Below are 72089 nucleotides of genomic sequence, written 5' to 3'. Positions count from 1 at the left end.
GCATCTTAAAAGACATCTTCTACACCTACTGGTGTAATTCGAGACTTGACAGGAAATGATCTTTTCCTGGGGTATGCTTCACCGTGAAATTGAATTCCTAGAGTAGTAACATCCACCTTGCTAGTTTTCCAGCTAGATTTAGCTTATTCACCAAATACAAAAGTGCTTTTGTGGTCCGACATGGAAATCAAAGAAATTTTCCCAACAAGATGCTTGAATTTCTTCATGGAGTATATAATTCCCTGTGCTTCCTTTTTTGTTATGGAATAGTTTCTCTATGCTTTAGTCAATCTCTGCCTTGCATAGTATAGTGGCCTAAACCAACCTTCTTAGGCTTCTTGCATCAAGGAACTTGTAATGGCCACATCTAACACATTCACAAACACATGAAAAATTAAATCAAAATTAGGTTGTTGTACTATTGGTGCAAAAGCAAGAATTCTTTTTCAAGTTTTGAAATGGTTCCTAACACCCTCTAGACATATTCTACATTTTGTACTATCAAAGTGGCGTTGCTACGTCAGCCAAGAATATGAGGAATATGCTTTGTCATTTGATTTGGCCTAGTAATCTTGGAAGTTCTCCCACATTCCTTGTTGGTGCCTACAACTTTACAATCACTTCCACCTTGGCTGGGTCTACCGCCAACAATCCTTCTTCTGACACTAAGTGTCCTAACAAGGATCCACTTGTAATTGTAAATGCATATTTAGCCGGATTCTGGCTAAGCCTCACATTCTTGCATTTCTCTAGACAAATCTTTTGTCTTCCTTCTAACTATACTAAAGTCGTCAATAAACACCCTCATAAAATGTTATCAGATATTTATTAAATATTTCCTGAACCATCCTTTGGAAAGTTGCTGATGCATTCTTGAGACCAAAGCTCATCACATTTGACACAAATACTCCCCATTCCTTCATGAATGCTGATGCATTCTTGAGACCAAAGGTCATCACATTTGACATAAATACTCCACCGCCAATTCCTTCATCAATGCTGCTCTTTTCTTGGTCTTTCGGATTCATATGGGCATGATTACCCACTAAACCCATCCAAAAAAGAGTGCATCGCATGTCTTGTTATTGCATCTAGCAATGAATCTGTGAAAGGTAAGGGAAACGGGTTAGTCATAGTGGCTGTATTTAGTTTTCTATAATCTATGCAGACCCTCAATTTTTTGTTCTTCTTTGGAGCAATTATAATGTGTCATAGCCATTCTTTTTTGTCTACATGATAAATGAATTCCACTATTAGAAACTTGTCTATCTGGGCATGATTACCCACTAAACCCATCCAAAAAAGAGTGCATCGCATGTCTTGTTATTGCATCTAGCAATGAATCTGTGAAAGGTAAGGGAAACGGGTTAGTCATAGTGGCTGTATTTAGTTTTCTATAATCTATGCAGACCCTCAATTTTTTGTTCTTCTTTGGAGCAATTATAATGTGTCATAGCCATTCTTTTTTGTCTACATGATAAATGAATTCCACTATTAGAAACTTGTCTATCTCCTCCTTCATTCTGCTTTGCATAGTTAAGGGTTCATACGATACTACTTGATGGGGATGTCACATCTATTTTTAGGTTGCTTTTGTGCTGGTAGAAACTTGGGTCTATGCCTTTCATATCTATGTAGGTAGCTCCATGCAAAGATGTCCTTGTACATCATTAGCAATTGTGTCAGTTCCCTCTTTACTTCGTCATCAAGATTTGCACTTATTCTGATTACTCAAATTTATTTCAACGAGTTCATCCTCCTAAATTTTGATGCTATGATTCTTGTACTCCTCTTCCTTCTTTCTCATATCTTGTTTTGATTCTTCCTCTCCTTCTCTCACAATCATTTTCTTGTTCTCACTATCCTGCCACTACAGTGTTTCGATTGCTTTGCTATGCCTACCTAATTCAGTCTTATTACACTTTATTAGATCCTTTTGTTTTTATGGCTACACAATTTCCTAGTCGTATATCATAACATTTTTTTCCACATCCACTTCAAATAGAGAGTGCAAATCGGGATTTTGCCTTAGGATTTGTTCTTCTTCATCTTCTTCCACACCCTCCATGTAGTTTCATCCTTCAGCATGTATTCACCTACTTGCTAGACTAAGGTTTTCCTTGCTTTTATTAAAACATAGACTTTCTTCTTCCCCTTCCAGATAGTGATTTTGTCCTTTTCCCAATTATGCTTGATCTTTCCACTCCTCAACCAAGGCCTTCCCAACAACATTGGGTAAGATCATGACATCTCCTCCATTTTGAGCAAAATAAACACAACATAAAATGCATATCTTGTTATCTCTATCTCTTCTCCCCTTACTATTCCCATTGCCTATACTCTTCTTTGATCAACCATCTTAATGTGAAATGAAGCTGGTGAATTGCCGTGATGCCCATTCTCATGAATAGGATTTCTGACAGTATGTTCACTCCCAATCCTCCATCTAGCATTACATGAGGCATCACCTATCTGCTAATCTTCACTGTTACTTTTGGCATTACTGTATCATAGTCTGCCACCCTCTCAATATTGACATAGTATTAGCTATGACCTCCAGCTCTACTCTAGGCCTTTCCACCAAAACCTCCTTGGGTACTATCTTATGGAGAAATTTCAGCCTATAGTTTGGTGGAAAGGATAGGAATTGATTCAATGTCATATTGAGTTTTATTTGGCTCAAGTCTTCCTAGAGCTTGTTGCTCTACTCTCATGAGAACTTTTCTTCTGTTGTTGCTGAGGCTTGCTAGCCTTTCCTTCTTTTGCTTACTCTTTCAGGGAAGTTCTCCTTACTTCATTTTTTGGCACCCAATGTTAGTTTTCATCTAGTATGCTCTGCTAGATTACTTCCTGTCACTTATAGGTGGTTCGTGTGCTCCTACATAGCCTAAGTCACTCCTTGTGCTTCTTGTATGAGCTTGGTGACTTATTCCCAAACTCTGTGTTGTTCCACCCACTCTTCTATCTTTACCTTTTCTAGTTCTCGTTTCTCTTTTGATTGTTCTAGCACATGACCTTGCGATCTAGTCACACTACCATCACCTCTAGGGGCTTATCTTGAGATCTCCTAGTCATTTCTTCCATCCTTATCATATGCACCGATACTGACCCCCTTGTTAATCCAATTTTAGGATTAACAAGAGCTACCGCCATTATCTTACATCAAGGAGTCACGGTAGATATACCAAAGGGTCGTACATTCATGATATGAAGTAATAATGTCCAAAGCTACAACTTGGATGGGCGCCCGTAATGGTGTGACGGAGTATTTATGGCAATTCCCGCTTCAAGAGCGTGTGGTAGTAAGTTAGGATGAAGTCCTAAGTGATTTACTTCATGAATATATTATGAAAGTAGTTATTTTAATAGCATTAGGCCTCTTATGAGCCTAAAGTGCTAGGTCGGCCATAGTTTAAGTGAGTGTGAATATTTATGACCATGTATATAAGTGAATTTCTCTCATAATACAACATACTCTCCCATTATGCAATTGAGTCTTACTCTTGCTAATCTCTCTCCCTAATGCATGCTAGTGAGTGTGTGTGAGTGAAGTGAGGTGAGAGGAGGGACGAGGACCCGTAGTGTAACGCAGCGGTGTGATAATGCTCGCGGGAGACGCGGTGGAATTGCTTCTTAAGGAGTTGTAGAGCTTGGAGACCTCAAGGGTTATGAGCTCGGCCATTGGAAAGATCCTCACGACAGTTGCGGTTCACCAGGTAATCTCTTTTTGGTGAGTTTCAAGAAGGGTTAGGGTGAGCCATAACATTTTTTGGCGCCACTGTCGGGGAGCCATCCCTTGGCTTTTTCCATCGTTTTGCCTCTAATCTACGCATAACCATTGCCCATTGTCTTGATTAATTGTTTTCCATGAAAAAGATGTGGATTTGATGGTGATTTGTGTGAGATCTGGTGTAGAATAGCTCTCTTTTTTGTTTTTGAAAAGAATGCCTTTTGCTTAATTTTTAAATTAATTTATTATTTTTGTTATTGTTTCTATGGTTTTCCACGTTCTTACGGCTTGCAAATAGTTTGTACTAGGCTTAGTTTGCATCCATTGCATCAAACAATGCAAGAAAATGCATTTCTTAGGTGAATGTTAGCTCTCTTTAGTTTAAAACATAGATCTAAGATCATTAATTCTAGTTTAATTGTGTGTTTTTTGTAGAAATTTGTTGGTTTAGAGTGTTAGCATGCATTAGGAGTAGCTTAATCTCTCAAAAAAAAAATTTAAAACCATTTAAAAACCCTTGAATTTGACTCATTTCTCTTAATGGACTGGTTTTTTTCATTAAGGGTGATTAATCTTGTTCAAAGAGGCTAAAAATTTAGAAAATGTGTTAGTTGGGATTTAAACTAATCAATGAGTAGTTGAAATTAGGATTTTTGAGTGTTTTGAGAGCATCTAGATGCATCAAAACACCTAATCATATCAATTTTTTGATCAATTGGAGAAATTTGACTCTCTTTGCTTAATTTTACCTTAAAGAGGAGACTATAATTAAGAGTTTGATTAATTTCCTAATTTAGATTAATTTACACAATGGTTGATGCACAAAGATTAGTTTTTCCTTGCTTTATCCAATGGTGTGTCCAATTGTGTGAATTAATTAGGGATTAGTGGTTAATTAGAGTCCTTGATTAGTATAAAAGAGAAAAAGATTAGTGAAAGAATTAATCTTGGATTAATACTCAATTAATTTTTTTACATAACTCATTAAGGCTAATGAGCATTCAATGAGAAGATGCTCATGATTTGTCAATTTGTCCATTTTGGGGGTCATTTATGAAGGGTGTAAGGGGTGTCATTAAAAGGTTGACTTTTTTGAATCCACTTACCTTCTTTGGGAAAATGCCCATATCCCATTCATTTTAAATTCAAAAAGTATTCTCCACTAAAAAGGAAAATTCATATTTCCCACTAGACTCCAAAAAATAAAAATAAAAAAAATCCCACGTGAACGGAAATACCACGTGAACGGAAATCCCACGTGAATGGAAAAATGATGTGAACGGAAATCCGGCGTGAAACTCCAAAAAAAAAGAAATTTAATTCCCACGTGAAGTCTGGTTCACGCGAAAAATAAAATAAAATTTAATTCCCACGTGAAGTCCAGTTCACATGGGAAGGCGTGAAACAGCAGTTCATGTGAAAAAAAATGAAAATGAAATTTAATTCCCACGTGAAGTCCGATTCACGTGGGAAGGTGTGAAACAGCAGTTTACGCAAAAAAAATAATGAAATTTAATACCCACGTGAAGTCCGGTTCACGGCATGAAATAACTCACGTCGTAAAAAACCAATTCACGCGAAAAAAAATAAAAATAATCGTAATTTAATTTCCACGTGAAGTCTGGTTTCACGGCGTCGTGAAACACCAAAGTTTCACGTGGGGGGGGTCTGGAAACCATCCCTGTTTGGAGACTCGTATCTCCTAAACCGTATATCTGATGAAGACACTCTAGGACTCATCGGAAAGCTGACATCGAGCTCTTCGACTTTGGACTTGGTCGTCCAAAGTCAAAATCGATCATTTTAGCCTTCGACTAGCATCCTCAAAATTCAACCCAAAAATTGAGGCAAAAAATAGCCCAAAAACCACGCAAAATTGTTAAAAACAGCGCGAAAACGACGACGTGCCATAATCGGGTAACTTTTTGAGGGTCTAGACGATAGAATCACGAAACGAAATAAGGAAACAAAGTTGTAGTACTCCAAAAATAATACAACTCTCTCATACAAAGTTTTTCAAAATTCCTTTTGGAACACCCTCAAAAACGTGCTGCGAAACAGGGAAAAAATTCTCGAAATTTTTTTCGTCTTGAGACAGTGATGGAAAATAGGTTTTAATCTCCTCTTCCATCTGGGAAGTTCCTAGCGTACGCTTTTTTCGAAAAAATATCAAGTTCACGTCGTGCATATAGCGCCTACGCTAATTAGGACAAATGGACACCCGTTTGATCCAACGAAGAGTACGCCAAGCCTCTTAAGGCTGTAATAACGAGCTGTGGGAAAGTATAAAAAGCAATTTTTAAAAAAATTGTGATTGCTCATTAAGGAGCATTTACACTCCTACATGGCCACGATGGAGGGATTGCCAGATGTCACACAAGGATTAAACCCAATGGCTGACATCTTCGAGCCATTGAGATCTATGCCACAAATTCACCCCCCTATGCCATTGGCTATGCCTATAACAAGCGTGTCATCGAGTTTTATACCCATGACTTTGATTCCACCAGGCTTTGGTCCCTTGCCTAACATTCCCGCAAGTCTTATAAGTACCAACCCTTTCCTGGATGCCCACACCTTGGACATACTGACAAGTCTAGGATTGGGGGTGGCCCAAGGACTGAGTGAGTCTCTTTTAACAAGAGCACTCACATACGGCCTCAATGACTCATACAGAAATACAGACGTACAAATTTCTAAAATTATGAGCAAATACGACGGAACAACAAAGCCTGTTTAATTCATTCAAATGTTTGAACAAAGATGTGAAGCCTTTGGAAATCCCAACTGGCCTACTAAGGTACATGCGTTGAACTTATGCTTAGAGGGAAAAGCTAGTCGATGGTTCATTGCATTAATACCGACGATCAAGACCAACTTCAAAACTTTGAAATCAACCCTTATACATGGCTTTTCCAGACGAGGTGATCGGTGGAGTGTAGTAACAAAACTCTATTCAATTGAACATCAACCCAATGAATCTATTAGAAACTTTATCCTTCGGATTAAACTCTTGGACTCACGTTGTGAGTCATGGAAAAAATTAGACGATGTTCAATTAAGGAGATGTTTCATGATGGGCTTAAAGAATAACAGCTTACACAACTTGATCATTGTATCCAATCCGAAAACATTCGATCAACGTTGCAAAGAAGCAATACATTTAGATGACAACATGCTAGAAGATGATCATGCTACAAGGTGTTCCCCATCTAAACCAAGTGAAGCAATGGTAAAAGAAAGATCAATCTCGGAATTGACATTCCCCGAATTCTATGCAGCCTTGCTTAAAACCTTACCGCGCCCACATCTCTAAGAGAGGATGAAAACCTTCAAAACCAGACATCCTCAATGCCTATAAAAATGACGAGTAAAATGCCTTGTGTTGAATGCAATCACTACGACCATCCCAATCCTTTTTGTACATACAGGGCACCTGTTTTTTCTATACTGCACATATTCTAAAACCTTTGACCATGATACTAAAAAGTGTCCCACTTCATCCACAATGGACTCAAAACATCTCATGTACCATATAGAAACAAGCCAAAGGGTAGAAACTGCTCAGGAAGCAGTTAATCAGACACTTCAGTGTTTCTATTGTAGTGGACCTCACAAGGTGGTAGACTGCACAGTTTGGAATACTTCCATGCCCATTGTCACTAACACCTTGCGACCAATGTGTGAACAGTGTGGCATTGATCACATGTTTTAAGATTGCCCACTGCAACTTGTCTCATAAAATACAACTCTTAACATCTTAAGTATACAACTCTTAACATCTTAAGTATACAAAATGGGAAATTACCCATGGTATCCTTGAATGTGCTTACACGCTTACAAGCCAAGGCATGACAAACAGTTAAGAAGAATGCAAAAGCCACTACCACAACATGGGTAGAACATGCTTCAAAATAGAACCTGAAAGAGAACAAAACTTTCTAAGCCAAAGAAACACAAGGGACAAAAACTATCGAAACCAAGGTTGAATTAAAAGACAGGGAAAAGGAGTCTGTAAACGGACATAGACCCAAAAGGAGACATAATCCTAAAAGAGCCAGAAGCTATACATGATGCAAAAGCATCCACCTCAAAGACCACCACACACACCTCAACACCCAAATGTGCGACACAGGATATAAAAACCCAAAAGAAAATTCGATCTCGTCACATGGGTAAATATAATGAAAAACTGACAAACCAAAGAAAATCAGAGAATGAAACAAGTTCTAGTACATCACTAAGTAAGGATGAGACAAGTTCTTACTCTTTGCTCAGTGCACCACATAGACAAATCAAGAAACTAGAACCCACCCAATCACCCCAAATGGATAATAATGATCACATGACATATGTAGAACGCAAAAAACGAGCTCATGAGTGTATGCTTAGCATGGTTGAATGTCTTACAGGGTCATCGGTTGTGATTAAGCCTCATAATGCCAAACCTAAACCAGCAAAACCAAGATACAAAGCCTAGAGGAGTACCGCTTTCCCTTTCAAGAGGAAGATATACTCTCTATTATAGAAGAGTCATTTGAGATAGATTGTATGAACTATAGGCTTGAGAAAGCACGTAAGGAATTTGATAATTCCCTCACAAGATTAAAACAGTCTCAAAACCTCATTCACAGGAATGCTCTTCTCTCATGTGATAAGGCCAGAATCACATCAACACTTGCGCCTTTAATGGCTCAACCAGAGTTATACAAGGATATAACAAACTACATAAACCAGGACTGTCAGGATTCGCAAGTTTCCAAACAGCCCTCATCAAGAATTGTCAAAGGGCCAAGTGTGCCATTGTACACATTGGGGGTACTCTTGAAAAATCTGAGACCCAAACAGAGGATGAAAGTGAATGGGAATATGAAATAGATATAGGATCTGAAACTGAAACACTAACTGAAACACCCATGGTTCCTTTGGAATATTCTATCATGGTATGGTTAGATTTTCCTACAAACAATGATGTCCAGCATTGATTAGCCCTCAAGCAAGTCATAACATAATGACAATAGACACTTGGGTGTCATTGGGACAACCTAAATTCACCCCGACAAGCAATAGTCGTGCAAAAGGAACCAATGAACAAGTTGACAATACCATATTGCCAGGAAGAGGATCCAACTTTAATGGATATCTATGATGCTGAACGCAAAAGGATACAAGCCTCTTCCACAAAATCCCCTCTACACAATGACCTACCATCTATGTCAATCTACTCCTTCAGCCCCATCCTCACCTACAAAGTTTGATGCCAAAACCTCGCAATCAATAGCTATTCCTAAAGAAGTTCCTAGAGTCCCCAACCATCTATCTCTAACAGGGAACTCAAAGGAAAGACCCTGGAACCTATGCACTTTCATCGACAAACCTCAACAAAGGAGACAACCACATGCTCAAAGGCCTTATCATCGACAACCACTCCACACAAGAGACTCTAAACTCATCATTAACACTGCCAATGAGTCTCAAACCTGCAACCTCAGTGCCAACCAAAGTCAAGGAGGGCCCCAAACCTTCCACATCAACTCTAAAGAAAACTCCACCAAGACTACCACAATCACGATATCTTAATAGTCTCAAAATGTGGGTGGTGGAGAAGCAACTACTTGTAGCTCAAGGGTACTATGAAGGTGCCAATCAAATTTGGGTGCCTCGACAGTCAAAACCTCTTCTTCAATGTAGCACTCGGAAGCCAAGGACGAAGAAGAGTACTCCACAACACCGTCCACAAAAGCCTATGCGAGTTGCTCAAAAAACTCCACCAATGCAACAAGTGTGGGTACCAAAAACACTACTGCAAGCACAAGGGTACTACCAAAGAAATACCAAAGCTTGGCGCATCACAAAGTCCCCTAAGCTTGCACAAAGAAGAAAGCCTTAACACCAAGCACAACAACAAGGATACTATGATGGTAATTCCATCATATGGTTGCCAAAATCAAACAATGTGAAGAAAACCTCACCGCCGACTTCAACCCCAATAACTTTACCTATAGTTCGACAAGAATGGAGACCCAAGCAACAACAAGCAAATCCCTCAACCACTCTCGTGCATTCAACACAACACAAGAGCTTGTCTGTTTAAAAAGCAAACAATCAATAGTTTTCCCTACTGCCTCGACATCATTTCAGCAACAAATTCAAAATCAAATACGGAGACTTAAGAGCACATCAAGAAAAATATAACAATGCTCTTGTCACTCCTCCGGGAATGAGAAATAAGCGCACAAGAAGCTGTTGTTTGCAAATCATGACCTAGAAGAAAAAGAAAAGAAAAGACAAGGTCAAAATCTGCAAAATCAAGGAGTTCCATCTCATGGCTTAAGAACCTGCACTTTTCATCATGGATAAAGCCATATCACACAATAGCCACTATATATTTGTTAAGCTTATTGCTTTCTACTCTTTTGGCTAAACTAATGTAGCAGCTGCTCCATGAGTACATATCCATACTCATGCACTGGAGAACATTTGCACCAAAGCCTCACCATCGACAACTTCCAAGTACATCTCTGGATGGGGGGCCATGGTGGGCAAAAGCCTGGTCAATGGTACAACCCATCGCTTGGAATTTTTCTTCAAATTACAAACCTCTCCAAATGACGCCACAATCTTCATAACTCAATGATTTTCAACCCTAGTGAAGATATCTATATTAGCCTCACAAGTCGACGTAATTCTTTCAATCCCCACCAACAAGTGGCTACTTCAACATAGAGCAGTTCAATATGAGTCTATATGACTCCATTCTATATTAGCCTCACAAGTCGACGTAATTCTTTCAATCCTCACTAACAAGTGGCTACTTCAACACAGAGCAGTTCAATATGAGTCTATATGACTCCATTCTTGTACTTCATGTAAATCTGCTTCATAAGAGCACTTAAATATACATAAAATAAAATAAAATAAAAAGCACATGGATAGAAGAAGACAGGATTAGGTCCTACTCAACAACATTGGACAAGAATCTTGCCACACAAAGGGACATCATCGCAAGCCAATTACTTCAAATTTTAAATGTTGCTTCAATGAATCAAATGAGGAACTGAGAATCATCATCTCATTCTGATGATTAAGTCTACGTTCCTCTGGATCCTTCTCTCTCTTCTCTCCCATTATTAACATCTCTTAGTGTCCCCACTAACAAAAATCACATGTAACCTTGTCGATGATTGCCAAAAACAAAGTGAGCAAAAAAAAAAGCTCACACAAATATAAAAATGCAATCATTCGCAAAAACCCCCAACCCCGTTAGGAATTCCCAATACACCACTAACCTCTTCATTCATTAACTAGCTTTTCTTATTCCTTCCGGAGAAACAAGAACATTGAACGTCATTCAACATCAAAGTCATCGACAAAGCTTGTTCATTCTCCCCACACAAAGGTCTTCAACATGATCACGCGAGGACGTAATCGTTTCAGGAAGGGGGGAATGTTAACCCAATTCTAGGATTAACAAGAGCTACCACCATTATCTTACATCAAGGAGTCATGGTAAATATATAAAAGGGTCGTACATTCATGATATGAAGCAATAATGTCCAAAGCTACAACTTGGACGGGCACCCGTAATGGTGTGATAGAATATTTATGGCAATTCCTACTTCAAGAGCGTGTGGTAGTAAGTTAGGATGAAGTCTTAAGTGATGTACTTCATGAATATATTATGAGAGTAGTCATTGTAATAGCATTAGGCCTCTTATGAGCCTAAAGTACCCGACTGGCCACAATTTAAGTGAGTGTGAACACTTATGGCCATGTATATAAGTCATAATACAACATACTCTCCCATTGTGCAATTGAGTCTTGCTCTTGCTAATCTCTCTCCCTAATGCATGCTAGTGAGTGTGTGTGAGTGAAGTGAGGTGAGAGGAGGGACGAGGACCCATAGTGCAACGCAGCGGTGTGACAACGCTCACGGGAGACGTGGTGGAATTGCTTCTCAAGGAATTTCTTCTCAAGGAGTTGTAGAGCTTGGAGACCTCAAGGGTTACGAGCTCAGCCATTGGAAAGATCCTCCCACGACAGTTGCGGTTCACCAGGTAATCTCTTTTTGGATGTGTTTCAAGGAGGGTTAGGGTGATCCATAACACCCTTGTCTCGTAGTTTTTGTTGGTGCCTCTACCAAGCTGGGTAATTTGTCCTTTTGTGTTCGAGTGCATTGCAGTAATAGCAAGTTAGCCTTTCTCCTCTTGGTCCAAACCTTCCAACTCCTCCTTGTCCAAATTGACGAGCATTTTGTGGTGCTTTCGATACACACTTAAGCTTGCCTTTGTTGTCTTTTTGCCACCCTTGGGTTCCTATTCCAAGTGTTATAATAAGACTTGTCAGTTGAGTGATTAGTCTTGTTGTAGATGCCACAAAATTAAGTAGGGGCCACTCCTCCTTCATGTGACCCTACTTTTAACACTTCATGCACCATACATCTAGTCTCAGTGCCATTTGATGCATGCTCTTTGGAAATCTTTCCTAGGGTGGCTCTCAGTTCTTCCTGCTTCCTAATGTTCTTTATTTGGGGCTTACACCTTGCTTTGGCTTTTGAATATGAAATAGTGTCTTGGTCATCAATAGTTTCTTCCCCAAAGTTTAACTCTAAGGATGATGCTTCCTTCCCTTTTCTCTTCTCAAATTTCTTTTTCTTCTTTTTGGGTTCTTTTTTCAAGACCCTTTCTACTCTGACTGCAGTTTTTGCCACTTGCTCAAACATCATAGTGTCTAGATTAACTGCTACTACTATAGGCTCAAGGGTTGACCTTATCCCCCTCATAAACCATTGACTTAGTGTGGATGCTAGTGGTCCATTGGCTAAATCCAGCCTCCTTAGTAATGCTCTAAACTTTGCTCCATAATCTTCAATGATAGTTTCTTTTGAGTTAGCCTTTGAAGTTTACCATTACCTGTGTGGTTGTTTTATCTTTTTGGAATCTTTTCAAGAAAGCATACTTCATGTTGGGAGGTTATAAAAGGTAAGGTATGAGATCTTTTGTTTTTTGAACATATTAATAATTGAGTTGTGTAAGCTACACTCATTGACTCAAACATTGTTGCTCTTGATTTATTGTTCTCAAATCATTGCTCAAATATTAAAAGGAAAGGGCCCAATCTTGGATTTTATAAATCTTGGAGATGACATGCGTCAACCCTCCCATACTAGATATCCTCATAAATAAACTAAGAAACATTTGAAATCATAATCATGATGCACGGGTCATGGTGATCTTTTTTGTATTTGTCAAATTTATCAAACACTCTCTTTACCTAATAATTTTAATTTCTATTGATTTGTGCTAATCACACTCTTTTCTTTTTAAGTGCATGTAGATGATGATGTGGAAAGCATAATAAGAAGAGCAAAACCAAATTGGACTATCAAGGATTATTACTTTTTGCATATCATTGCTATATTGATAATGATTACAACACTTATATGGATTAAAATAAATACTTTTTTTATTTGAATACGTAAAGTTGTGCTTTATCATAGTTATTAAACTATGAAAAGAAAATTATAAATTCCCACTTCTTTCTTTACTATTAATACATTTCTATAGACACTGGGTCATGTTGACCCATTGAAGCATGTTTCCATTGAAGCATGTTTGTTGTTAGTAGTGGGCGTTGTCTTATTATGTTCTTCTTTTGCTTTAGAGTTGTATGAACAAGTAAGGGTTTTATTGATGTGTATATTATTTTTAAATCATATGTATATATATATGCTTGGAATAGTCTTTATCATCAAACACATTTGTGAATACCATTATTATGATGATAACAATTTATGCTCAATTGAATCTTCACAATAGATTTTAAGGCTGCCCAATTTATAATTGCTTAAAATAGTTTTTTTTTTCAACTTGAATAACTAAGAACAATAGTAATGTAAGCCATGAAATGATGCCCCCGGTATGTATTGAATCCTAGAGGGTAGCCATTTTAGCCTAATAGATAATAGGAGTGAGAGAGAGTGTAATTGTGTTAATGGGAAGGTGGATTATCCATTTGCTCACAAGACACACCCCTGTCGATGGCATCCTCGCAATGGAACCCAACTGTTCTACCAACTCAGCTAGGGTGAGAGAGAGAGAGTGTAATTGTAATAGCATTGAGCGTCTCAAGCATTACGAAATTTTAAAGGTTGAATCTTTAAATAAAGGTTTTACACTTTTTCATATATATATATATATATATATTTGGGAGGACCAGATCTAAAGGCGACACGTGTCCACGTCCACCTGTATCCGTGCACGGATTTTGGGAATTGAATGGATGGTGCAGCAGCGCGAGCTGTAGCGGGGTCTCTGTGTTGGTGGTGGTGGTGGCGGTGGCGGCGGTGGCGGTGGCGGTGAGCTGCTGGAGGAGGTTTGTGGAAGATGCAAGCCCACCAGATGGGCGTTTCTGCGGGGCGTCAGTGTATTCTGGTGGCCCGCTCCTACTGCCACTTCAACAAGATCACGCACCGGACCGCATTCCCTAATAGAGCTCCTATACGACTACGACATCCTCGCAGCAAATCTCTTCTGCAAGTGGCTGCAACCCTTGAGGTCAGTGCGCTTTGATTTCTGTTAAAGGGATATTACGAGTCCATCAGCGTTTTAATCATGTATTGATGGGCCGCAGCACACTGTCCTAACATGCAATGTAATCGGTAATTCTGCTATGCACTCTCACTGCACTGAAGGCTTCAACTTCCTCTGTGAATACGGGGCTACTGCTGCATACTGCTCAACATAGGCTGAGGGCTGAGAAAGGGGCTACATCCTCAGATGAGGGACAGGGGTTCCAAATCCCTTTGCCCCTTCACACCTGACTGTAGGGCGCCTGCCTGGGGATCTCAAAACGCTCTAAAACAGGCCCTCAGCCATGCCCAAATCTGCTCCTCACAAGCAGCTCTAATGCAATATGTGGATGGCGATTTTCACCCCACAGACATACCTCTATGGATCCTTGGCCTCCTGGATGATCTTCCTCCTGTGGTCTTCACCGAGGTATTCTCGCTCCTTCTCCCTTAAGATGCCACTGAGGAAAACCTTAGGTCCTCCCTACAGCATAGGCATGTGATCAGCTTTCATGGCAGCACGAGAGATATTGAGCCTTCCCCAATGGTAGTAACCTCCGTGACTCTGGATGGGTGAACAGACCCTTGGCTAGATTAAACTTGGACTCAGGGGAGTGGGACTGGAGAGACCCTTTGGCATGCTTACTATCCCTTCTTCGCCTACACTTCCACACCCAACAGGACTATTTAGCATAGGGCCTGACTGATCCCATCCTTGGAGAGTTTTGGAGCAGTTTCCACCTTTGCAAGTTTCCTTCTTCTTTTAGCTGAAAAGTTTTAGGAGTCTTCCAAAGGTGGCCTAGATGGCCACAGTGGGCAGACTCGTGAGTTGTGGGCATCGTGGAGCAGCATGGGACTCTCAGCGCCACTGCCTTTGGTATTGCCTCGCAGCACATAAGGTATGGCGGATGATCTCGTCTCCTTTTATGACCTGTAAGTACTCATTATATCTTCCAAGGAGCTGATACCTAACACTTGGGCGATAGACATAGGCCTGGCACTTCAATACAAGACATCGTGCCACTCGGCTTGGAGTTTCGACAGACCACAGTCATATATTTGGTAGACCCTTGTATAAGCTGCTGATTATCTTCGAATGGACAGACGAATGCCAATGGGCATATGAGAAACTAAAGAAGTCATTAGTGAGTGCACCCATCTTTAGATCCTCCAATTGGAATCTAATTTGCCATGAACTTCCTTGTGACCTTCACTAACTGCCAACTCAACGAGGCTGAACACAATTACACAACCACCAAGAGAGAGAGGTTAGCCATGATATATGTTGTAAAGAAGTATAGGCATCACCTCCTGGCTACCAAGTTTGTTTTCTTCATTGACCAACCTTCCACCACTTGGCGCATCACTAGATGGTTGCTTATTCTCTCGAAATTTGATTTCACTAATACCGTGCGAAAGGGATTCCTGCATGTCCATGCTGATCACCTTGACATAATTCCAATTGGAGAACTCCCTCTAGGAGTGATGCTCCATTGTCCCACATTGACCACGTACCAAAATGTGAAGACATTGCGCACTTCTTGGTGGCCAGTGGATTTCCAATTGGCTATCCCATCAAGAAGGACATAGCTAGATGCCTCATTAGGAAGGAGAATGATAGCGGGAATGTTTTATAAGAAGGGTCAAGACGGCATCATGACAAAATGTGTTCATGAATATAATTTTGTTGTCGTTCTTGAGCAAACCTAGGTCAAGGACACTTTGCCGAGGACGTGATGCTTGCAATGTTCTCTAGGCCGGACTATGGTGGCCTATCCTCTTTAGAGGTGCAGCTGAGTTTGTCAAACACTGCGATGAATGTTAAAGGTTCGCCATGGTCCAAGAGAAGGAATGTATGTCCCTAACCCCCGTAATTTCAGGACAACTATTTGAGAAATGGGGCTGGGACTCCGTGGTCCCCTTAGCCCAGCCGCTAAGGGAACTTGGTGCACTTTATAATAGTTGCCACCGATTACTTCATGAAGTGCCCTACACTCTTTGGAGGCGCAGCAGTTGAGTTTGTCAAATGCTGCGATGAATGCCTAAGGTTTGCCATGGTCCAAGAGAAGGATCGTATGCTTCTAACCCCCGTAGTTTTAGAACAACCATTTGAGAAATGGAGCTTGGACTTTGTGGGTCCCATTAGCTCAGCTGGTAAGGTAATCTTGGCGCACTTCATAATAATCGCCACTGATTACTTCATGAAGTGGGCTTAGGCCAAAGCTACACTGATTACTTCATAATAATTGCCACTGATTACTTCATGAAGTGGGCTTAGGCCAAAGCTACACAGAATGTTGATGCGATTGACGCGAGATCTACTGCCAAGTTCCGCTATGAGAATGTGAATACTCATTTTGGTTGTTAGAGCAAGTAAACAAGCAAAGATTGCAATCTGTGTATGGATTGATGGTTGAAAAACTACGGAGTAAGTAGTGGTTTGACGACCAACTTAAGGAAAAGTGCATGAAGGTAGGGGGCATGGTACTTATGTACAACGTCAAGAACACCAAACGGAAAATCAAGTACAGGCGCAAAGGTTCCTATTGAGTCACCAAAAGTGCTTCTCAAGGTGCAGGTAGATACAGACCTTGGATGGGGCTAAGATGGAAGGAATTTCAATGGTAGCAAGATGAAATGCTACTATGGATCTCTCACCCAGGACAAGCTCTATCAAACTCACAAGAAAAGAGAGGAGAAACGAGAGGTTGACAACGAAGAATGGAGGGGACAGCTCGAGGCGAATATCGACAAAAAGGACCAAAGAGACAATAGATCCCAAGTGTAGAGATCTTTATACATGTAGCCAACCTTCACAATGCGGCTAAGACAGAAACTTGCTCGCCTTGAGCTAGAGGTTGTGTCAAGCAATCCCTGAATACACATAAGTCCAAGACGAAGAGCAACAACACATCTCTTCCAAGAACATCATCCTGTGCATCTTAACTTGATCCTTTGTATCCCAATTTCGTAAACAAGGTCTGCAATCCACGATGAGAGAGAGAACAATATCCACGCACCAGGGCCTGCAATCCACTGAGAGAAAGAGAAACCGATCTCTACTCTCCACCCCTGCTTCCATCATCGGCCATGCACTCCTCTACTCGCGAAGAGAAGATGAGAGAGAAGATTGTACTCTGAATTTGGTCCACGCTGCAGAACACTGCCCGCCTGGCTGCAACTACCTGACGCCCGTTGCTGGCTGCCTGACTGGCTGCAACTGCCTGACGCCCGCCTGGCTGCCCGTTGTTGCTCGCCTCGTCGCCGAGAGTCTCCCGCGTGGCTGCCCGGTTGCTGCCCGCCTGGTCGCCGAGAGTCTCCCGCCGGGCTGTAGCCCACACGCGTAGCCCATTTGGCGCCCCTTTGCTGGCTGCAGCCCGTCTGGCTGTAGCCCATGCGCGCAGCAGCGCCCGCCTGGCTGTAGCCCATAAGCGCAGCAGCGCCTGCCTGTACCACACATACGCACAGTAGCACCCGCCTGTACCACACGTACGCGCACACCATGACTCCACACGACGACCTGCCCCAAGGTGATGCGCCTGTATATACCACGTGCCAGCGCGATCGCTCAAGGGGATACCATACGCCATGCGCCACCCTTCACCTTTATAAAGATGCGATTCGCTCTCTCCAAAAAAAACAAAAGTAGATAGCAAAAACGCATGCCTTAAATATAATATTATTATTTTTATCATCAAAGGTTTAAAAACCTTATAACCTTTAAAATCCTTTTTGTCCCCTTTCACACTTGGGCTGGCCACACATATGGGTTTCGTTTTCATATTCAAATTGATGCCTGTTCACACTGTCCATCCCGTGCCCGTGCCCACCTGCTTGTTGTCCAGAGAAAAACACAGGTTGTAACATACCCCCCTTTTGAAAAATAGCAAGCGTCCTCGATTGCACTCAATAACACATTAAGCATCCAATGAAGAAAGAGTCCCCACATGACCAAAGCAATGCCCCTCCAGTGCATCTGGGTGATGAAACAATCCTCCTGAACAATAAGGCCATATCAAAGTGACAAACAACTCTTGCTTGTTCCTTCAGAACCTGTAGCAAAAGTCTAAAACCAAGTGGAAACATGTAACCTGTGTTACCCAAAACAAAACCATGCATCATTCTACATATGACAAATATATGCATGACATATATATGCATTCGCAAACAATATGCTCCTGAAGATGCTCTACCTACTCCAATATTACAGTCTCAAGGTTGCTCACAAGCCTTACACCATAGTTACCACGGAACGTCGTTCCGCCTTCCTGGAACGTCGGAACGCTGTTCCGGGCGAAGGCACGTTCTTGGAACGTCCTGAAACGTTCCGATCTTTTTTTAAAAAAAAGAAAAAAGAAAAAAGTTTTGCTTGCAGAAATGTATGTTCATGTCTTGGGGGAGCAAATATTATGAAGCATATTTGGCTATCCGTATACAAAAAGTTACATTTTTTTGTGTCATATGCTGACATGTCATATGACTTGGCGTTCCACGACGTTCCCGATCTGCTCCCGTTCCCGTTCTCGCTCCCGTTCTAGCATCCGACATTCCCGGAACGTTCCCGTTCCGCGGCGGTAACTATGCCTTACACCCATGAATATCCCGCAGGACCCACGACTGATGGTACAACATGAGCATATGAAAGCACTCAATGCATCTAAACTATACATCCACTAAGTACTTCCCACATATGTCTCATGGCTGTCCCGTAGGAGTCACACTAAGTGATGCATCCATGAACATAATAAAGTACTTGATGTATCATACCAACATACATGCATCTCATCCTGACACATCCACAGTATTACCCATGTATTCCCAAGAGTACCAAGATCCAATGGCACCAGAATACAATAATACCTCGGAAAGTGTATAAATACATGCACAGATAGAGTTCGATCCATATATCCATGAACCAAACCAACTCTAGGACTGCTCGCAAGACTTATGCCCTTCATAGAGTCTCGAAATGTTAGCTCAGGTTGCTGCAAACTTTGAACTAAACCAAACCATGCCATTCCAAAGGAGACCAACTCCACAAATAGCATCATCTCATGTAACTAGTACACAATATCATAGAAGTCCCATACGCAGATGTACTGTCAGCCTGAGTACCTTCGGGTGAAATCTTTGGGTGAATACAAAGATTTCACCAAGGGACTCCTAGATGAAAAACTGAGCCTGTCTATAACAAGGGAGCGGAGGTGCTACCCCCCTCTTGAGCATCAGGCAATGCTCTAGACCCATGCTCTGCTGAACCTGAATGAGCCGTCGCAAGAGTTGGCTCCAACTCAAAAGCATCAAGATAAAGCTGCAATACCTTAGGTGAATCTACTAAGTCACCCTCCTCTATCCACTTCGCATCCATCGGTGAACAGTTCTTGAACTTCACAAGATAGCGACGGGAAACTTTACGTCGTACCTTTCTTTCCTTATGTGCCAGTATCTGCTCGGGAATAAGAACCTCATCAAGTTCCTCCACTTCCATCTGAGCCTCATCTGATACATCCACAGGCACCCAAAACCCGCTTGCACTCCACCCAAGTGGTAAACACAAGTCCCAAATGAAGCATAGTAGATCACCACTACTAAACATAGAAAGAAGCTGCCTTCTGAACCCTATGAAGCCTCCCTGAAGATACCACTGGTGACAAAATGTCGAAAGCCATAGCCTTTAACCCATGTTTTGCACCATAACACTTCAACTGCTTCTTGTTCCTGGCTGACTACTTCCTGTCCTTGGTGTCTTTTCTCGTGAGCCTCATCTTTAGATTTTGCTCTTCACCTCATATAGGCAAAGACACACAATCCTGCATTGTCTCTTGCACTTCCTTTTCACTGTTCCATGTTGAAGCTTTTGATGTGACAACGACGGGCTTGCCTACTTGAGAAAGTCGACGATACCCCGGCGCTGGAACCATGAAACCGGCCTTCAGAAATCCGACGGGCGGTAAAACAAACCACTCGCACACACAACACTTCATCACCCATGGGGACCTGGAAAAGGAAACAAATAGGGGGAGCTTTAGTGCTCCTGGAAATAGTACAAGGACACTGATTGGCTACAAAATGCAGTGGCGCCCCTTGCGGTATTTCTTTACTTGATCAAAATTTGAGTACAAAGTACAACTCATAGAATCCTCTACCGATAGGATTCCTCGAAGCTTTCACCCAGGACTTTCAAATAAGAACTCTCTTTATTACGGCAAAGCATTCCATAGAGAAGCCACACCTGTACAACACCTCCCTGCTTGAAAAGGTCTTCTCCATCGCTACCATGGATCCCTCAAACCCTTTCCCAAACAGTAGTAGGGCTGTACCAAACCATATGTACTTCCCTGTAGCCACAGCTTGCATGTAACCTCGAGAAAACTACAACCTGTTCACATGAATCCAGAGACATGCTTCTCACATGAAAGCGAAGACTTGTATCCGATAAACCAAAGACCTGTATCCCATAACCATAGGCTTGTTTCCTCGATACCAAAGTCCTGTTTCCTGTCGAAAAACCAATGTCTTGTTTCCATGACAGATATACCATCAAATCACGGTTGCCAAAACCCAGAGAGAGAGAGAAAGATAGAGGTTGTGTCAAGCAATCCCTGAATACACATAAGTCCAAGACGAAGAGCAACAACACATCTCTTACAAGCTGCCCACCTGGCTGCCCGTTGTTGCCCGCCTCATCGCCGAGAGTCTTCCGCGTGGCTGCCCGCCTGGTCGCCGAGAGTCTCTCGCCTGGCTGTAGCGCACATGCGTAGCCCATTTGGCACCCCTTTGCTGACTGCAGCCCGTCTGGCTGTAGCCCATGCGCGCAGCAGCGCCCGCCTGGCTGTAGCCCATATGCGTCTGGCTGTAGCCCATGCGTGCAGCAGCGCCTGCCTGGCTGTAGCCCATATGCGCTGCAGCGCCCGCCTGGATGTAGCCGATAAGCGCAGCAGCGCCTGCCTGTACCACACATACGCACAGTAGCACCCGCCTGTACCACACGTACACGCAGCAGCACCCGCTTGTACTGGCTGTAGCCCACACGCGTAGCCCATTCGGCGCCCCTTTGCTGACTGCAGCCCGCCTGGCTGTAGCCCATGCACGCAGCAGCGCCCGCCTGGCTGTAGCCCATAAGCGCAGCAGCGCCTGCCTGTACCACACATACGCACAGTAGCACCCGCCTGTACCACACGTACGCGCACACCATGACTCCACACGGCGACCTGCCCCAAGGTGATGCACCTGTATATACCACGTGCCAGCGCGATCGCTCAAGGGGATACCATACGCCATGCGCCACCCTTCACCTTTATAAAGATGCGATTCGCTCTCTCCAAAAAAAACAAAAGCAGATAGCAAAAACGCATGCCTTAAATATAATATTATTATTTTTATCATCAAAGGTTTAAAAACCTTATAACCTTTAAAATCCTTTTTGTCCCCTTTCACACTTGGGCTGGCCACACATATGGGTTTCGTTTTCATATCCAAACTGATGCCTATGCACACTGTCCATCCCGTGCCCGTGCCCGTGCCCACCTGCTTGTTGTCCAGAGAAAAACACAGGTTGTAACATACCCCCCTTTTGAAAAATAGCAAGCGTCCTCGATTGCACTCAATAACACATTAAGCATCCAATGAAGAAAGAGTCCCCACATGACCAAAGCAATGCCCCTCCGGTGCATTTGGGTGATGAAACAATCATCCTGAATAATAAGGCCATACTGTCACATCAAAGTGACAAACAACTCTTGCTTGTTCCTTCAGAACCTGCAGCAAAAGTCTAAAACCAAGTGGAAACATGTAACCTGTGTTAGCCAAAAACAAAACCATGCATCATTATATATATGACAAACATATGCATGACACATATATGCATTCGCAAACAATATGCTCCTCAAGATGCTCTACCTACTCCAATATAACAGTCTCAGGGTTGCTCGCAAGCCTTACACCCATGAATATCCTGCAGGACCCACGACTGATGGTACAACATGAGCATATGAAAGCACTCAATGCATCTAAACTATACATCCACTAAGTACTTCCCACATATGTCTCATGGCTGTCCCGCAGGAGTCACACTAAGTGATGCATCCATGAACATAATAAAGTACTTGATGTATCATACCAACATACATGCATCTCATCCTGACACATCTAAAGTATTACCCATGTATTCCCAAGAGTACCAAGATCCAATGGCACCAGAATACAATAATACCTCGGAAAGTGTATAAATACATGCACAAATAGAGTTCGATCCATATATCCATGAACCAAACCAACTCTAGGACTGCTCGCAAGACTTATGCCCTTCATAGAGTCTCGAAATGTTAGCTCAGGTTGCTGCAGACTTTGAACTAAACCAAACCATGCCATTCCAAAGGAGACCAACTCCACAAATAGCATCATCTCATGTAACTAGTACACAATATCATAGAAGTCCCATACGCAGATGTACTGTCAGCCTGAGTACCTTCGGGTGAATACAAAGATTTCACCAAGCGACTCCTAGATGAAAAACCGAGCCTGTCTATAACAAGGGAGCGGAGGTGCTACCCCCCTCTTGAGCATCAGGCAATGCTCTAGATCCATGCTCTGCTGAACCTGAATGAGCCGTCACAAGAGTCGGCTCCAACTCAAAAGCATCAAGATAAAGCTGCAATACCTTAGGTGAATCTGCTAAGTCACCCTCCTCTATCCACTTCGCATCCATCGGTGAACAGTTCTTGAACTTCACAAGATAGCGACGGGAAACTTTACGTCGTACCTTTCTTTCCTTATGTGCCAGTATCTGCTCGGGAATAAGAACCTCATCAAGTTCCTCCACTTCCATGTGAGCCTCATCTGATACAACCACAGGCACCCAAAACCCGCTTGCACTCCACCCAAGTGGTAAGCACAAGTCCCAAATGAAGCATAGTAGATCACCCCTTCTAAACATAGAAAGAAGCTGCCTTCCGAATCCCATGAAGCCTCCGTGAAGATACCACTGGTGACAAAATGTCGAAAGCCATAGCCTTTAACCCATGTTTTGCACCATAACACTTCAACTGCTTCTTGTTCCTGGCTGACTACTTCCTGTCCTTGGTGTCTTTTCTCATGAGCCTCATCTTTAGCTTTTGCTCTTCACCTCATATAGGCAAAGACACACAATCTTGCATTGTCTCTTGCACTTCCTTTTCACTGTTCCATGTTGAAGCTTTTGATGTGACAACGACGGGCTTGCCTACTTGAGAAAGTTGACGATATCCCGGTGATGGAACCATGAAACCGGCCTTTAGAAATCCGACGGGCAGTGAAACAAACACTCGCAAGTCCAAGACGAAGAGCAACAACACCTCTCTTCCAAGAACATCATCCTGTGCATCTTAACTTGATCCTCTGTATCCCAATCTCGTAAACAAGGTCTGCAATCCATGATGAGGGAGAGAACAATATCCACGCACCAGGGCCTGCAATCCACTGAGAGAAAGAGAAACCGATCTCTACTCTCCACCCCTGCTTCCATCATCGGCCATGCACTCCTCTACTCGCGAAGAGAAGATGAGAGAGAAGAGTGTACTCTGAATTTGGTTCACGCTGCAGAACACTGCCCCATTGGCTGCAACTGCCTGAAGCCCGCCTGGCTGCCCGTTGCCCGCGTGGTCGCCGAGAGTCTCCCGCCTAGCTGTGGCCCACACGCGTAGCCCATTCGGCGCCCCTTTGCTGGCTGTAGCCCATGCGCGTAGCAGTGCCCGCCTGGCTATAGCCCATACGCGCAACAGCACCTGCCTGTACCACACATACGCGCAGCAGCACCCGCCTGTACCAGACGTACGCACAGACCACGACTCCACACGGCAACCTGCCCCAAGGTGATGTGCCTGTATATACCACGTGCCAACGCGATCGCTCAAGGGGATACCATGTGCCACTCTTGACCTTTATAAAGATGCGATTCGCTTTCTCCAAAAAAAACAAAAGCAGATAGCAAAAACGCATGCCTTAAATATAATATTATTATTTTTATCATCAAAGGTTTAAAAACCTTATAACCTTTAAAATCCGTTTTGTCCCATTTCACACTTGGGCTGGCCACACATATGGGTTTCCTTTTGATATCCAAACTGATGCCTGTTCACATTGTCCATGCCGTGCCCGTGCCCGTGTTCACCTGCTTGTTGTCCAGAGAAAACGCTTCAGTCCACTGGCTGGACGTAAGAGAGAGAAAGAATTCCCCTTCGATTCAGTGCACTGGGAACAGGAGAGAGAGAGAGAGAACTATTTTTGCTTCAGTTCAAAGACTGCAGGAGAGAGAGGGAAAGAGGAGTCCTTTCGCTTCAGTTCGCCGAATGCAGGAGAGAGAGATAGGTGTCCTTTCGCTTCAGTTCGCTGATTCTAGGAGGAGAGAGTGGGTATCCTTTTTCTGCTTCCCATCATGCTTCACTGGTGTGCGAAAGGGTCAATTGGTGCCCTGTTATTCGCCAGCCAGCCACCACCTTTTCCCCACGTCGACTACCACGTATGAGGCCTCCGGATAGATCCCACGTGGCCATCGATGCCCTTTTGATTTGTTTTATTTTAAATATCACAAGCCTTCGTAAATGGCACAAGTCTTTCTATATAAATGACTTTGGGTGCCCATTGGGGTGTTCACACCCATTTTTAATGTGGGTATGAACACTCCACCTTATAGAATAAACTAAGACTTAGACATGGTTTTTGAGCCTTTCGACGACAAAAAAAGCCAATCGCAAATCAAAAAGCAAAGGCATCCACACAGTCTCGTAGCTAGTAGCTCTGGGCGTCCCTAGCATTACGAGACCAAACATAGGTAAGCATGTAAGACACAAAAACAAGTCATACATCTAGCAAATATTTTATCTTTGCACATACACAAAATGAAGTGCATATGCAAATATACGTTGGAAATCCCTCATTCTCAAGCCATGTATCTCACCCAGGGATCTAGTCATACTAGATGACCCTGAGCTCTAGTGTTCCCAGTCATATTGGTCATACCTCAAGGCCTACTAGTCACACTAGCACTGCCAGACGTGCTAGTGGTCATATCAACAAAGCTCTCATCCCTCTGGAAATATCAATCTGTGTCATAGGACTATTGATCATATCAGCAAAGCCCAAATACTGGACATCCCGAGGGTGATTCACGAGTCAAATTGATGTTGAAATGCATAGAAAGATCTGGTGAGAATCTATCTTTGCATTTATTTGAGGATACCTTGTTGTTTAGGGAGCTAAATGGTGACATCTCCCCCCTCTTCTAAACAGTTTGACGGCAATTGAAAAGCTTTCAAGTAGGCAAACAAAATTTGAGGATAATCTTTCAATGTTTGTTCATCCAACCATTTCGGATCCATAGCAGGATAGTTGCGAAACTTAACTATATAGTGGCACTGTAAACCGCCAGCGTCCAGGGAGCCTCTTTTCTTTATGAAAAAGAATTTGCTCAGGTTGGAGAATCTCTTCCCTTTCCTCAACTTCAGGAGGGTCCTCCTCTATAGTTTCACTGGGTTCTGGTCCCATATACTTTCGAAGTAGGCTTATATGAAAAGCATTATGAATCTTCCAATGATATGGGAGAGCCAATCTAAATGCAACTTCATTAATCTTTTAGGTGACTTTGAAAGGGCCATAATACCTCCTGGCAAGCTTAGGAGTAGCATCCTCCTTGCCAGGTCTTTTACGAAGACTGGCCTTATCAAATTTCAGCAATACCCAATCTCCTTCTTTGAGATCCATGAGTAATCCATGTTTATCTGCAGCCTTTTTATGCTTTTCCTAGGACTTTTGAATGGCTGTCCATACTTATGCAAAAGCATCCTGTAAATCACGTACATATTCATTTGCTGCAAAGATTTCATCTTTTGTATGTAAAATGGGAGGCAAGACTACTCTGCCATACATAACCTCAAATGGTGCTTTGCCTGTAGAGGAATGTACGGTATTGTTGTGGGCAAATTCTACCAATGGTAAAGACTTTTCCCACATGCTCTTTTGCTCGGCAACATAGCATTTAAGAAAATCAAGGATGGCTGAATTTGCATCTTCACTCTGTCCATCCGTCTCAGGGTGAAAAGCTGACGAGAAGCTAAGTTTTGTGTCCATATTGGCGAAAAGAGCCCTCCAAAATAGGCTAGTAGTCGTGGGATCTCTGTTAGCCACAATGGACTTAGGCATTCCATGATGTGCTTAAAGATATGTGAGAGAAAAAGTTTAACCATGTGATCTGGCTTAATGGTCTTTTTCACTTGGATGAAGTGAGCTTGTTTGCTGAATCTGTCCACAATAGTCCATATGGCATCATTGCCATACTGTGTATGAGGCAAATCCATGGCTATGCTCTCCCAAGGTTCATTTGGCACGCGTAAGGGCTGAAGTAACACTGGGCCCTTCGCTTGCTGAATTTTACCTTTTGGCAAGTAATGCATTGATGTACATATGCCTCAATATCCTTGCGCATAGTAGGCCAAAAGAAATACCTTTCAATAAACTGAGTGGTTGGCGAAATTTCTCTATGCCCTACATAAGGTGGTGCATGAGACTTATGCAAAACTTTTTGCCTGAAGTCTTTGGTAACACAACCTCTGTTAGCATACATGAGATATCCATCTTTACATACATATGGCATATGTATTGTCCCAGACTGCAAATCAGCCCATAAAGATGAAAAATCATCATCCGTAGCATAAGCATTACACATCAAAGTCAAATCTTCATGTGATGCGACTGAAAAAGCAGCTACATATGGCTTTCATTAGTCTTTCCAGGGTATGATTGATATGGAAATGAAACATGGAAAGAAAGTTGGCCATCCGCATATGCTTCTCAGAAAGCTTTGTTTGAGTAAGAAAGAATCTCAAACTTTGATGATCTATCTTTATTGTAAATTCAGCTCCTAAAAGAAGGTAGTGTTTCCACACCTTTAGAGCATGAATTACAGCCATGAGTTCCTGCTCATAAACACCCATATGCTTCTCAGCACCTTGCAAACGCCTGCTCTCATAGGCTACTGCATGTCCCTCTTGATTGCGGATAGCTCCAATACATTCTCCCGATGCATCACATTCAGCTGAGAAAAGGCTTATGTAGATCAGGCACAATAAGCATGGGTCCCGTTGCAATGGCATTCTTGAGTGCTCTCAGTCTTGATGACGAATCTTTGTTTACGAGAGAGAGAGAGAAAACTCTTTTCGCTTCAGCTCAAAGACTGCAGGGGAGAGAGAGAAAGAGGAGTCCTTTCGCTTCAGTTCGCCGAATGCAGAAGAAAGAGAGAGATAGGTGTCCTTTCGATTCAGTTCGCTGATTCCAGGAGGAGGAGTGAGTGGGTTTCCGTTTTGCTTCAACTCACCGACTGATATCAAGGCTTCTCCCCGTCGTTGTGCGAAAGGGTCAATCTGTGCCCGGTTCTTCGCCAGAAAGCCAGCCACCTTTTCCCCACGACGACTACCATGGTGAATACGTGTGAGGCCACGTGGCCATCAATGCCCTTTTGATTGGTTTTATTTTAAACATCACAAGCCTTGGTAAATGGCACAGGCTTTCTATATAAATGACTCCATTGGGGTGTTCACACCCATATTTAATGTGGGTGTGAACACTCCACCTTATAAAATATAACTAAGCCTTAGACATGGTTTTTTAGCTTTTCGACGCCGATTTTGCCTGCAAAAACGCCAATTGCAAATCAACAAGCAAAGGCATCCACACAGTCTTGTAGGCTCGTAGCTAGTAGTTTTGGGCATCCCCATCACTACGAGACCCCATCACTACGAGACCGAACATAGGCAAGCATGCAGGACACCTAAACAAATCATACATTTAGTAAATCTTTTATCTTCGCACATACACAAAATGAAGTGCATATGCAAATATACATTGGAAATCCCCCGTTCTCAAGCCATGTATCTCACCCCTGCTCCAGTGTTCCCAGTCATACTAGTCACACTAGCACTGCCAGACGTGCTACTGATCATATCAGTCCATGTCATAGGACTATTGATCATATCAGCAAAGCCCAAATATTGGACATCCCGAGGGTGATTCACCAGTCAAACTGGTGTCCAAATGCGTAGAAAGATCCAGTGAGAATCTATCTTTGAGGATACCTTCTTGTTCAGGGAGCCAAATGGTGACACATTCCGCAAAGTCCGAGCTATCCGCCAATATCTTATGGGACAAGACATTCTCCAATCTTCTTTTTCTAGAACCAACAAGGATATTAGAAGCCCCAATCTCTTTGCTTCCTTACAATGTTGAAATCTCCAACAAGGTTCCATATCGTTTTATTATCAAGACACCATAGTTCAGCTTTTAGCTTGGCAGTTTGAGTTTGAGTCCCATACACTTTGATCAACCGGTAGAATTCCTTCACAAGCTGAATTTCCACCACAAGACCCCTCCCTGATGATTGATTAGCAATCATTAGAGGGTTAAGAGAGTTGTGGACCATGTGGAGACCCCACTAAAACCATGGAGGACTTCTTCCACACCATTTTTTCAAACCTTTAAAGAAAACTTTCCTCTTACCTTTATTCCCAAATTCATTCTCATATCCACTCCACCAAAAAGGAAAAGGGGGCATTGTGGTGTTGGTTTTGGGGTGTGGGGGGGGTTTGGAGGGGTTGGATCCAATTCTGTGTTGCTTTGAGGATGTATGATAAATATACATTGTCCATGTGATTCAAGTAATTAATGGAACCTCAGAGGAATAGAGGGAAGGGGAAGTAGATTGGAAAGGTAGTAGGAAGCCAGACTAGAGGCAGGATGAATCTGGATGATAGGAAAGAAAAGCAAAACGGAAAGTCTGTTTGGCAGAATTGTAACCACTCTTGGAAATTCTGGACATTGTGGATGCATGCATGTGAGGAAAACCAGGACCAAGATCAGACCAGCTAGTTTGGGGTAGGCGGTGGGAACCACTGCGCACCCACCGGTCAGCCTCGAGATGCACAAAAGTGGCGGCTAGGGACTGCATGTGAAACACCCTTAAAAGGGTGCTAAGAAGGATTGAAAAAGGCCCTTTTAGACACAATTTGTTATGTGTGGAAGCTCTGGGAGCCTTCTTTCATCCTTAAGCACTCCCTAGGAACATTTGATGCAAGAACAATCAGCATAGACATAGAATAGAGAGAGAGATGTAGTTGTATGCTCGGTATATTGATAGAGTACAAAAAGGCGACAAGTTCTGTGGCCTTCCCTAAAAGGGTAACAAAAACCTAATCTATGACCTTACTCCATAGGGGAGTGAGATACCAAGAATGAATCATGGCCTAGCCTTTCATAGGCCCAAAATATGCAACATCCCCAAATCTGTCATCTCAAATGAGGTTTTCAATTCAGCTTTGAAGGCTGAAATGTGCTCTTCATCATTCCTAGTAGTTAACATGTCATCCACATATAGAATGAGCATGTCATCCACATATAGAATGAGCATGATCAAAGTGCCACGATCATCTTTCACATAGAGCGTTCTCTTGGACTATTCCAAAATCCTTGGTTGGTCAAATAATTATGTATCTTCTCATACCAAGCTCAAGGAGCTTGTTTGAGACCATAAAGTGCTTTTCGAAGCTTGCATACTTTTGTTTTCTTGACTAGGCATCTCAAAACCAATGGGCTGATTTACATTAACCACTTCTTGCAAATCCCCATTGAGAAAATCTCATTTAATGTCCAACTGATGCACTTCCCATCCATGATGGACAGTCAATGCACCAACACATCTAACTGTGGCCATACGAGAAGTAGGTGCGAAAGTCTCATCATAATCAATGCCCTTTTTTTAGGCACACCCTTTGGACACAAGCTTGGCCTTGTATGTGTCAATGGTACCGTTAGACTTTCTTTTCAACTTATACACCCACTTTGTGCCAATTGACTTCTTGCCAGGAGGCAAGTCTTTTTTGTGGATAGAATCCATCTCGTTTTGCATGGCTTGCATTGAGTGGTGTTCTGCTATCAAGTGGAGCTGAAAGCTTGCTCTTCTGTAAGGTATGGAGCATCCAACAAGGCACAACACTAGCCTCTTCCATTGCTGTCCGCTTCCTCTATATTTTGAGGTGTAATGAGTCCATTTATGGGCTGATTTTGAGCACCTAGATGCTATTCATTAGGCAAAGTTGATGGGGTAATATATGCCAATAGTCCAACAATATCTGGGGATCTGTGTGCTTGGCTGGCTAGTGCTCTCAACAACCTACATGTCCCGCTCCTCACTGATAACTTCTTCATTGGTGAATTGCTTGTAGAATTCAGAACGATCGAACCTCCACACTTGCAGGGTGTCTTCCTGGGCATTGATTTACTACTCACACTACCAATCTAACCCAGTTTACAGCTCTGGTTCTTGGTGGCAATAGAGGCATCAAAGCGAGCATCCCGGCAACATTAGTATGCAAATGCACAATGAGGAGTGAGAGATTGTGAAGCTATGGAGGATGAAAGATCTCCATCGTGGGTAGAGAGAGCGAGAGAGAGAGAGGTGATAAACACAAAAGAGAGAGCAAGATAATGCACGATTCAATGATTTGATTGATTGATTGTGTAGAAGCTTACACCAAGCACATGCTTTTGTAAAATATAAGCCTTATCTTTTGACTCGAGGGAATCACACATACTAGACAGATGACACATGGCACACTTATCTGATCTCTTAAGGGTGAGTTCATGCACACTAACACACTTAGCCCTTTTAGGAGTTGTTCACACACAGACACAAGTGGGTACACCAAACAAGGGTACACGTACAGGATGTGTAGACACATACCAAGACTCCGAATCCCAACAAACCCCCCTCGGAGTCAAGGTGGTGTTATAAGGGTTGACCTTTATATCTATGGTGATTTGGGCCCACAAATCCACATGTGTTTCAAAAGATCACAGTGGCCAACACCTAAACACTCTTGCCAGGCCTAATAAGGGGCTTGACCACACATGATATATGTCAACCATCCTAAACTACCCCCCTGACTCAAAACATGGAAAAGTTGGAAGTATTGGAGCCTTTAATAATACAAGGTGGTACAAACACATAAAAATTAACATACATGAGGAACACATTGAGGGATGACCCGGGCAGAGGACCCATGACACACACACAAACACAGAGAATGGAAGCTTAAAAACTTCAGAAGCTGGTGAAGTGTTAATGAGGAGGCCGTTACTACGGCATTGCCAAGCAATTGATGCTTGGCCAGTCATTTCAGGCTCGGGGGCCAAGGTTGAGGACCTGGTATTCAATGTGTCAAAGGAGGCTTGAATTTGGAAAAGCCCCAAATTTTGGGATTTGTAGTGTCTTCAATTAGGCAATTTTTGCCCTAATTTTGGGCTAATTGCTGAAATTTCAGGAAAGCCCTAAATTTTTCAGAGAATTAATATGAAAAATGACCAAATGTGAATGCAGATGCTGACTGTGATTGCTAGAGGAGTACGTGGACTGTTGCAGATGGGGAGCTGCTACAGGTCACAAGCTGGTGGCGTATAGGTCTACTGGAGAGCTGATGTAGATGGCAGTATGTGCTGGGCATCAGATATGAGGCGGTGGACAGGAGGTGACATCGAAGGTGATGGGCAGAAGGTATGAGGAGCGCATGATGCTGGGCGGTTTGGAGCAGCTACACGAGGCAACCGGCTCTGCTGTCAGGCGGCGGCCATAGCTGAGGCTGTAGGCAGGGTAATGGCGGACTGCATGTGGTGAAGCCTTGTGTTGCTGCCGCTGGAACCGTTTGACAGGCAGCTTTGGCACAACTCAGGCCAGCTGATGGCGGGCATGTAGAGCTGCTGACATGGCTGCACAAGGCGAATGTGGGCGGTGCAAGAGAAGTTGACATGCGCACATAGGTGGCTGTGATACCAATTGAAGGAAGTTAGGGTTAGCCCATGCGACTGCACGATGAGGAGTGAGAGACTGTGAAGCTATGGAGGATGAAAGATCTCCATCATGGGGAGGGTTTGCCTGTCATGCCATTTTGCAGTGCTTGAGGGAGGGGTACCAGTCCTGATGACTTACGGCCTCCATGACTTGGATTCCTCATTGTTGATAATCTATGGATCGTTTTGGGTTGCTACATATGCTTCTTTATTCACTTCCTTGATCTTGAGAGCAGTAGTCAGCTTCTGTGACGTTCCCATGCTCTGTGTTTTTGAGCTGCCATTCTTGGCGTGTGTTTTTTACCAGCACTCCATGGCATGATGTGCCTTGTTGTTGCAGTAACAGTCAACATGAAATTATATATCACAACTAATCACTAAATTGCCGAACACATATTCCTCTCTATCTCTAACAGTGTGTCTATTGGATGCAGGAAAACATAGTAGAAAGCAGTGCAGGTACTTTCCACAACAAAACCACATGTTGAAGTTCTATAGAATGTTTAGACCTTCAACAGAAATATGCTATATTTTAAAAATTCAGCTGCTGTTACAAGGTACAAAAGTGGTCAAGGTGAAGCTCTTGCTTCAGAAGAAATGCGAGTTTGGCCAGCAATTCAATGTAGTCGGTGATGATGAACTATTTGGAGCATGGAATCCAGAAGCAGCTATACTGATGCAATGGTCTGAAGGACATATCTGGACAACAGAACTGGTGTGTGCTGGTATTAGTGCATAAGCAAGATGTAGTATGGGCTACTAAGTAGCTGGTAGGGTTTCCACATCTCATTTATCCCTTTAAGTTTCTTGTAGGAACTCTCAGTTGGAAAACGCGTAGAATTCAAGATGATACTTACAGGGGATCAAGGAGTGCTTGAGTGGCAACCAGGCCCTAATCGTGTGTTGGAAACATCAGAGGCTTTATCATCTTTAGTGATCTCGGAATCTTGGTCCGGTGAAGGACACATTTTACAAAATGATGCTCCCATGGGGCATGTAGTGGAGATGAATGGTGTTGTAGATAGTCAAGATCTCAATGAGATCGTTATATCTCAAGAGCTTGGAGGGGTGAAAATTATGATTCCTGCTGCTGAATCCGAAGGTGTCAATGAAGAGAAGATTGACAAAGAGGTGAATGCTGAACTAAAACTTTTTGAAAGTTTATTTATTCTCTGTGCTCTTGATATTAATGTGACATCATGATTAGTTTTCACATGGCTGTTTCAAGGCCCTCTTTTTAAAAAGGGAAAAGTCTCTAAGCCACATAAAGGTGCACCTGTATGTATGTGTATATCTATATATAGATAAATACATGCACAGCTGGTGAGGGTCATTTGATGGAGGTATGTGTATGTGTTTGTGTGTCCACGTGCGCACATGTGTAACATGTATGTATGTGCATGTATATCTATATAAATACATGCACCTCAGGTGACAGATCATTTGATGGAGGGATGGGTGTGTGTGTGTGTGTGTTACGCATGCACACGCGTGTAACATGTATGTATGTGTGTACATATATAAATATATGCACCTCAGGTGAGGGATCATTTGATGGAGGGATGTGTGTGTGTGTGTGTGTACACATAACATAAATACATACGTACATGCGTACATAAATGTATATATGCATGTATATCCGTATATATATGTACCGTATGTGTGTGTGTGTGTGTGTGTCTGCATGTGTGGCTTCTGCGTACACGCATGCACATGCATGGACGGATGGAAGGACTGCATTATGACACTAGTGTCCAAGTTTTCTCTTCTAGAATCTATATACTTGTTGTTTTGTTCATACTATTTGCCATTCAAACCTTCCCTTAGGAGCTATATATATATATATGTATACCTAGATGAATCCAGGAACATGCCCAAATTCACCTTTTACGAACGTGCATGCTATATACTCATGGTAGCCAAGCCACAAGACTATATAGCTATCAACTCTATTATGCATAGTATGGACTAGATACTACGACATCCCGACTAACGTCATCAGTGCCCAATAGTGGGTGTAGAACTTTGTATTAAGATATGCTCTCACACACGCACTCCACACACACACACATAAGAGCATATATTCACACAAAGCCCTTCGTACTGAGTTTCTATCAAACCTCCGGAGATGCAAGGCAGACTTAGCCATAATGAAGCCTAGCACTAAGGGAAGTAGCAAATAGAAAGAATTAGTACAGCAAATAAGTAGTTGATAGGGCAAATGCACCGCTAAAGATAGAAAGAATAAGCACGATATCATATTAAGGTAGACTTTCTGTACATGATTTTTCTTCAATACACAAAACTATATCAGTTTAGGGACCAAAAGGCAGATGTGAACCTTGATTCATGCCATGCACAAAAATGTTGAACCTTTTGTTTTGTTCATTTGGATCATTTTGGCACAAGTGTAAGTCTTGCAAGATTCATGCCAAGATCTTTTTGGTTAAATCAAATATCCTGGCTAACACTGTTTCAGGCACCTAAAAATCTGGTTACAGATTCGGCTCTAGAAGATTCATTTGGAGATTTAGAAACAAAGCCTTCAGTGCTTGAGAAGGATTTGAAATGGGGCCGCAAAGCCTTGTCTGCACTTTGGGGTGCTCTGGTACAACAGCTCAACAATGAAGCATAGCGGTGATGTTCATTTTAAAGCCAATTCTTTAAAGAAAGTGTCTGGTCAACAAACAGCAAGCCAGATGCTAGTTTGTACCTCTCTCATGAGATATTCGTCCATTTGTACATTAGCTGGAGCTCAGATTGTGTTCATGGCATGTTGTATATATTCACTATTGAAATGAAGCTCATGGACTTTGAATGAAGGGCATACTTTCAATGAAAATTGTTCGTGTTTATGCAGTTTTTGGATGGGTGGATAATTATATGCATTGTTGATTCTAGTGTTGTAATGAACTGAGTTAAATAGTGTTTGATTTCTAGAAAATGCATGCAATTCATTGGACATGATATTGATGATGCTCTTTGGCATCATGGATCTCAATAGCAAGACACAGACGATTTATCTCATGTCGTGTGTGTGTGTATACCATTGGGATGACACAATGCTCTGTCTCCCACACTTTTTTTGGGCTCTATTAGAATGAGCTCACAGATTTCATCAATAAATTGGGCGGTCGACGGATCCACCCTAGTGAGGATAGGAGTCTCTATGCTCTTTTATGTAGACGATGTAGCTTTGTTCTCACATACAGCAGAGGGCTTACACTGTTTATGCAGAGATCGGTAATCTTGGAAAGACCAAGGTTATGATCTTCCACTTGTGCAAAAGATACTCGTACATTTGACAGCCAGCTACTGGGTACAGTGAAAGAGTATACATACTTGGGTGACATACTCTTGGGCTCAAAATTCCATATGAAACGAATTGCAGAGGCACGATTGGCCAAGGGATATATGTCCTTGGCAGGTATATCCCTTGGAAAGGCAATGCTTCCAGGTGCATTTCCAGCATGTAAAAACGAGTCTCTTCTTTTTGACTCAAATCATACTGTCAGCCATGTAGGGGGCATGATTTTGGGCATTCTATCTCACATCTTTGGGGTGGAGCTTGATGGAAAGGTTTCAGGTCGCGACTCTCTCACATCTCTTATGTAGCAAAACCTCCATCGTGCACCACATCATTGTTGCAGAGTTTGCAGCCAGCTCGATACACAGATTGTTATTCAGCTTGTTTACTTACACATGGTTGCCATGTCTTGGGGACACAACATAGTACAGATGATAGCTCCCATGGCTGGCTTTGTCTTCGTCGATGCACAGGCATACATAGCTGTTCGTATGCCAAAGTGACGAGATGGATAACAAAGATGATAGAAGCTAAGTACTCATGAGGGTCAGCCACATCTGAGTCGAGAATATAGAGAAAATACTTGGCAGAGATAGATTCACAGGACATGGATACTAATTAGGCATTGTTTGGTTGCTTAATCCTCTTTACCAAAGCTATGGTGTGACATAAAGAGAAACCCTAATTTACGAGGGAGTGGGAAACCCTAATGTCTGAAAAGAAACCCTAATTTAAGATGAAAGAAGGAGAAGAGAAGGCATAGATACACCCTAGCAGAAAACACAGAAGCAGCTCTCAAAACTTCGCTAACTTTGCTTTTGATGCTCTCTCTTTCAATCGTAACTACTAGCCTGGCCTTCCTCCTTGTTCTTCTTGAACTCCATACCAGCTCCCCCTAAAAGATCTATGGACGGTTGTGCAAACACATCTTCCTGCGGGTTGAACTTGCATAAGTTTAACTGCTCATACTTCCCTCATCAAGAACCCACCTTGAAATCCTTTTCCATCTGTTCTCCATCTTCAATAACACAGTCATTGATGTAGTAATACGAGGCAAGCTAGTAAATCCTAGATTATTAAAATGTTGATAATGCCAATCCGGAAGTCTATTCACGCGTGGTTTCTCAGGAGAAGACATGAGATGCTGGATTATTATGTTAATGATGGCCAATCCCAAAACTTAATGTCACATATAAGGCATGAAATCCGAGACTAGTTTGAATCATATGCATGGAATCCGAGATTAGTTCGAAATCATGGGGGAGATTAGTCGTTGGTACACTCCCAGGAGACTTGGAAGGCGGGGAGGGTGGCGAGGGGCTTGTTCTTGTAGAAGTCGAGCCACTGCTCATGGGGGGCGAGGGGCTTGTTCTGGTTGACGACGCAGATGGCCACAGGGCCCCTGTCGATGGCGCTGCAGTCCAGATAGATGGTGGTGGCCGTGCAGAAGTCGCAATTGTTAACCACCTGCATGATCACCACGGACGGGTCGCTCGTGCTCTGCGAGGTTATGGAGGTGATGTCGCCCAGGCTGCACAGCACCCCGCTCTTGCCCGGGCACTGGCACTCGTTCAGCTGCTGCTGCTGCTTCACGTCCAGCTGCGGCCCCCCGCCCATCATCACATCGATCACGCCTGCAGTACGTCAATCGACGCCATTGATTAGCACCCTTTAACTGACGCAGAATCATACAGTACGTTGATCGACGCCATTGATTAGCACCCTTTAATAATTAACGCAGAATCATACAGCCATCCATCACGCCTGCAGGACGTTAATGCTCGACGCCATTGATTAGCACCCTTTAATTAACGCAAAATCATACAGTACTCCGTTTATCGACGCCATAGATTAGCACCCTTTAATTAACGCAGAATCATACAGCCATCCACCACGCCTGCAGGACGTTGATCGACGCCATTGATTAGCACCCTTTAATTAACGCAGAATCATGCGTTACCTTGTGCGCCCCCTGCCGAAAAATCCCGGCGCACAGCAGCTGCAAAAAAGCTAGACGAGCAGGAGATGACTAGAAGCACACTAGTCACTAAGCGGTGCACAGAGTTTGATCTCTCAAACGCCATTGCTGAGAAGTATGTATTGCTCTCTGCAATATGTAGGATGCCTTAGAGTTTTTATAGGCTTTTCTCTCTAGTCGGACCACACAAAAATCATCGAATTCCTTTCAGAAATCTACACAGCTATCCCCTTTATAACTGAAATTTTCACATGAACCCAAAAAGCAAGTCAAATTTTCAACCTGTTTTTTTTCCCAAACCTTAGCCTTACAAAATACACTAAAGTATGGTTTTCTTAAGCATTATAAGACCCAAAAAAGTTTTTTTTCCCCAAATCTTAGCCTTAGAAAATACACTAAAGTATGGTTTTCTTAAACATTAGACCACAAAGCTCTTTCATTAGGTGGAGACACATTAACCAATGATACACTAATCAACCTTGCATATGCATGTATCATATGTTGTCATGGGTAGTATGTTGTAAGATTAAAATAACAAAAAACAATAATAATGTGTACATTTTTTTAGCATATGTAAATACGGGTGGTAGTTCATATGTGAATGTGGGTGTCAGTCTAGTAAATGATAAATTAAATTAAATGTACTTTTTTACATGTTGAAACATGCAACTTATAAGCCAAGTTTAGAGTCATAAATGTGACTTTTGAAAATCTTATATAAGGTACTAGATAGCGTGTGCAGTGTAGATACAGACTTATGAAAATTTTCATAAGTCTAGTAAATGATAATGTCCTTTACATGTTAAAACATGCAACTTATAAGTCAAGAGTCACAAATGTCACTTTTAAAAATTTTACAAGAATAAAGTAAGGTACTAGGTAGCATGTAGACCATAGATACAGACTTATTTAAGAATAAAGTAAGGTACTAGGTAGCATGTAGACCATAGATGTACAAACTTATTTAAGATAGAATAACGTAAGTTCATGTATTTACTAGCACCAATGTTCAAGTGGACATTCGTCTAGGATGTAGTTTGTATGGGATTGATATTTTTTGAAATTTAGGTGAATAAGTTTTACATAGGATTGAGACATTTTGAAATATTGCTTAATCCATTCTTAAATTCAAAGTTGCAAATTGACTTCTAAGGTGCACTTTGGATACAATTGAGATGTTTTGAAAATTGGGCAACAAGCTTGAATAAATTTTGAACACGATTGGATTTGGGCCCACCTAGTAAGCTTGAAAAAAGAATGAAGTTCGGAAAAGTTAGAACAAACCTTTAAAATAGTGCAAAGTTCCAAATTGACTTGTAAGTGGAAACAAGTATACGGGTGCATTTGAAAAGGATTGAGATATATTTTAAAATTTGGGAATCGTTTGAATAAATTTTTAATAGGATTGAATTTTGGTAATAGAATTGAGTTTTGAATAGGAATAAATCATTTTGAAATTTGGGCACCTTGAAAAAAGAACAAAGTTTTGGGAAGTCAGAACAAACCTTGAAAAAAATGCAAAGTTCCAAATTGACTTGCAAGTGGAAACAAGTACACAGGTGCATTTGAATAGGATTGAGGCATTTTGAAATTTGGGAAGCAACATTGAATAAATTTTCAATAGGTTTGGGTTTTTTTGAAATCTAGATAAAAATATTTAAGCTTCAAAATTTTTACAAAGTTACAAATTGACGTCCAAAGTTTAAGCAAAGTTTTCACTAATAAAAAACACATGAAACCTTAGCTTAGGCTTCAAATTTAGAGCCGGTCAATGTCCATTCCCTTTTGTATCAATATTTTGAATACAATTGGCACCACAAACAAAGCACTTCTTCTGCTTCTTGATGAGCATTGGGTTTCCACATACACATGAATGTAACCCTTTGTTCTTCCAAGCAGTATATGACATTTACATCCTTTAAATTATTCTCATATAACTATACCTATCATTCTCCCCTTCCATGTAGGCTAATGATATAGTGTTTAGCTCTCTATGTTGTGGCACAAAGATGGGTGATGGAATATGTGTTCATTACTAGTTTAGACATAACCTCACACAGCTTGTAATGGCATTGGAGTTGGAACTTTAGTGAACTTGGATAAATTTCTCGCTTTATGATTGGCTGTGATTGCTCTTACACTAGTGATGTAACCTTTTTTATTGCTCAAAACATTGAGTTGTGGGAGCCTTCATGCTTTTGAATGTGCTCTTTACTCTTCATTTGTTTGTTTTTCAACCGCGTCCTAATCCATCTCATATCTGAGTCAAAAGTAATAATGCATCTCTTGATAAAAAGAAACAATGCATCTCTTATTTTCTAAACCTTTTCTTTGATCAATCTCTTCAATCATGGAGTGAAGTAGTTTTTCAAGGCTTTATCATTGCACTTCTCATCATCCTTGCGCTTCTCTTAATCCTTGCACTTGCTTATTAGTTTTTCATAAATACAATATAATCTTTGAATTTATCATTCTTCTTTTGTCTCTCTTTGCTTTGCCTGCTATGCTTTCTTAGGTAGAGAACTAAGTGATGTTGGTATTGTTTCACCCATGCCTGTCTCCTCCTCTTCTCTACCATAGAGGTCTTTATCAAAACACTATATGTTTGTTTCTTCCAAAAGGGTGATAAAAATTCAGTTAAAGCCCTTGAACAGAAAGAAAATCACTTACTTTAAGCTTTTCAGAATCTTGTTCTTTTCCATTCACTATTGCCTTTCCCTTTCTTAGCAATCTGTTTTAATATGATGTTGATCAATAATCAAATGTTGCACTTTGTTCTTGGCCCTAATAACATTTATTCAACCCTAGTAATATTGGTTTGCACTTTGTTTATATTGATTTACTTTTGAATTTAATGTTGAGTACTTTGCATGATGTAAATTATGTTGCTTAAGTTAAAGGTCCTTGGTGACCATGTAGGGGAGGGTTGATGTATTTGCTCATGTGTTAACCACTTTGGTTAACATGACCTTTCACGTGGCTAAACCCTTTGTACTTTATTTTTTTGTAACCTCGCTAAGCGCTGATTGTATATGAGACATGAGATGACTGAGCTTATGGCTTGTGTAACGCTGGTCATTATTAGGAATAAATTTATATAGAGCTAGTAAAATTAGGATAACTAGTTTTGGGCCCCCACTTGTAAATGGGCAGTCGGACATTGTAAATATGAGCTCATATATATAAGACATTTTATGGAATATGAATAGGGACAATCCCATTTGTCTCACTTGAGTTTGCCTTCTCTCTCTCTCTCTCTCTCTCTCTCTCATTGTGAGCTTGTGGTTGCATGCTTGCTTGTGTTCTTGCATGTTTGATTGTCGATGTATGTGAGTAGGAATGGTGATGCAATCCTTGCTCTCCTTATCTACCTTCTCTACCATGTCCATTTTGCATACTAGTGGCATGAGGTAGAGGTTGAGCTCTCCATAGTTCCTTCCCTCTTGCTCTCTACCTAGCATTGGATCTAACCTAGCATTGGATCTCTTCTTGGGTGACACAAGGAGAGTGTGGAGTGAGCCTCTAGCGGCTTCACATTGAGGAGTTAACCCTCATAGGATTGGCCAAGTGCTATTCTCCGGATTCGACTCTTGCATGCATCCTTCTCGTCTTCTTTCTCTCTTGTGTGCAAGGTAGCTTGTTATCATTAACATCTTTGGCACCACTATCGGGGAAAGGCATTTGGCTTAAGGTCCTCCACACTATTCACTTGCTAGAGTCTTTGATTTGGAGTGCAAATCCACTGGTTGCTTGATTAATCTTGTTTTGTTTGTTTTTTTAATGGAGATTACTTGGAGCTTTGGTTGTTAATCGAGCATCGGAGTATTTGAGCCTTCACCAATAGCGGGAGAAGCAAAGTGAGTGTCCTTACCTTGCTCTTAATATTTAAGAAAAATCTCGATTTTTTGTGTTTTTTCTTCAGGTTTGCATTCTAGCTTAATCTTCAATTAACCTCAATTTGTTAGTTTAAATCATGCATTATAGGCACCAATAGGTAGCTAGAGACTAACTCTAGCTCCCTTTCGAAACAAAAGCATAAAAAAATATTTGGGAAACACCTGATTAGCAGGTGTTTGAGAAAAATTCTAGGTAAAAATTCTCTTTGTCTGGCTACTCTGCGAACGCCGATTCGCTTATCAGGCCATGGCCGTGGCAAATCAGCCATGTCCGTTCCTTCCACAACAGATTGAATCCAGCTAGATCCTCTGCTGAGGCATTAAAAATAGAATAAATTCATTTAATAGAGCATGAATTGCATTGAAGTGCATTCAATCTTGGGGGTGTAACTGTACTTATAAAGAATATCTAGGGGGACTATCAGACCTACAGCTATAAAGCCCCAATCAATTTTGAAAATTCCCAGTTGTGGGGCAGTGCCATGTCCCTTCGGGAAGTGCCACGTCTGTTCCCTTCTTATCTGAAGCAAACGACCGTTCTTGATCTTAATTGTAACTGCTACGCCCGTGTCTTTTCCTCTAATTCTTGACTTTACAAGTGAATGCCCATTCCTTCTTCATTTGGAAGTAAACGTATGTTCCATTTAGTTTTTTGAAGTAAACGTCCATTGTTTCTTTGCCATGCTCGTTCCATTTTGGACCCAAATTCGAATGCCCCTTTTCTTCTTCTTCGAAGTGAATGCCTGTTCCATACTTCAAATCTAAAGCGCATGCTCATGTGAACCCGAAATGAACATCCGTTCCTTCTCTGCCTAAAAAGTGAACACCCGTTCCCTTCTTATCGGAAGTGAACGCCCGTTCCTTCTCTGCCTGAGAAGCGTATGCCCGCTCATTCCACATTTTGAAGCGTACGCCCGTTCGCTCCGAAGCATACGGCAGTTCCATTTAAAAAAAACATCTTTTTTCTTAGAGGGGATCTTCACAACAGTTCCATATGCCCATGCACCTATGATCGGGTAGATTGGTGCGAAATAACCATCTCTTTGATGAAGCATTCTCTCAAGACGCTCTTTCGCTTCTTGTAAGATCGGACCCATCGATGAATACTGAGTGGAGTCAAACGGTGCTTGTCTTTGACAATACTACAGTGAAAGCGAAGACCACCCAATCATGGAACGAGGTACCCCAGACCTAGAAACATGAGAGGTAAAACTTGAGTGTATGGACATGCCATCTGTCCAAGAGAAAGCTCCTGCATCTCCCACACATTCATAGAGAAGCCTTGCGTCGAGGTTCCATGATTTTATCCTAGGAAATACACAATCAAAAGAACCTCAACCTAGAGTGGGAGGCATGGACCAACCCCGAGAGAGCGAGCTTAATCCATATCTAGATCCTAGAGTGGAAGTAGGACAAAGTGAGAGCCAACAGGAACTATGAGTTTGGAGAGCTATGCATGTTTCAGGTATAGCCAATCAGTTTAGGGCCCAAGGAGTGGCACAAAGTCTAGGGCCAGGATTATCATCTCAGGGACATGGAACGTCGCATCAAGGCAAAAGGGTCTACCCAGGCCCTTCACAGCACCCCAGTCCGTTTGTATATCAGCAGAGCACCCAGAGCAAGAAGTCTACCCTTGGTACCACATGGGACCATAAGGGGTACATCTAAACCCACCAAATCAAGTAAGGGCCTCAGTCAAGACTGAACAAAGCACCATGACGAGAGTGGAGCGTAAAGCTCTAGTGCAAGAAAGGAAGAGAATGCGAAAAGCAGCATGGTCTTCCATGAGTGATGACTCAAAGGAAGAAGAGGATACCACAAATATCCCTCAAACTTCAAGAAATTCACCATACAAGATCGAAAAATAGTCTTGCAACAACCTATTCGACAGAAACCTGAGGAACCAGGAGTTTCCTATGATGGCTGAGGACGCCAAGAAAATACACCTGGCAGAACCAAGCGAAGAGCCACGTAACGTGTGGATTGCCACAGACTTAACCCAAGTGGAGGAAGAATTGCTAATCTCTACTCTGAGAGAGTATCGAGATATATTTGCTTGGAGTTACAAAGACCTTAAGGGGGTAGATCCAAAGATCTGCCAACATACAATTCCCATGGTAGAGGATGCCAAGCCATCCAAGCAGTATCCTTACACGTATAACGATAATTTTGCCAAAAAGATCAAAGAAGAGATTGACAAGCTGTTAGCGGCTGAATTTATTTATGAGATTGAACATACAGAATGGGTTTCACCAATTGTGGTAGTACCTAAGAAGAATGGAAAACTAAGAGTATGTGTCAATCTAAAGAAAGTAAATGCTGCTACTGTCCGGGACTACTATCCACTTCCACTCACTGATCATGTATTAGAGAGGGTAGCTGGTAAGAAGGCATACAGTTTTCTTGATGGATTTTCAGGCTACAACCAGGTATCTATTGATCCCAAGGATCAACACAAAGCCGCATTTGCTACAGAATGGGGAGTGTTTGCATATAGAGTCATGCCTTTTGGTTTGACTAATGCTCCAGCCACCTTTCAGAGATTGATGAGCCATGCATTCAAAGAATACCTGCGATTATTTCTTGAAATATTCATGGATGACTTGTGTGTGCATTCCATAAACAGAGAAGAACACATTGAGCATCTCAAAAAAATCTTTGAGAAATGCAGAGTGTATCGCATATGCCTTAACCCTGATAAATGCAAGTTTATGGTTAGGCAAGGGAAGATTCTAGGCCACATTGTGTCTAGGAATGGTATATCCATGGATGCGGAAAAGATCGTTGTTATTGTTGAGCTACCTAGACCTTACAATGCAATAGGGGTACAAGTTTTCATGGGTCATTGCGGCTACTATCGTAGATTTATCTACATGTACGCTGAAATAGCACGGCCATTGTACGCACTCCTTGTTGTATTTGAATGGACAGAGGATTGTGAAGAAGCCTTTGAAAAACTGAAGAAAGCATTAGTGACGGCACCTATTCTCAGGTCGCCGGATTGGGATAATTTATTCCACGTACATATAGATGCTTCGACTTTTGCAATTGGCTGTATTTTAGCTCAACCAGGCGAGAACAAAATGGACTTTCCAGTCTCATATGCTAGCCGCCAGCTGAATAGTGCTGAAAAAAATTACACCACCACGGAAAGAGAAGGCTTAGCTATGATCTATGCTGTGAAGAAGTTTCGGCATTACCTTTTGGCCAACAAATTTACATTCTTCATAGATCATCAAGCTTTGCTTTACCTTGTGAACAAGCCATGTGCAACCGGAAGGATTGTACGCTGGTTTGTTATTCTACTTGAATTTGAATTTGAAGTAGCGGTAAAGAAGGGAAAAATGCATCAGAGGGCTAATCATCTTTCCAGAATAACTTCAAGAGAAGCACCCATTGGTATAGATGAGGATATTCATGACGCTACTCTATTCTTGGTTGAGACAGCACACCAAGATGGGCAGAACCCATCATTCAAGTTTTAACGACAGGATTTGTTAACTCCATTAGTTCCACCAATGAAAAGATAATGACCTTAGAGCATTGTGCTCCTTATAAGCTTCTTTCTGACGATTGTATAAATTAGGAAAAGATGGAATACTTCGTCTATGCCCTGACCCTGATCAATATGATGAGATTATCTCATATGTCCACGTGAGCTTAGGAGGCAGACATGTCTCTGGAAAGGATACGGTTAAAAGAGTTTTGTGGGAAGGATATTGGTGGCCAACACTTCATGCTGATACAGAAGAGTACGTACGGAATTGTAAAACTTTTCACATTTTTGTGGGAGGCTTGGAGAGTAATCCTATTATTAGAACTATATAGGGTCATTATCATATTACTAAGGTTGATGATTTTGATGAAATATTATGTCCTCGCTTTAAATTAAAAGTTTTTGCAATCAAACCACAAGATGATGGTATAGAACATCTTATACCTATCCAGTCAGCTAGACCGTGCTGGAGAAACCATGTTATATCTTTGATAAAGATATCAAAATAGAATACCTTGTTATTTCAATAATAGGAGAGTCAAGCAACACTACAGAAAGCACCCCAAAAGAAGTTATTATTGACCTTACAATAGGAGATTCTCTCGTAGGTACACCACTTCAGAAGATTGTGTTCAAATACTTATTGTTTGAGGAACCTCATGTTGGCATTCCTCGTAGATTGTTATTAGCAAGCACACATATTGAGAAAGTAGAAGAGATTCCTCAATTCTATAATGGTAATGTGGCTTTTGAGTTGCCAAATGTACATGATCCTTCAGCCTCTCCAGGCAAGGAATGGAGCAAGCACATGATAGCCATTTTTAGGTTAAACTTGCACATAGTCATGTGAAGTTTCTTGGGGTTTTACAAAAGAGTTCTTGTGGAGGCTTATTTGAGTGCACTTATGCCTTGTGCGGACCATTGGGATTCCAATTTTTTTGGACCGTTCATATTCCTATGCATTTAAAAATTTTAAAAAATTCTTAGAAATTAGGGGAAAATTAGACAAAGGTTATTTTAATTTTTTGGAAAATGTGGGATTGGTGATTGGCATGTGGTGTGTCCATTCGGGCGCTTGCGACCATTTAAATTCCTTTAAAAATCTTTTTTTTGCCTAGGAAATTAGAAAATCCATTAAAATCATAAATTTTCTTGAATAGCACACCGAATACAACATCATGGATTGGTAAGCTTATTGTCTTGGTTTAAATTCAATAAACTTTGATTTATAAGAGTATGTATTAAAACTTTGTAATTTTTCACATAATAGAAAAACTCTCACAAAAACTTTTCTTTGGGCTTAGCAACAGATGGATATGGATCACTAGCTTGTTTCTACTGCAACTTGTATATAGAAGAATGTGTAGTGCTACAATGTACTATTGTATGCCTGCTCATCCACATATGTAGAGATTGATGATACATAAAGGAAAACATTTGCATGAGGCGCAAAGGGGCACATCAAGGCACGCATTGCAAAAGATAAGAGAACTTACGTAAGAGGCAAATTCAGAGGTTGCTATAAGTGGTCCAAGGAAGGTACAAATGGATATCACGAAACAACTCGTATTGGATGTAGTTGTCAGGAAGCATATGAAGAATGAATCAAATATTAGCAACATGAAGTTGTCACTATTAATGGAACATATGCATCCCCTAATTCAATGTCAAAGGTAATGTTCTTTCTATATTGATTTTAATTGTTTGGTAATTCTTGTGAATGAACATTTACATAGTTTGTTAATTGGTCCAATTCTCTTGTAGATTTAGGAGGATGGTGTGTGCTTCTAAGATAAATAGTTCAGGGCAAGGAGCAAAGTCAAGTATCCTAGAATTGAAGAGACAATGTGCTTTTGAGTTTTTTCATGGTAGTCGTTTTCCTGGGCAAGCTTTGGATGAGTTAGACCGGTGTTATGTGTTTAAAATGTCAACCTTAAGGCCTACATCAGGTTTAGATTTGGTGAACTGTATGCACCAAATAGGAGACAATGATTTGAGGAAGGCTTGGGTTTTTTTAAATCTCATCAGGCGTGTGCAACGATGGACAATCATGGCTACACATATATATGATCCAAGATAGAGTTTGGGCTTGTTAAGTTCTTGAAAAATTTTGATCTTGTTTTTAGTACTTTTCCAATTGTCGTATGATAGCATGTAGCTTGCAAGAGCTCATGACCATTGCAACTTGTGAAATGAAAAAGGAGGAGATAGTGGCACAAATGCTTTTCTGGGAGATGATTAACTATGTTGTGGTCCCAAAGGGCTTCTTCAAGCCATATTATATTGGCTTCATGGTTGATGAGGCGAGAGCCAACTGGAGGGAAGTTAGGACTATCTATAATAATGGACCACAGAATATATTGGAAGGTCATGAGCGTTCGTGTCTTTTTCATTGGGAACAAAACTTGAAGATACATATAGTACAATATGTAGTTAGGAATTTTTAGGAAGAGCAGAAGTGACTATGTCATCAGTGGCATTATGCATTGAGCGAGGAAGATAATATTTTAAAATATAGATACATTAGATCGTAGTGCATGAACGGTAATGTCGCTGATGCAAACTTACCAACTATGGATTGTTGGCTTAGTTAGTGGCATACTGGATATTACGATTGCAGGAAACATCTTGTAGGGGTAAGTATTCTTTGTTGGTTCTCGAAAAGAATAGCTTGTATTTTGAATCTAAATTGTCAACTTAACTATCTGGCTATAGAATGCTGTTGGATGATGTAATTAACCTAATGTCCTGTTGTTTGTAGGATATCGACGATGCTTGTGTGTCGCACATGTCAACCACTAATCTAGCAGAAATAAAGTATGCAAGTTAGTAGGAGAGGGTTTAGGGGAACCATCTCTTTATATGATGTAACTATTTCAGAACTCACTAATGCCCTCTTTGCAATCCACAAAGTAGCATGCATTCATGCAATGAAAATATCACCACCACAGACTAGGCCCTACAATAACCAAGTTGATGGAGAAGGCCAAAACATCAAAAGCTTCAATTATATCAAGCACTCCGCAAATTGGTGGGGGAAGAAGTCTATGGCACACCAATGCACGTGCAACCAGACTTTTTGGGTAGTAATATTACTATTAGCCGGCGTCAAAAACCCACAGTTATAAATCTTGAGGAACATAACTCATCACATTGTCCAGAGTATGTCACAGAAAACTAGCCACGTAAGAAACAACGTACGAGATTAGGCTTTCCACCCACTTTTCCTTTAACTATGGTCAAAAAAATACAGAGGGAGAGACAACTGAAGCAGAGCACTATAGGAAATTGTGGAGAGTGACATACAGGATTCAATTTGGGCTATACGTCAAACATCTCTACATAGCAAGGTAACTTGCCCAGGATGGTTAGGTGGCCAAGATGGCAAGTGCGAAAAGAGCATCCAGAACTAATCTAGCTCCTTCTTTCTACAGTATGAGAGAGTGGTTCGGGGGGCAAAGGCGTCAGTTCATGTGGTTTTGTAAACAACAGTGTGGAACATACTTGGAGAGTATGTAACACCATCTGTCAATCACCTGCTAGACTCTTGGTTGTTTGGCCAGTGGAATGAGGTACAAACCTAGCTGTGGAGATGAGATTCGAGAATTGGAGGTTGGTGGGTTTGTTTTAAAAAATGAAAAATGTCCAGAAGCAAATGATATAGGCCAATAATCAACAAGGTATAAAAGTGGCATATCAGATATGGTAGCAAAGCGAATAGATTCGATAATTTCAAGTACAGCTACGATCTTTGAGCATTTGGTCACTAAAGTTGAAAAAATGAAAGTTTTTTTAATTGAGAGACAGAGGAATCACTAAGGCCCAATGAAAAATAGCGAGTGACTATGGGAAAGAATACATCATGGAGATGTCCCAATTTTAAATAGGGGTAGGTGGTGGACGACCATATTGTGCATGCAAGCACCTTTACTTTGTATATTTGCATATCTTTGGGTTAGATGCAAACCATAATATGTTTATACATCAACCCGCTCTAAAAAGGAGAACCTAATGAGAATGTTCAATAGTAGGAGAACAATGTGAAAAGGACCTAGCATTTTTTATGACATTGTACTGTAGTTTTGAAAAGATCCTTCATGTTGCAATAATAAAATATCCGACTATTTTTTATTTATTTTATTTTTATGTTTTAGCAAGACAATGAATACGGTTATATGTCAATGACTTGAATATGTTAAAAAAAAGTGGATAGACAGGCATCTACTTTTCTAAATTTAGGGAAAAGCATCTACTTTTCTAAATTTAGTGGGTAACCATGCAAAGTTGCTTTTTTCTTTTTGCTTTGTCTATCTATAAATTTGACCCCTTCCTCTTGCTTTAATCCTCAATTCCAAATCTTGTTGCCTCCATCTCCCTCTTGTTGCCTCTCATGATTGTATTTCTCTGCTCTTACTTTAATCCTCAATTCCAAATCTTGTTGCCTCCCTAGCCCTCTCATGATTGTATTTCTCTCCCTCTCTATTGTTCTTTTTCTTACAACCCTTGTGACCATCAACTACTTTTGTTCATCTCTAATGGCTTCTTCTAATGTCCCTAGTTATATCCTCAAGGAAACCCTGGAAAGGGTTTGCAAAGATTTATGCAATAAAATGGGCGGAGATCATCTCAGAATCACTATAGAGGCCCGCAATCTTTAGACAAAGCAAAGATGCTAGCAAATGAGCCTATTGATTTTGGATATTTGTTCGTGTGTAACATGAAGATTGGACGTGCCATCGATAATTGGAAAAGTTTTGGATAAATTGCTGCATAAAGGGAGGAGCCCTTATGAGAGGAGTTAAAGAATAAAGTAGCCCAAACAAGTGTATAGGTGTAGGATCCGTAAAAGTTATAGTATGTAAACAATGTTAGATTGTAGTAGCCCATGTAGTAACTTGTTTTGGAATAAAGTGGTTTCAACTATAGATTGCCACGTGTTTTGTATTAATTATGGAATGTTATTATTATGATTAATTATATCAAATTCTTGGCTTATTTTATGTTTTGAATAGCAATGTCATGTTCTTATCTCTCTCACTCCCTCTTCCTCTTAAATAATTAGGCCATGATCTCAATCATAATTGAGAAATTATTGACCTTAATAACTTTACATTCTTCACCGCTTCTTACCCAAGGCATAGTAGATAGCTTATTTTTCTAAATCTTGATATTGTGCACCTTGTTAATTATACTCATATGCAAATATATGCCGTCACATGGATAGGCTTTAAATGCTATGAAATCACATGTAAAGAGGATATAGTACCATGCAATCACATGCACATATAATAACATCTAGATGCAATAACATTTGGATTAAGAGATTATGTATAGGAGGGTGGGACAAGAAGAGAGAGGGAGGGAGGGAGAGAGAGACAGGGTGAGAGAAGGAGAGAGAGGGAGGAGGGTGGGAGAAGGAGAGAGAGGGTAGTGTGGGGCTAGGCGGTGGTGGGACAAGGAGAGAGAGAGGGAAGAGAGTGGGAGAAGGAGATAAGGGAGGGTGGGAGAGAAAAAGGGAGGGAGAGAGAGGAGAGAGAGGGAGGGTGGGAGAAGGAGAGAAGGGAGGGTGGGGGAGTAAAAGGGAGGAAGAAAGAGGAGAGGGAGAGGGAGGTGGGAGAAGGAGAGAGGGGGAGGAAGGAGAGAAAGGAACGGAGAGAGGAGAGAGAGGGAGGGTGGGAGAGATGAGAGTGAGGGAGGGTGGGAAAAGGAGAGAGAGGGAGGGTGGGAGAGAGAAAGAAAGGGAGAGAGAAGAGAGAGGGAGGGTGGTTGGGAGAGATAAAAGAGAAGGAGGGTGGGAGAGGGAGAGACATGGAGGGTGGGAGAGAGAGGGAGAGGAGGGAGAGGGAGGGTGGGAGAGTGAAAGGGAAGGAAGAGAGAGGGAAAAGGGTGGGAGAAGGAGAGAAGGGAGGGAGGGTCGGAGAGAGAAAGAGAGGGTGAGAGGGGAGAGAGAGGGAGGGTGGGAGAAGGAGAGAGGGGGAGGATGGGAGACAGAAAGGAAGGGAGAGATGAGAGAGAGAGAGGGTGGGAGAGATGAGAGAGATGGTGGGTGGGATAAGGAGAGAGAGGGAGGGTGGGAGAGAGAAAGGGAGAGATGGAGAGGAGAGACAAGGAGTGTAAGAGGAGAGAGAGAGAGGGTGGGAGAGTGAAAGGGAGGGAAGAGAGAGGGGAAGGGAAGAAGGGTGGGAGAAGGACAAAGAGGGTAGTATGAGCTTGGCAGTGGAGGAACAAGCAGAGAGAGCAAGGGAACAGGGTGGAGAGGAGAGAGAGGGAGGGTGGGTTGTGAGTTGGTTTTTTGAGAGCTTTTCTTGCCATGGAGAGCACTTCTTTTCACATTTTTGTGGGAGGTTTGCAGAGTGATCTTATTGTTAGAACTGTATAGGGTCATTATCATATTACTAAAGTTGATGATTTTGATGGAGTATTATGTCCTCGCTCTTCTGGATTAAAGGTTTCAAACCACAAGATGATCGTGTAGAACATCTTATATCTATCCAGTCAGCTAGACCCGTTGGAGAGGAACCATGTTATATCTTTGATAAAGATATAAAAATAGAATACCTTGTTATTTCAATAATAGGAGAGTCAAGCAACACTACAGAAAGCACCCCAAAAGAAGTTATTATTGACCTTACACAATAGGAGATTCTCCCACAGGTACACCACTTCAAAAGAGTGTGGTCAAATACTTATTGTTTGAGGAATCTCATGCTGGTGTTCTTTGTAGATTGTTATTAGCAAGCACACATATTGAGAAAGTAGAAGAGATTCCTCAAATCTATAATGGTAATGTGGCTTTTGGATTGCCAAATGTACATGATCCTTCAGCCTCTCCTAGTAAGGAATGGAGCAAGCACATGATAGCCATTTTTGGGTGAAACCTGCACATAGTCATGTGAAGTTTCTTGGTGTTGTATGAAAGAGTTCTTGTGGAGGCTTATTTGAGTGCACTTATGCCTTGTGTGGAAGCAGAACTATGAATAGCACACCAAATACAACATCATGGATTGGTAAGCTTATTGTCTTGGTTTAAATTCAGTAAACTTAAATTTATAAGAGTATTTTTTAAAACTTTGTAATTTTTCACATAATAGGAGAACTCACACAAAAACTTTCCTTTGGGCTTAGCAACAAACGGATGGATATGGATCACTAGCTTGTTTCTACTGTAAGAGCAAACCTGTATATAGAAGAATGTGTAGTGCTATGGTGTACTATTGTATGCCTGTTGATCCACATATGTAGAGATTGATGATACATCAAGGGAAACATTTGCATGAGGTGCAAAGGGGCACATCAAGGCAGGCATTGCAAAAGATAAGAGAACCTATGTACGAGGCAAATTCAGAGACTGCTACAAGTGGTCCAAGGAAGGTACAAATGGATATCACCAAACAACTCGTATTGGATGTAGTTGTCAGAAAGCATACGAAGAATGAATCAAATATTAGCAATATGAAGTTGTCACCTTTTAATGGAACACATGCATCCCCTAATTCAATGTCAAAGGTAATGTTCTTTCTATATTGATTTTAATTGTTTGGTAATTCTTGTGAATGAACTTTTACATAGTTTGTTAATTGGTCCAATTCTCTTGTAGATTCATGAGGATGGTGCATGCTTCTAAGATCAACAGTTCAGTGTAAGGAGAGATTCAAGTATCCTAGAATTGAAGAGATAATGTGCTTTTGAGTTCTTCCATATGGTAGTCATTTTCCTGGGGAAGCTTTGGATGAGTTAGACCGGTGTTATTTGTTTAAAATGTCAAACCCAAGACCTACATCAAGTTTAAATTTGGTGAACCGTATGCACCAAACAGGAGATGGGGATTTGAGGAATGTTTGGTTTTTTTTTTATCACATCAAGCGTGTGCAAGGATGGACAACCATGGCTACACATGTATATGATCCAAGGTAGAGTTTGGTCTTGTTAAGTTCTTGAAAAAATTTAATCTTGTTTTTAGTACTTTTCCAATTGTCATATGATAGCATGTAGCCTACAAGAGCTCATGACCATTGCAACTTGTGAAATGAAAAAGGAGGAGACAGTGGCACACATGATTTTCTAGGAGATGATTAGCTATGTTGTGGTCCCAAAAGGCTTCTCCAAGCCAGATTGTATTGGCTTCATGGTTGATGAGGCTAGAGCCAATTGGAGGGAAGTTAGGAATATCTATAATAATGGACCACATAATATATTGGAAGGTCATGAGCGTTCATGTCTTTTTCATCATTGGGAAAAAAACTTAAAGATCCATATAGTACAATATGTAGTTAGTAATTTTTATGAAGAGCAAAAGTGACTATGTCGTCAGTGGCATTGTGCATTGAGTGAGGAAGAGAAAATTTTAAAATATAGATACATTAGATCGTGGTGGTGGATGAACAGTAATGTCGCTGATGCAAACTTAGCTCCTTCTTTCTACAGTATGAGAGAGTGGTTCGGAGGGCAAAGGCGTAAGTTCATGTGGTTTTGTAAACAATAGTGTGGATCATACTTGGAGAGTATGTAACACCATCTGTCAATCACCTTCTAGACTCCTAATTGTTTGGCCAATGGAATGAGGTACAAACCTGACTGTGGATGAGATTCGAGAATCGGAGGCTAGTGGGTTTGTGTCGAAAAAGAGACAATGTCAGGAAGCAAATGATGTAGGCCAATGGTCAACAAGGTACAAAAGTGGCATATCAGATATGGCAGCCAAGTGAATAGATTCAGTAATTTCAAGTACAGCTACGATCTATGAGCATTTGGTCACTAAAGTTGGGTAAACGGAAGTTTTTGTAATGGAGATAGAGGAATCACTAGTGCCCAATGAAAAAAATCGGGTGATTGTGGGAAAGAATACATCATGCACATGTCCCAATTTTAAATAAGGGTAGGTGTGCTGGACGACCATATTGTGCATGCAAGCACCTTTACTTTGTATATTTGCATATCTTTGGGTTAGATGCAAACCATAATATGTTTATACATCAACTTGCTCTAAAAAGGAGAACCTAATGAGAATGTTCAATAGTAGGCGAAAAATGTGAAAAGGACCTAGTATTGCTGAGATGAAATTGTAGTGTAGTTTTTAAAAGATCCTTCATGTTGCAATAATAAAATATCTAACTATTTATTTTTTATTTTTTAAAAATATTTTAGCAAGACAATGAATATGGTTAAATGTCAATGCCTTGAATATGTTTAAAAAAAGTGGATAGACATGCATCTACGTTTCTAAATTTAGGGAAAAGCCAAGCATCAACTTTTCTAAATTTAGTCGGTAACCATGCAAAGTACCTTTTTTCTTTTTGCTTTGTGTATCTAAAAATTTGACACCTTCCTCTTACTTTAATCCTCAATTCCAAATCTTGTTGCCTCCATCTCCTTCTTGTTGCCTCCCTCGCTCTCTCATTGTATTTCTCTCCCTCTCTATTGTTCTCTTCCTTCTTACAACCCTTGTGACCATCAACTACTTTTGTTCATCTCTAATGGCTTCTTCTAATGTCCCTAGCTATACCCTCAAGGAAACCTTGGAAAGGGTTTGCAAAGATTTATGCAATAAAACGAGCGGAGATGCAACAAAACATCTCATAATCACTGTAGAGGCCTGCAATCTTTAGAAAAGCAAAGATGCTAGCAAATGAGCCTATTGATTTTGGAGATTTGTTCGTGTGTAACATGAAGATTGGATGCACCATCGGTACTTGGCAAATTTTTGGATATATTGGTGAAGAAACGGAGGAGCCCTTACGAGAGGAGTTAAAGAATAAATTAGCCCAAAAAAGTGTATAGGTGTAGGATCCGTAAAAGTTATAGTATGTTTTCAATTTTAAACAATGTTAGATTGCAGTAGCCCCCCATGTTATAACTTGTTTTGGATTAAAGTGGTTTCAACTATAGATCGCCATGTGTTTTGTATTAATTATGGGTTGTTATTATTATGATTAATTTTATCAAATTCTTGGTTTATTGTATGTTTTGAATAGCAATATCATGTTCTTATCTCTCTCCCTCCCTCTCTCTCTCTCTCTCTCACTCCCTCTTCCTCCCAAATAATTAGGCCATGATCTCAATCATAATTGAGAAATTATTGACCTTAATAACTTTACATTCTTCACTGCTTCTTACCCAAGGCATAGTAAATAGCTTATTTTTCTAAATCTTGATATTGTGCACCTTGTTAATTATGCTCATATGCAAAGATATGCCGTCACATGGATAGGCTTTAAATGCTATGAAATCACGTGTAAAGAGGAAATAGTACCATGCAATCACATGCACATATAATAACATCTAGATGCAATAACATTTGGATTAAGAGATTATGTATAGGGAGGGTGGGACAAGAAGAGAGAGGGAGGGAGGGAGAGAGAGGCAGGGTGAGAGAAGGAGAGAGAGGGAGGGTGGGATAGTGAAAGGGAGGGAGGAGGGTGGGAGAAGGAGAGAGAGGGTAGTGTGGGCTGGTGGACAAGGAGAGAGAGAGAGGGAAGATAGTGGGAGAAGGAGATAAGGGAGGGTGGGAGAGCAAAAGGGAGGGAGAGAGAGGAGAGGGAGGGAGGGTGGGAGAAGGAGAGAAGGGAGGGTGGGGGAGTAAAAGGGAGGAAGAAAGAGGAGAGGGAGAGGGAGGGTGGTAGAAGGAGAGAGGGGGAGGGAGGAGAGAAAGGAAGAAAGAGAGGAGAGAGAGGGAGGGTGGGAGAGGGAAGAGATAGGGAGGGTGGTTGGGAGAGATAAGAGAGAAGGAGGGTAGAGACATGGAGGGTGGGAGAGAGGGAGAGGAGAGGGAGGGTGGGTGGGAGAGTGAAAGGGAGGGAAGAGAGAGGGGGAGTGAAGAGCGTGGGAGAAGGAGCAAGAGGGTATTGTGGGGTGGGCGTGGTGGTGGGACAAGGAGAGAGATAGAGGGAACAGTGTGGGAGAAGGAGAGAAGGGAGGGTCGAAGAGAGAAAGAGAGGGTGAGAGAGGAGAGAGAGGGAGGATGGGAGAAGGAGAGAGGGGGAGGGTGGGAGACAGAAAGGAAGGGAGAGATGAGAGAGAGCGAGGGTGGGAGAGATGAGAGAGAATAGCAGAATCACTAGGGCCCAATGAAAAATAACGGGTGACTATGGGAAAGAATACATCATACAGATGTCATGATTTTAAATAAGGGTAGGTGGTGGATGACCATATTGTGCATGCAAGCACCTTTACTTTGTATATTTGCATATCTTTGGGTTAGATGCAAACCATAATATGTTTATACATCAACCCACTCTAAAAAGGAGAAGCTAATGAGAATGTTCAATAGTAGGAGAACAATGTGAAAAGGACCTAGTATTGTTGATGACATTGTGCTGCTGTAGTTTTGAAAAGATCCTTCATGTTGCAATAATAAAATATCTAACTATTTAAAAAAAGTGTTTTAGCAAGACAATGAATATGGTTATATGTCAATGGCTTGAATATGTTTAAAAAAAGTGGATAGACATGCATCTACTTTTCTAAATTTAGGGAAAAGCCAAGCATCTACTTTTCTAAATTTAGTGGGTAACCATGCAAAGCAGCTTTTTTCTTTTTGCTTTGTGTATCGATAAATTTGACACCTTTCTCTTACTTTAATCCTCAATTCCAAATCTTGTTGCCTCCATCTCCCTCTTGTTGCCTCGCCCTCTTATTGTATTTCTCTCTCTCTCTATTGTTCTCTTCCTTACAATCCTTGTGACCATCAACTACTTTTGTTCATCTCTAATGGCTTCTTCTAATGTCCCTAGCTATACCCTCGAGGAAACCCTGGAAAGGGTTTCCAAAGATTTATGCAATAAAATGCGCGGAGATGCAACAAAACATCTCATAATCACTACAGAGGCCTGCAATCTTTAGACAAAGCAAAGATGCTAGTAAATGAGCCTATTAATTTTGGAGATTTGTTCGTGTGTAACATGAAGATTGGATGCGCCATCGGTACTTGGCAAATTTTTGGATATATTGGTGAAGAAACGGAGGAGCCCTTACGAGAGGAGTTAAAGAATAAAGTAGCCCAAAAAAGTGTATAGGTGTAGGATCCGTAAAAGTTATAGTATGTTTTCAATTTTAAACAATGTTAGATTCCAGTAGCCCATGTAATAACTTGTTTTGGAATAAAGTGGTTTCAACTATAGATCGCCATGTGTTTTGTATTAATTATGGGTTGTTATGATTATGATTAATTATATCAAATTCTTGGTTTATTGTATGTTTTGAATAGCAATATCATGTTCTTATTGAAAAGATGCAGGGGGGAAGAGAGCTTGAGCTCTTGCAAGCACACACACACACACAAAACCCTAATAGAGAATACACAAGGTGAGAGGCTGAATATCTTCATCTTCTTCACTCAACACTCAACACACCATTTACAAGATAAGAGTACACACAATATGAAAGGTACTCAACCAATACATACACGGGTTCTCTATAGTGTGAGCCCGACTAAATGAGCTGGCGCTGTAACTATGCCAGTCTCTAGAATGGCTGTCACACAGCCTGTCATCCCACTGGCCACATATCACCCAAGATCTCACCAACCATGCCAGTGGTGTAAGTGTGGAGCCTATCCCCCAGGCGGGTCATCAGTGTCCACCGCCTCACTAGACGAGCTCGATATCTCAACACTCCCCCTCGAGCTCAACTCCATCTCATGTACACCAAGCGAAGCCCTGAATCTGCGGAGCTTCTCTGTACCCAATGCTTTGGTGAAGATGTCAGCTACCTGATCCTCTATGCTGACATAAACAAGGTCAAGGTCTCCTGCGAAGACCTTCTCTCTGACGAAATGGTAGTGGACCTCTATATGCTTCGTACGAGCATGAAATACTAGGTTCCTGGCCAACTGTATACTGCTAATGTTGTCACAGAAAATGACAACTTGTCTATCCACAGATAGACCCAAATCTGCAAGTAGCTTTCTCAACCAAGCTACCTCATATGCTGCCATAGCAGCTCCTCTCTACTCGGCCTCTGTACTCGATAGAGCAACTGTAGGCTGCTTCTTGCTGCTCCAAGTCACAGCAGCACTCCCCAAGAAAACATGAATCCACTGGTAGATCTTCTATCTGAGATACTACTAGCCCAATCAGCATCTGTGTACCCATGTACACATATCTTTGTCCCAGTCTCATAGAATAGTCCACAATGCAAAGTAGACCTCACATACCTCAGTATGCGTCTCACTGCATCTAAATGCGGTTTCCATGGAACTTGCATAAACTGACTCACCAACCTAATAGCATAGCTCAAATCTGGTCTGGTGATCGTCATATAGATCAAGCTTCCTACTATGCACCTATACATAGTAGGGTCCTCCAAAATCTCTCTTGAATCTGCACTCAACTTGCCATTCTGATCCAATGGCACGGAAATAGGCTTACAGCCTATCATACCATACTTGGACAACATGTCCAAGCCATACTGTCTCTGTAGTAATCCAATACCATGTGGTGACCTAATCACCTCAATGTCCAAGAAATATCTGAGCTCCCCCAGATCCTTCATCTCAAACTTCTGTCTAAGCAAGATCTTTACATCAAAGATCTCTGCATCATGGTCCCCCGTAATGATCAAGTCATCTACATAGATGACAACAAGCACAACCCCTCTATCACCATGTCTCACATACAGCGAGAAATCTGCATTGGCTACATGAAAGCCAATAGTGACAAGATATTCAGAAATCTTGTCAGACCATGCTCTTGGTGCTTGTTTTAAGCCATACAAGGCTTTCTTCAACCTGCAAACATGCTCGGGGTGACCCACATCCTCATAACCAGAGGTGGCTGCAACATATACACCTCTTCTTGCAAATCCCCATACAAGAATGCATTCTTTACATCCATTTGATGTAAAGACCATTGTTTTGACGTAGCCACTGCTATCACAACTCTCACTATTGCCATCTTGGCAACTGGGCTGAAAGTTTTCTCATAATCAATGCCATATGTCTGCGCATATCCTTTGGCTACCAATCTAGCCTTGTACCTATTTATGCTTCCATCACTGTTATGTTTTACTTTGTACTCCCATTTGCATCCAATGGCTTTCTTGCCTTCAGGCAATTGCACTAAATCCTAAGTCTCATTTCTATATAGTGCATTCATCTCCTCATCCATAGCTTTCTCCCAACACACATTTCCAACAGCCTCATCAATGCATGTGGGCTCAACAACCTGCACAACCTTTGCCATATATGCATAGTGATGTGCCACATAACCATCATAGGTAAATCTCTGCTGCACAGGATTTTTCACTCTCCCAGATCTTCGCAGCTTTTCATTCATGGCTTCCATAGCCTTCTTTACACCAGGTGTCCTCATAGCTGGGATCCCAAGCTCCTCATCAAGGCTCATATCTGAGCCACTAGACTCTCCATCAACATGAGAATGCCATGCAAAAATGTCAGGCATACCAAGGGGCTCAACCACTTTCTTTTTTCCTTTACGTGATGTACTAATCACATTTGCAGGACTGGTATTATGATGCAGCCTGCCACTCCATGGTCTATCAACAGACCCACTAGATGAGGACTCTCCTGGTCCACTCAAAGACTGTGATTGCTGACCTGCATTTTGTGCAACCACACTTACACTCACATCAGCCCCAATAGCTTCTTTTTCAGCAGCATACCAGCTGCTCATTTCATCAAAAACAACATCCCTGCTTACCCTCAACTCACGTGTAGAAGGGTTATAACACCTGTAACCCTTTTGCTCAAGGGAATATCCAATAAACACACATTTTTCAGCTTTTGGATCCAGCTTAGTTCTCAACTCATCTGGCACATGCACATATGCAATACATCCAAAGACTTTCAGATGAGACAAATCAGGTTTTCTGCTAGTAAACCTCTCCTCTGGAGTTACATCATATATGGCTGCAGTTGGAGTCCTGTTCATGATGTATACTGCTGTAGAAACAGCCTCAGCCCAATAGCTATGCGGCATATTCTTCTCTTCCATCAATGCTCGCGCAATCTCAGCAATGTGCCTGTTTTTCCGCTCACAGCAACTCCATTTTGCTGCGGAGTGTATCTGCATGTAAACTGTCTACGAATACCATTCTTCTTCAAAAATTCAGAGAACTCATTGGAGAAGTACTCTCCCCCTCCATCTGACCTTAGGCACTTTACATATTTCCATGTTTGCTTTTCAACCAAAACTCTGAAATTCTGAAAGTGAGTGAACACCTCACTCTTTTCCTTCATGAAATATACCCACACTTTCCTTGTGTGGTTATCAATGAAAGTCACATAATACCTGCAGCCTCCCATAGATATGGTCTTCGTAGGATCCCATACATCGGAATGCACAACATCTAGTGCATTTCTGCTCACATATCTGTTACGTGAAAACACATGCTTTGTTTGCTTCCCAAATTGGCATGCTTCACATATTTTCTGCATACCTTCCACTTTAAATTTTGGCAGCCCTGTCACAATTTCTTTAGTCTGCATAAACTTCAATCTCTGCACATTCACATGTCCAATTATTTTATGCCAAATGTCTGTGTCTGCAACAATTCCTGAACCATTTGCAAACATCGCAGCACTCATTTCAAGCATGTCTACATTTAACGTAAACATTCTGCCCACTCTGTTGCCTTTTGCAACCAACCTGCACTTGTCTTTAAAGTCTTAAACATAACAACCATCAGGGTTAAACCGAACCTGCAAACCCTGCTCGATCATCTGGCCAACTGAAACGAGATTCTTTATTATGTTCGGAACGTGAAGTACATCTGCAAGGTACTTCACTTTGCCATCCTGCATAGACAATGGCATATCTCCAACATGGACAATTGGATGAGCAGTGTCATCCCTTGTTTCCACAAAACTTGGTCTTTCTGGGTTTTTCATCTCCTTGAACCACTCCCCATGACTTGTCATGTGGTTCGAAGCACCTGAATCCACATACCACACATCATCTTTTTGTGCTGCTTCAATATTTTCAGACATGGCATTCACGACATGCTACATAACAAACAACCTTTCATTATCCTCATTATTTCTACTTGAGGATGCATAGTTGTTTTGCTGCACTTTCCCATTTTGCATGTCAGCTTGCTTCTTATAACATTATGCCTGCACATGTCTAGGCTTACCACAATAATAGCATTCACGTGCATCATTATATTGCCTTTGCCAATTTCCACGGCCTCTTTGACTCCCCCTGCCTTTGAATTTGCCTCTTCCACCTGCATGTTGTTATTGTTGTTGTTGTGTATTCTGGGACTGTTGTTGTTGCTGCTGCTGGCCATAATTCTGATTACCTATTCGGCCACCTCCTTGACCGCGTCCACGGCCTCCTATACCTCGTCCTCTACTTGAACTTGTGTAGAAGGCCTGTTGCTCTGAACTGTTTTTGTTTTGTGAAGACTGTTGGTCTTCACCCAAGCTCTTCTCTTCTATAATCAGCATAGACACCAAATCTATAAAGTTGGGAATGTTTTCCTGAGTCTGAATAGATGTCTTAAACACCTTGTATTGTGGCCCGAGACCACATAGACAAACTTCCACCTTATCATCATCATCCTACTGACACACCAATAGATGCAAGGGATTCCACAATGCCCTTTATCTTCAATGCATAGTCATTCATAGACATGCTCTTTTTCTCCATAGTATGAAGTTCATTCTTCAACTGTATCCTATGTGCCTTGGTATTTGTTTCATAGAGCTTTACCAAGGTGTCCCACGCCTCCTTGGGGGACTTGGCATCCTGAATGTGCCCAATCACGGTGTCCTGTATACTAATGGAAAGCCAATACATAACTTTCCTGGCTCCTTGGTTCCAGTCTTTAAACTCTTTCACATCTGCAGTAGTTGGATTTATGTCCGGTATCTCCGGTGCCTCTTCATGCTCACCTTCTATGTAGTCCCAATAGCCCTTTCCCATCAGGAAATTCATCAACGGGAACCTCCAAGCATGGAAGTAATTCTTATCAAGCTTCTCAGTCACAATCTGGGTTATCCCATCATTTGACATCTTGCCAAACACACAATTTTACGAGAAGTAGCACTCTAATTTGTCATGCACAAACTGCTATATTTTCTGCAGCGGTACTGTAGTACTCTCAAATGTCACAACCAGTGACTTCACTGTGCATACATACACCCAATGGCAACTGTTGACCTCTTTGCAGCACGCACAGTGTCTGCACAGTCAATCTGTCTTCCTGCAGTTCTTAAAACAGAGTTCTGAAGAGAATCGATGACTTACCCCATAGTGCTCGAAATCGCTTGCTTTTTGAAAAACGGAGGTCCAGACGCGCCCGAAACGCGTTTTCGACGCAGAAAATTTTATCCGATAGGACGATATAGCTGCCCTATAGCTTTATTCCCGCGAAGAAAGCTCCTCAATCAGAGATCGTTTGCCGGTGCCTCCCGTAGAGCTCCCAACAAGGGTGTAGTCACCAACACAAATAGGGAAGAGTAGTTGAAGCTCTTACCCTCGTACCGCTTCCTGTGGTTCTCTTGCTTGCAGCTCAGCCCTTAGCACGAACCAGGCTCTGATACCATGAAAAGATGCAGGGGAGAAGAGAGCTTGAGCTCTTGCAAGCACACACACACACACAAAACCCTAACAGAGAATACACAAGGTGAGAGACTGAATATCTTCATCTTCTTCACTCAACACTCAACACACCATATACAAGATAAGAGTACACACAATATGAAAGGTACTCAACCAATACATACACAGGTTCTCTATAGTGTGAACCCGACTAAATGAGCTGGCGCTATAACTATGCCAGTCTCTAGAATGGCTATCACACAGCCTGTCATCCCACTGGCCACATATCACCCAAGATCTCACCAACCATGCCAGTGGTGTAAGTGTGGAGCCTATCCCCCAGGCGGGTCATCAGTGTCCACCGCCTCACTAGACGAGCTCGATATCTCAACACTTATCTCTCTCCCTCCCTCTCTCTCTCTCTCACTCCCTCTTCCTCTCTCAAATAATTAGGCCGTGATCTCAATCATAATTGAGAAATTTTTGACCTTAATAAATTTACATTCTTCACTGCTTCTTACCCAAGGCATAGTAGATAGCTTATTTTTCCAAATCTTGATATTGTGCACCTTGTTAATTGTACTCATACGCAAAGATATGCCGTCACATGGATAGACTTTAAATGCTATGAAATCACATGTAAAGAGGATATAGTACCATGCAATCACATGCACATATAGTAACATCTAGATGCAATAGCATTTGGATTAAGAGATTATGTATAAGGAGGGTGGGACAAGAAGAGAGAGCGAGGGAGGGAGAGAGAGGCAGGGTGAGAGAAGGAGAAAGAGGGAGGGTGGGATAGTGAAAAGGGAGGGAGGAGGGTGGGAGAAGGAGAGAGAGGGTAGTGTGGGGGGCTGGTGGACAAGGAGAGAGAGAGGGAAAAGAGTGGGAGAAGGAGATAAGGGAGGGTGGGAGAGCAAAAGAGATGGAGAGAGAGGAGAGAGAGGGAGGTCCGTCTCTTTACTCTCTCTCTCTCTCTCTCTCTCTCTATCCTCCCCTCTCTCTCTAACCTTCTTTTGACTCTTGCTCAAGAGTCAAAAGAAGGTTAGAGAGAGAGGGGAGGATAGAGAGAGAGAGAGAGAGTAAAGAGAAGGACAAAGAGAGTGAGCAACAAGATGGATAGAGAGAGAGAGATGAGGATACAGAGAGCGAAAGAGAGGAGGATAGAAGGTGAGAAAGGGATTGAGAGGGAGAGAGAGAAACAGAAGAGAGAAGGACATAGAGAGTTAGCAAAGAGAAGGATAGAGAGAGAGAGAGAGAGAGAGAGAGAGCGAGAGCAAAGAGAAAGATAGAGAGGGAGGGGGGATTAACATGCTCATCTCTCTCTTTCTCTCTCTCTCTCACACACACACACACACACACTCTCTCTCTCTCTCTCTCTCTCTCTCTCTCTCTCTCCCACACACAAGTTCCACATGTGCATGTACATTAGATGCATGTATCCCAAAATTTTGATTGTTCATGGGAATTGTAAGAGACAAAAAACTTCTTCTTTGACAAAGATTAAGAAATCACGTGCTCTTCACTAGCATGTTTGAAACCAAGAGTATTGATAGTAGGTTATATGGAAAGACAGCAATGCTGTGAAGTACAACAAAATCGACTTAAAAGTTTGGTAGGTGCTTGGAGATGACATTGGTTCTGTTGTGCAGCTTGGAGGTGACTATGTGCTATTACAGCAGCTTGGAGGTGACTATGTACTATTACAACATTGTTTGAACCTTAGATCAACTATCAATAGGAGTTTTATAAAATTTGTCAAAGTAGTTTTACATAGAAATCTAGGGAGTTCTATTGTAATGATGATGATTTGTTGGAGGATGAAGGAGCAATGGTGGCTATGGGGGATATGGTGATGGCGTATATGTATTTAATATTTATTTCTCTCTCTTTACTCTCTCCATCTCTTTGAGTGTTGTGTAGTCAATAAATTGATACAAAATCATAGATCCATGAATAAGAACACATGTTGATACTCAAAAGTTGACTTTTCACGTTAGTTAGCAAAATGATTACAATCTAACTTGAGATAAAATACTACATGCCCATTCATAGTTGCTTTTTAACGGGCATCAACCCCGTTTTTGAGCATTTTAGCCATAAAATACTTGCAAAATTTGAAAATGTCCTTAAAAAATTACACTAAATTATAAAAAAAGGCTGCTATATTTCACGAAACCCTTCAATTTTAAAGGGCAAGGGTACTCGTGAAAAAATAAGCCTGTGCAACCTATTACTCCCCCTCAGTGTTAAATTGAGAGAAAATACTACATATCCCCATTACTCTCCCTCAATCACATAGTTTGTGACACCATATTTTATAATACTCCCCCTTGTGTCAGACTCCATAATCTGGGAACACTTACTTTCTTAAAATGCCTCTCTCATGGGCGCAACTCAACGTACACATACATGCCTCTTTCGGTTAAAATTGTATTTTAAGGCTCTTCCTGACCTTGGCAAGACACCCTTATAAGAACATACAAAGTCTCTTTTCGAACTCCTTACATGGCTTTCTCGGCCAACATGTGCCTCACATGGACATCACACACATGGCGCTCTTGGCCACTCCATGCTACAACCACATGGCTAAATCCAAATTCCTCACATATGCACCTAAGCACATCCTTGGGCATACCCTAGCTCCACAACAGGCGTGTGTAATATTATAATACCCATTTCTTATTGAAACTCCAAGCCAAAAATACCTTGCATCATGCCATTGACTCACCATATTTAACCTTATTATTAGAGCCTTTGTAGTGTAAATGCATCTCAAGCATCCATCTATTAAGAATTAGGCATTGTTTGGGTGCTTATTTCTTTTACCAAAGCTATGGTGTGACAGAAAGAGGAACCCTAATTTATGAGAGAATTAAACCCTAAGGTCTGAAAAGTAGCCCTAATTTGGATGAAAGAAGAAGAAAGGAAGGCATTGGCAAACCCTAGCAGAAATCGCAGAAGCTCGCAAATCTTCGCTTTTGATGCATGAACTACTGGCCTGGCCTTCCTCCTTGTTCCTGAAGACCATACCAGCTACCCCTAAAAGATCTATGGACGAGTAAATCCTAGATTATTATTATGTTGCAGCTAATGCCAATCCAGAAGTCCATTCACGCGTAGTTTCTCAAGAGGAGACATGAAATCCCAGATTATTATGTTAATGATGGCGAATTCCAAAACTTAATGTCACATATAAGGCATGAAATCCAAGATTGGTTTGAATCAATTGGGGGTTAGTGCATGTAATTCGAAATCATGGGGGAGAGTAGTCGTTGGTACACTCCCAGGAGACTTGGAAGGCGGGGAGGATGGCGAGGGGCTTGTTCTTGTAGAAGTCGAGCCACTGCTCATGGGGGGCGAGGGGCTTGTTCTGGTTGGCGACGCAAATGGCCACAGGGCCCGGGTCGATGGCGCTGCAGTCCAGATAGATAGTGGTGGCCGTGCAGAAGTCGCAATTGTTAACCACCTGCATGATCACCACGGACGGGTCGCTCGTGCTCTGCGAGGTTATGGAGGTGATGTCGCCCAGGCTGCACAGCACCCCGCTCTTTTCTGGGCACTGGCACTCGTTCAGCTGCTGCTGCTGCTGCTGCTTCACGTCCATCACGCCTGCAGTACGTCAATCGACGCCATTGATTAGCAACCTTTAATTGACGCAGAATCATAGAGTACGTTGATTGACGCCATTGACTAGCACCCTTCAATAATTAACGCAGAATCATACAGCCATGCATCACGCCTGCAGTACGTTAATGATCGACGCCATTGATTGGCACCCTTTCATTGACGCAGATTCATAAGTACGTTTATCGACGCCATTGATTTCCCCCTGTCATTAACGCAGAGTCATACAATACGTTGATCGACGCCATAGATTAGCACCCTTTAATTAACGCAGAATCATACAGCCGTCCACCACGCCTGCAGGACGTTAATCGACGCCATTGACTAGCACCCTTTAATTAACACAGAATCATGCGTTACCTTGTACGCCCCCTGCCGAAACATCTTGGCGCACAGCAGCTGCAAAAAAGCTAGAGGAGGAGGAGAAGGAGCAGCAGCAGGAGATGACTAGAAGCACACTAGTCACTAAGCAGTGCACAGAGTTTGATCTCTCAAACGCCATTGCTGAGTAGTATGTATTGCTCTCTGCATGCAGGATGCCTTTGAGTTTTTATAGGCTTTTCTCTCTAGTCGGACCACACAAAAATCATCGAATTCCTTTCAGAAATCCCCCCTTCATAACTAAAATCTTCAAAAATCTCCCCCACATTAACCAAAAAGCAAGTCAAATTTTCAACCTGTTTCTTCCCCAAATCCTAGCCTTAGAAAATACGCTAAAGTATGGTTTTCTTAAGCATTACACCCCACATGAACTAAAAAGCAAGTCAGATTTTCAACCTGTTTTTTTTTCCAAATCTTAGCCTTACAAAATACACTAAAGTATGGTTTTCTTAAGCATTATACCACAAAGCTCTTTCATTAGGTGGAGACAAAAACAAGGTAAGATTGAAATAAGAAAAACAATAATAATTTGTACGTTTTAAGGTGCATGTAGATATGGGTGGTAGCTCATATGTGAACATGGGTACCCATCAGTCTAGGAGTTCCTTTTCATATTAATCGATCTGTGTCAAAGGGATCTAGTCCGGGAACCCATTGACTGCCCCGCGGGGGCATGGAGAGAGGGTACTGAATCAGAATCTTCCACTTTGCTAAAGAAGACGACATCGAAGCATGACCTAACCCGTAAGCGCAACAACCCACTTGCAAGGGGGGCGCTACCTAAAATCCTACCCCTCCTCTTTTGGAAATGAAGAAAGTGAAGGACTAGGTGAAGGACTCAAAATCCTAGTAACCAATGATGCTCTTTAAATGATATATACGTCAAGAGTCATAATTGTGACTTTTGAAAATTTTATATAAGGTACTAAGTAGCATGTAGGCGATAGATACGCTTATGATATTTTTTAGAAGTCACAAATGTGACTTACAAATTGACCTCTCGATGCACTTCGGATATAATTGAGATGTTTTGAAAATTGGGCAACAAGCTTGAATTTTTTTTAACATGATTGAATTTGGGAGCCTAATAAGCTTGAGAAAAGAACAAAGTTTGGAAAAGTGCAAAGCTCCAAATTGAATTGTAAAGTGGAAACAAGTACACGGGTGCAAAGCTCCGAATTAACTTGTAAAGTGGAAACAAGTACATGGGTGCAAAGCTCCAAATTGCCTTGTAAAGTGGAAACAAATACATGGGTGCATTTAAATAGTATCAGTGTTCACGGAAATTTTTTTTTCTTAAAAGATACTAAAACCTTCAACTTGAAATTTTAAAGGTTTTTATTAAAATTTTACAGGTTTTAATAAAAAAAATTACCAAAATGCCTTAAAATTTCGCAGGAACAAAGTTTGGGAAAGGAAGAAAAAACCATGAAAACAATGCAAAGTTCCGAATTGGCTCATAAGTGGAAATATGTAACAAGATTGAATAAATTTTGGATAGGTTGAATGTAAGTTTAAGCAAATTTTTTACAATAAAAATCACATGAAATCTTAGGCTAGGCTTCAAATTTAATGTCCATTCCCTTTTATATCAATGTTTTGATTATGATTGACACCACCAACAAAGCACTTCTTTTGCTTCTCGATGTGCATTCGGTTTCCATGTACACATGAATGTGACCCTTCGTTCTTCCAAGTCATATAGGACATTTACATCATTTACTACATTCTTATAGCTATACCTACTGTAGTCCCCTTCCATTTAGGCTAAAAATATAGGGTTTAGCTCTCTATGTTGTGGCACAAAGATGGGTGGTGGAATATGTGTTTATTGTGACTGGTTTTGACACAACTTCACACTGCTTGTAGTTACATTGGCATTGGAGCTTCACTGGAAGCCTTCATGCTTCTGAATGTGCTCTTACACTAGTGATGTCAACGTTTTATCGAGTTGTCATGGGAGCCTACATGCTTTCAAATGTGCTCTTGACTCTTCATTTGTTTGTTTTTCAACCACATCCTAACCCATCCCATATCTAGGTCAAAAGTAACAATGCATCTCTTAATAAAAAGAAACATCTCTTATTGTCTAAACCTTTTCTTTGATCAATCTCTTCAATCATGGAGTGAAGCAGGTTTTCAAGGCTCTATCATTGCTCTTCTCATCTTTTAATTTGCCATTCTTTGTCTCTCTCTTTGCTTTGCTTGCTATGCTTTGTTAGGTAAAGAACTACATGATGTTGGTATTGTTTCACCCATGCCTTTGTCAAAACACTATATGTTTGTTTCTTCCAAACAAGGGTGATAAAGAATCAATTAAAGCCCTTGAACAGAAAGAAAATCACTTGAAGGATACTTTAAGCTTTGCAAAATCTTGTTCTTTTCCATTCAATATTGCCTTTCCATTTCTTAGGAATCTTACAAATTGTTTCTAGCCCTAATAACATTCATTCAACCTAAGTAATATTGGTTTGAACTATGTTATATTAATTTAGTTTTTAATTTAATGTTGAGTAATTTGATTGATGTCAATTATGTTTCTTAAGTTAAAGGTCCTTGGTGATCATGTAGTGGAGGGTTGATGCATGTTCTCATTGGTTTATGTGATGTATTGTTTGTTACTCATTATTGGATAAAATGTGTTACTATGTTACACATTTCTTAACAAAGCAACAACTAATGATTCAACAAAGCTTTGCGCAAATGATATTTTTTCCTTTCATGGATATGTTAATTACCTACTTGAGATAATTTATGAAGCTAGACTAAAGCATTACAAAGGTGTTTGTACATTGAGAACCACACTAATATTCAATTTCCTACTTGAGATAATTTTTCCTTTATAATGGATCTGTTAGTCCTTGTTTTTCTCTTTTCTTGTTAAACGTAGCCTAAAGCATTACAATGGTGTTTGTACCTTAAGACACTAATATTAAATTGCCTACTTCGCATAATTTATCAGGCTAGCCTAAAGCATTACAAAGGTGTTTAATTTGTACCTTAAGAACCATAGTAAATATTAAATTTCCTATTAGAGATAATTTATCAAGCCTAAGCGTGTATTTTCTGGCAGTCAGAATCACCTTGAGTTAGGGATATATGAAGAATTTCTCCCAATCCCAAGTATAATCAATGCAAAGGGTGAATTAAACTTTATTACAATGCTTTGGATTTGTTTCTTTTATTTTATGGATTTTCTACTTTGAAGTTGATATGTTGTCCTATTATTCATATGTGATAAGAAAAGAAGCACATTGTGGGATGTTTGTGTGCCACATTCTTGACATATATAGGTGATCCTTTTTATATTTTTTCATGGTTTCCAAATTTAGGTTGGGGATAGTTCATCCTTGTCACATCGACTTCATCATCTCCCTTCCTCTTATCTTTTGTGCTACTTCCACCGAGCAACTAATGATCATCATTATCATCCTTATCATGTTAATGTTCATGTTCACGAATGTTCCTCTTCTTCATGGCCATTGTATTTCTCCTCATCTTTTTCATTGTCATTTCATTTTTGCTCTTCTTTGGAGTCATCATTTGAGTTGGGGTCTCATTTGGGAAAAGTATTACCCTTCTTCTTCTCACTAGAAAGTATAAGAAATAAAGGAAAGAGGTAGGGATTGGTTGACTTTGATTATAAGGACCCCACAAGTTCACAAATTTAATAGTTTCCTAGAAAAAAGGATAGGAGGTTGTAACGTCTATGAATTTGTGCTTAAGACTGTAACCACAAAAGAAAAAGTAGTAAATGTGTTGGAGGGATCCCAATAAACAAGATTGCAAATGATCCTTTGTAAGTGGCATCCTACCACCTTTGTTAAATTCCTTTAAACACTCATATATACTTTTAATTTGGTTTAGATTTTGGCCAAGAATTGAATTTAGTAATTGATGTTAATAAGAATTATAATCATGGCTCTATTAAAATGAGCTCACAAATTTCATCGATAAATTGGGGGGGCTAACGGATCCACCCTAGTGAAGATAGTAGTCTCTAATCTCTTTTTGTGTGTAGATGATGCAGCTTTGTTCTCACATTTAGCATAGGGCTGAGACCTTTGGATTTTTTACACTATTTATATGTCATGACCTTAGCTCCATTTAAACACCCATGGACTTGACTCAGGGCATTCCAGAGACCCATAGCTCATAAACCCAAGATTTGTGGTACATCCACTACCTGGCAAATGCATGGAGTGTGATTCTTTAGGGAGCTTGGTGGAGAGAGCTTTTCTTTGTTGTCCTCTCTCTCTACTTGAACTAACTCTCCCTAACTAATGCCACCACCATCTTCGCCCACCACCTCCCGGCCCACCAGCCTAGCCCAACGCAGCCCACCCTCCCTCTCTCTCCTCTCCACCCTCTTCCCTCGCTCTCTCTCCTTGTTCCTCCACCGCCAAGCTCATACTACCCTCTTTGTCCTTCTCCCCCCCTCTTCCCTCTCCCTCCCTTTCACTCTCCCACCCTCTCTCCCTCTCTCTCTCACCTCTTCCCTCCCTTTCACTATCCCACCCACCCTCTCTCTCCTTCTCTCACCCTGCCTCTCTCTCTCTCTCTCCCTCCCTCTCTCTTCATGTCCCACCCTCCCCTATACATAATCTCTTAATCCACATGTTATTGCATCTAGATGTTATTATATGTGCATGTGATTACATGGTACTATATGCTCTTTACGTGATTTCATAGCATTTAAAGCCTTTTCATGTGACGGGATATCTTTGCATATGAGTACAATTAACAAGGTGCACAATATAGAGATTTATAAAAATAAGCTATCTACTATGCCTTGGGTAAGAAGTTGTGAAGAATGTAAATTTATTAAGATCAAAAATTTGTCAATTATGATTGAGATCATGGCCTAATTATTTGAGAGCAAGAGGGAGTGAGAGAGATAAGAACATGATATTGCTATTCAAAACATACAATAAACCAAAAATTTAATATAATTAATCATAATAATAACAACCCACAATTAACACAAAAGACACGGCGATCTATAGTTGAAACCACTTTATTCCAAAAACAAGTTATTACATGGGCTACTGCAATCTAACATTGTTTAAAATTGAAAACATACTATAAGTTTTACGGATCCTACACTATACACCTTTTTTGGGCTACTGTATTCTTTAACTCCTCCGGTAAGGGCTCCTCCGTTTCTTCAGCAAGATATCTGAAACTCTGACAAGTACCAACGGCACGTCCAATCTTCATGTTACACATGAACAAATCTCCAAAATCAATAGGCTCAATTGCTAGCATCTTTGCTTTGTCCAAAGATTGCGGGCCTCTACAGTGATTCTGAGATGTTTTGTTGCATCGTCGCCCATTTTATTGCATAAATCTTTGCAAACCCTTTCCAAGGTTTCCTGAAGGGTATAGCTAGGGACATTAGAAGAAGCCATTAGAGATGAACAAAAGTAGTTGATGGTCACGAGGGTTGTAAGGAAGAGAACAATAGAGAGGGAGAGAAATACAATGAGAGGGCAAGGGAGGCAACAAGAGGGAGATGGAGGCAACAAGATTCGGAATTGAGGATTAAAGTAAGAGGAAGGGGTCAAATTTATAGATACACAAAGCAAAAAGAAAAAAGCTACTTTGCATGGTTACCCACTAAATTTAGAAAAGTAGATGCTTGGCTTTTTCCTAAATTTCGAAAAGTAGATGCATGTCTATCCACTGTCTTTTACAACATTAAAGGCATTGACATATAACCATATTCATTGTCT

The 72089-nt window shown here is 41.3% G+C and overlaps 2 protein-coding genes across 4 annotated transcripts; one reads left to right on the top strand and one right to left on the bottom strand.

Annotated features, from left to right (window-relative positions):
• The first annotated feature begins 14052 nt into the window (after positions 1–14052).
• Positions 14053–35024, top strand: LOC147605605 (phosphoglucan, water dikinase, chloroplastic-like). Of its 3 annotated transcripts, none has more exons than XM_086793422.1 (5): positions 14053–14286; positions 32600–32624; positions 32723–32880; positions 32979–33296; positions 34645–35024. In XM_086793422.1, the coding sequence occupies exons 1-5, from the start codon at positions 14116–14118 to the stop codon at positions 34798–34800; spliced, it is 828 nt and encodes a 275-aa protein (XP_086649548.1). In that variant the 5' UTR covers positions 14053–14115; the 3' UTR covers positions 34801–35024. The 3 variants fall into 3 exon arrangements, with proteins under 3 accessions (XP_086649548.1, XP_086649549.1, XP_086649551.1); XM_086793423.1 differs by lacking the exon at positions 14053–14286 and adding an exon at positions 32017–32355; XM_086793425.1 differs by lacking the exon at positions 14053–14286 and adding an exon at positions 32271–32406 and having other exon boundaries at positions 32576–32624.
• Positions 35025–36699: 1675 nt separating this feature from the next.
• On the bottom strand, positions 36700–37652 carry LOC147605604 (uncharacterized). The gene is made up of 2 exons (XM_086793426.1): positions 37433–37652; positions 36700–37106 (listed from the first exon to the last, which is right to left on the bottom strand). The coding sequence occupies exons 1-2, from the start codon at positions 37554–37556 to the stop codon at positions 36739–36741; spliced, it is 492 nt and encodes a 163-aa protein (XP_086649552.1). The 5' UTR covers positions 37557–37652; the 3' UTR covers positions 36700–36738.
• Positions 37653–72089: the final 34437 nt, after the last annotated feature.

Source organism: Cibotium barometz, chromosome 59 (genome assembly GCF_041138505.1).
Source record: "Cibotium barometz isolate CiBa-2024 chromosome 59, ASM4113850v1, whole genome shotgun sequence".
Lineage (NCBI taxonomy): Eukaryota > Viridiplantae > Streptophyta > Polypodiopsida > Cyatheales > Cibotiaceae > Cibotium > Cibotium barometz.
The sequence above is the reverse complement of the archived record's forward strand: the minus strand, read 5'-3'. Positions and strand labels throughout refer to the sequence as shown.

What these genes read in the sequence shown, in the direction of transcription:
- LOC147605604 (XM_086793426.1), bottom strand. Translation starts at nt 37,556, where the DNA reads ATGGCGTTTGAGAGATCAAACTCTGTGCACCGCTTAGTGACTAGTGTG. An exon ending in TTCGGCAGGGGGCGCACAAG is followed by an intron (nt 37,107 to 37,432) that starts GTAACGCATGAT and finishes GACGTACTGCAG; the next exon opens with GCGTGATCGATGTGATGATG.
- LOC147605605 (XM_086793422.1), top strand. Translation starts at nt 14,116, where the DNA reads ATGCAAGCCCACCAGATGGGCGTTTCTGCGGGGCGTCAGTGTATTCTG. An exon ending in CATAGTAGAAAGCAGTGCAG is followed by an intron (nt 32,625 to 32,722) that starts GTACTTTCCACA and finishes TGCTGTTACAAG; the next exon opens with GTACAAAAGTGGTCAAGGTG. An exon ending in ATATCTGGACAACAGAACTG is followed by an intron (nt 32,881 to 32,978) that starts GTGTGTGCTGGT and finishes AGTTTCTTGTAG; the next exon opens with GAACTCTCAGTTGGAAAACG.